Genomic DNA, 72,089 nt, shown 5'->3' with positions numbered 1-72,089 from the left:
AAAATGCATGCCTGACATTTGAGGATTTTGCTATCAGAAACAGGCATGGATGGCTGCTGTAGGAGTCAGACTTAAGGGATCAGTGGCCAAACTAGTATGATAAATCCACACAGCCTACAGACAAACACTCCARTCTCAGCATTTTGAAATTTTGATTGGATTTTCTCCTTCTTCTTCTTCCCCTGGAGGTTTTTTTTAAATGATGTTCACAGTGCAAAAATCAGATTAAAAATGCAGCAAGACCTGAGAACAAAGTGTACTGCAAACATGTTTCCCGAGGAAGCTCAGGAGATCCGCTCAAATATTTAAAGCCATGTCGATATTGTACCGCTGATCCCCTTACCTCTGCTGGTTCTCCAGTGGGTACAGGTGAAAATGGTATGGCCTCAAAGAAGGGTTAGCTCCAGGATTTCAGCCACGGTCTCCTCAGATCTGGGAACGGGCGATGCTGGCAGCTTAGGCACTTACCCACTGCAGCCACTGCTTTGGCCTCCCACGCCTGCCATCATCCATCCTACAYGACTGCTGGTAGCCTGTACAGTGTGCAAAGCAGCAGAGACTTTGGCCCCGGGGTATTCACAAGTGCGATGAAACCTGTGTTGCAAAATCACAGCAGCGTTTTGGAAAAACCCACCCCTAACGGCTACATCTCCCATTTTTCATCCCTGTTCCTTTCATGGCAAAACTCCCACCAGCTTCTATCGGAGCAGGGCCAGGCTTTAATCCAGACACAGTGGCCTTTCTCCCAGTCCAGCAGGACCCTTTAAGYTTCAAGGTAGAAATTAGAGGAGCAGATACGCAAAGCTGGGAACAGTGCCATCAAAACTCATTTTGCAAACCTGAGGCATTCAGTGATTGCTAACTGAAGTGGCAGCTGTCGGATCTGTTGTAAACCTGCCTGCTGCTCTGAGTGCAGCGTCGGGCAGACAGGGAGCAAGTCATGCCTAAAACGTGTCAGCTCCCTCCAACCCCTCCTTCACCCTCTGTCACAGCCCGGCCAGCACGCCAACACTGCCGGACCCTTCCCTCACAGAAATCATTTCTACTTTCCAAGAAGCAGCAGGAGTTTGCTAGGGCAGGCTCATCTCTGGCTCGCTCTCGAGCGATGGGAAGGAGCCTGGGCTAATCCTGCAGCCGGAGATGATGCAGAAACAGCCTGACAGCCTCCAGGAGCCAATGGCTGTGGGAGCCCTGTGTTGCAGGCCCTCGTGAGCGGGAACGGCTCCTTTCAGCCTCTCGCAGATCTTTCCCCCCAGACTGGCACGGTCACCCCAAAGCAGCTCTGCTTTGCTCTTTCTCGCCTTGAGGGCAGCCCTGCACCACGGCCACCTCCCTGGAGAGTTTCTTGGGAGCAAAGGGATAGCATGAGGGCCATCCTGCTCTCTCCGGAGGGATGCTTTCTGAAAGCTGCCAAAGTACACAGCAAGCCATCCAAACCCAACACATGCATGCTCTGACACTAGAATGAGAAAGCAAAATATCCTGGAGGATAGCATTTCAAAGGCACAAACAGGAACTAGGTTCCCAATGCGCATTGACTGGCTGTGGGAGTTCATTGTCTACCTTCCCTTTGGGTCTTTGCAAATATCTCCTTAGATGATTAAAAAGCTGCAGGGAGTTCACAAAATAGTAATACTACTTTGTACGTACTCCTTGATTTTACACAGCAGWTTTCTGCACAGCCAGAAAGCCTCACACCATGCCAATGAAATAGCTGAGGGCTACGCACACCTCTTGAGCCCAGAGAGTTTTGGGTGTAGCCGTCACGCAGCCTTAGGTTCACCACAACATAGTGTTTCTCATGCCCATGTAGTGGACAAATAGGGGGCTGCTGTCCTCCGTATCCATCCTTCCAAGTTCAGCCCTGAGCAAAAAGAAACACATTTGCAGCAAAACAGATGCTCTTTTAACAACACAGAGCAGTGCTGCAGGGGACCACAGGGCTTCTGCATCATGTTGCACATGCAAAACGTAGCTGGGTCACTTTGGGGGTCAGAGGGAGCAACAACTGTTAGCCACTGCTCCAGGCTTTCCTGAATATTTCATTCATACTTTTCTCTATATACAGATTTTCCTGTGGGGAGCTGGGTCTTTTCCCTTTCACTAGCCCCATAACTCTCTCCAGCTTTCCTTTGCTRTTCGTCCCAGCCTGCTCCATCTCCTGCTCATGGTTTTGTCTGGTCTTCTACCTCACACTTTGTTTCCCGCAGCCCATTTTTAGTGAGAGAAGCAGAAGGAAGTACCTCACTCTCTCATCTCCCAGGGACTGATTTCCCCGGGGGCAGATTTTCAGTGGACATGCATGTGCCCCTTGGCTAATTCTCCATGGGGATGCCCAGGTGTTGCCCAAATAGATTCAGGGATGAGGAAGCAGAGGCGGCACAAGGAAGCAGGTGCCACCTTCTGCTGCGCACATGAGGGAAGAAGAGGGGCCCATGGGCCAGCTGGGGCCAGTCCTTCGATCGGGCTGACGCCACCTCTGCATGATAAGGGACAGTTCTGGCTCCAAGAAACTCCCACATGGTTGAGACAACCAGGAGAGAAAGCAGGGAGCAGGGAAATGGGCTGCCCCCAGCTTACAAGCAAAAATGGGTCTCCAGAAAAGTCAGGGCTGATGTTAGAGTCTCAGCCAAGATGACCTACAATTTCCAGTGTCAAGGGTTTCCTGAGCCTGTTCCTTCACACCCTCTGTTTACACAAGAGGAAATGCTATTTCGCTCCCCTCTTTAGGATTGTGTAAATAGCTGTACAAGGTACAGGGCAACACAAAAGGGGGGTCTCCTGAGTCTCACCTCTAGACCACATAGATATTTTGTCAATTTGCTGGTATCACTGTGCAGATCCAGCTCAGCCAGAAACAAATACTTCTGGCTAGGAGAGCTGAGACCTTTTCCTGAAGAAAAGGCAGTAGGAGAACAGAGACCAAGGAAACCTATGGAAAGTAAAGTACAACAAAAGGACATAGATGCTGCTATAACTACAACAGCACAAGGACTTCTGTGCTCCTAGAAATATAGCCAGTTTCTGGTATAAAACCTGCCTCCATTTCATAGACTGACTTACCTTCCCTCTTGCTTGTCCTCACAAGGAAATGCCTGTTACAAAGGAATGGAAGTAAGTAGACTGATTTTCTTCCAGAAATATCTTTTTTTAATCTTTCTGACCCGGTGGACCAGCATTCATTTTTCCTTTGGGAGCTGAAGACAGTCAGCAGGGAAGGGACAGATTTCAAAAGAGCCTGCAAGGAACAGAAAGCTGTTCTGCCTCTGAGAAAGTAAAGTTGAAGGGTTTGGGTTTTTTTTTTTTTCCATTTAGAAATGTGTGAGGCTCTAATGGGTTTGAAGGACTATGAATACAGCTTTCTATATACGCCAAGATAATTATAAGCTTGAATGGATTTCTGAGACCCAAACCCTACCCAGATAAATCACTGCCTATCAAGCACCGATTACAAATGAGTTGCTCAGAAAGCCTTCGAATTTCTCACTTTTTTTTTTTTTTAATCTCTTATATCTGTTGGTAATGGGCCTTGACACTTTWCTAAGGAATAGGCTTTAAGGTGACCCTGATACTTCAGCAGCTGTGAAAAAGATGGCAAATTAAGGCTATAAGGATCATCAGGGAAGAAATAGAACAGGAAGAGATGGGCTTCTGCTCAAAAGTGTGGTTCTGGGTCTAGCATCAGGTTTGCAAATATTCAGACCCAGAAGATGGACTACTGCTGAGAAGCAAATTCATTGCAAAACTGAGTTTGGGATCTGGTGTCCAAGTGTGAAACCATTCCCATACTTCACTTCTCCAGCCACCAGCCTTAAGGTAGACAAGACGTGAGTCCCTAATGGAAAAAAACAGAAGCAGGATGTGGCTGATTTCTTTAAACTTGTTATGTGTGGGAACAGACTCTTCTCTCTCAGGTTTTCTTTAATGTTCATGTGGAARTGAGCCCACCCAGGCCACTTAGAGAACGCACTGCATTTTCATAAATATGCTGAAGAATTTGCACATCCCCATTCAGATAATTAGAGTAAATTAATGCTCCCAGGATGCTTTTGTCTGTTTGTCTGACTCAAGACAGAGGGCAGGGGGTCACATCCTGAAGGGAGAGAATTCCTTTATAAACAACATTTAAACTGCCAGAGAATGCAGTAACATCTGCAGAGAAACCATACGCTCTATGAACGCTCCTGCTTTATGCCTCCCATAAATATCTATTGTATCCTACTTGCTGTCATGACTCAAACGCRAGTATATGGAGGAACGGACAAAGAATTATTAAGTCTTTAAGAGGTGCTTACTCATTCCTCTGGCTTACATTTCAGGTAAGTGCTAGAAACTCTGCATGGCTTTTCAGAGGGTAGTATTGTTTTTGCAGGATATGAACTGTGATGATTCAAATGAGTTAGGGCTTTCTTTTATTAATAAGCTTTTAAATCTCTCACATGTTATTGTAGAGGGCTATTTTGAAAGCTCTCCTCTCTTCAGCCAGAAATAGTTCACATCATCCATGTCCCACGTCCATGCAGTTTACTGCATTACTAGAGAAGGAATAATTTCTTAGCCTACTCCTGCAGGAAGAGGCAGCTCTTATGATCGCTCAGTATCATTGGGGGTCTGTCAGTCTCCATCCTCTAATAACTTCTGGAACTGATTCAGCTTCAGCCACATTTGAAGTAGGACCATCGCAAAGCGCCTATGTGTTTCATGCAAATCCAAGCTCATGGGGAAGAGTGATACTACCAGGGCTCCCGGCGACAGGGAGGCTGCCCGATGTTGGCGCCTCTGTACAGCTCAGCCTCTAGGCGCACATCCCTGGGGAACGAGTCTTCAAGTGCCCCCTTGTTCCCTGAGCACCTGGGCTAGAAATCCCTTYTTGCCAGGGCAGGTTTGGCAGCAGAGTGAGCAGCCGGGCAGGCAGGCGAGCAGAGAGAGATCTGCCCCCAGGCCAAGCTATGGCCCTCTATCAATCCGCTTTGCTAATACCCCCTCACTGCAAAGGCTCCCTATTTCTCAATACTCTCCACAAATAAAGCAACAAAGCCTGAGACGTATCTGTATCTGTCCCTGAACTACTGAAGGCACAGCAGGGTGAGGGCTCTCCCAGCACCTTGCCTTGTTCCTCCCCTGTCCCCATTGAGYGCAAGAGGAGCAGCGATGTTGAATTTAGCGTATGAAGAACGAGGCCAAAACTGGGGCTGCTGTCAAATACCTCCCCAAGGGTAAGGGAGACCTTGGAATGACATTGGCTGGATCTTTTCTGATTTCATGGATATGGCTTGTAACTATCTTTTGTACAGAAAAGGGTGAAATTCAGATGTACTGAAAGCTACTACACATTGTTCGCGCGCACTTGGCTGAGGAGGCCCAGTTCATGCACACTTTGGCTCGGTGTCACAGTCCGTTAGCTTTTGGGGGTGCACTTCAGCTGGGTGCCTGCTGCCTAGTTTCCAGCAAGCCCTTGTCAAAGGCACTGAAGAGCTCGAGGACCACTGCACCGAGGCAAGATAAGGCAGAGCTGGGGGACAGGAGCTGTCAACTCCCCGAGGCTCTGCTTGGGGATACTGGCCTGTGGGAGTCCCAAGTCTTTTACCTGCTCTTGCATTCACACCTGGGTTTCATGATAAAGCCTCACCGCTTTCTCATCTGCAGACACAGACCGGAACAGCACCTGCCTTTCAGACTTCCCAAATCAGTTCACCCCATATAAAGGCAGCAGCTCTTCTCCACAGGCAAGAGTCCAGAGGTTGCTTCTGCATTCAAGTGTGCCCCCTCTGGCTATATACATACCCCGTTTGTCAGCAGCAGCATTCATCCCTCATAACTCTAGATATCTATAGGGTAGAACAAACGCATGTCATTCTCCACTTACAGCCAACAGAGAAATAAGCCCTTCCAAGGGATGCTTCTACCTTGCAGCTGCCTGCATTTGGGGGTGATGACTCCCACCCCAATTGCCATACGCACTGATGAATAACACATGCTCATACCTTCCCCAGGGTATACAGAAATTTTTCAAAGAGTGAGGATGAAAATGCTTGAATATTAGCTTGGACTTCGCTGGCTGCTTTCCAGACCTAGAGTCTTAGGTTTATGGCTCCTAAAGTCAGAAAGTGCTGCTCCAGTTCTCCTTGACTGCCCTCTTACACAGACAGCAGCTGCATCTTGAAACTGGTTTAAATCTCCTCCTGGTTAGGCATCTTCAGACCTCTGCAGCCAAAAACATCACACAATGATTTTAGCACCAAACAGGTTTTGCTGTATGTGCCAGCAGTACAATTTTTGTATCGCAACTTAGAAACTGAATTTCTACCTGTGCCTCATTCTAGGCACCTATGTCCCTTTCAGAGCCCCTTCTCTGAGAGAGACACTCCCATTCCCTAAATAGTACCCATACCCTTTCTCCCTCTTTCTCCTTTCTAGGTATAAAGCCCAGCATTTGGATGAMTCAAAACACTGTTTTCTTGGATTGTGACCATTTAAATCAAGGGATTCAAGTCACTCTTTATTATTTACTATCCTACTAATCCTGCACCATCTGCAAACTTTCCTAGCAAATATATGTGTGTCTGTGCATGTGTACCCTTAACTTGCTCATTGTTTAAAAATATTGGAAGATGCTGGATGAAGAACCACCCCCCTCCCCACTCTAGAAAAAGCCTTGATCACTGGTATCTCCCTAGTAACATCCTGAGATCTGTTTTTGAGCCAGTTTCTAATCTAATATGTAAAGCAGCCTCTCTAAATGATATAACTTTTAAAATCCAAATGGCATATGGTACTAAGTCAGTTGCCTTGGAGACATCCAAATGTACTGTGCCAACACAGATGCCTTGGTCTTGTCAGAAATATAACAAATGTCTGACCTGCCCTCTCTTCCTCGAAACCATGTTAACTGGCAATAGTTACACATTTGGCTCCTAATTCTTTCATCCATCCATTCTATCAGGTTCATAAAAGGTGGCTATGAAAGGCCACAGACAAGCCTGGGAAATGTTTTTAAAGGCTCCAAAATTTCACTGGAAACTGTGCATAGCTCCACATAAAAAAAAATCCCTAACAGTTGAAAATTACTGCTCAAATTCTTTAGGTTCTACATGACTAGCTAAGAATCAATATTAGTGGTTCAGAGAGCTCCTCTGCTAATTCCCTTGGATTCTTGAATGCGAGTCATCCAAGCTTATCTTATTCAATATATACTTTGGGAGAGGCAATGAGCCAAGGCAGGGCTCTACAGGGAACAGCCAAACTGGTCCCTTGCTGCTCTCGCACCCCACAGGCAGGGCCATTGCTAAAGCAGGACTTTTTCATGCACCATCCACAACTGCATATGATCGCTCTGTTACCAGCTGGCTTAGAACAATTGCAGGCAGACAACTTTTAGGAAGCCAGCCTAAAAGGGAGCATGGATGGTGCCAGGATTAAGAAGTGGTATGGTATTACCAGTGATTCTTGCTCTTGATCTGGATGGTGGAGGCACAGGGCTGCAGCGCAGGTTTGAACAGGCGACATGGTAGCTTTCTGGGGCTTTGTGCTCTCTCTCAAAGACCTTTTCAGAGATAGAAAACTCACTTCTTACATGTGCAGAGGCTAGGCTAGAAGCCATGAGCAGAGCCTGTCCTCCCAGAGCACGTGTGGATGCAGCGGTCCCCCACGCCCAGAGGGCATCCAGCTAGAATACAGCTTCCTTTTCATTCAAAACCTCTCAGCAAATCTCCAGCTCTAATCTGGGGGATTGGACAGAACAAGTGAAAAAGGAACACTGATGCATGGAACATTCCCCCCCCCCCCAAAAAAAAAAAAAAGGCAGAGAGAGAGAGAAAGAGAAAGAAAGGACAAGACAGAAACAATCTATTTCTTCTCCTGGGAGGAAGCTATTGGCATATGCTTGAATTGGGCCCACAAAGACGCTGTACTTGCCGCTTATATACCTTTCTATTAGGGAGAGTGCTTTGTCACCGTAACAGTAGAACAGAAGAAAATATTATGCACTAATACATGGAGTAACCAGGCACTGCAGCAATATTTAATTCAAAAACTTTGACTTGTGGCTGCTGAAAAGAAGGCCTGATCARCAACATATGGGCTCATGAATCTTTCCTGACAGCCCTGCAGTTAGAGAAGCAAGGAGTAGAGTCTGCTGGTATAAACTGGCCATGAATAAATTCATGCTAGCAATTAAAAAGTTTCTAATAACCAAGGGAATTAAGTTCTGAAAACTTCCAAAAAAGGAGGGAGAGTAGCCTGGGAACCCCTATTGCACCCTGATAGAGCTATGTGGGACAGGATGGGGGGGCATCTTGGAGTTAAGTGCTAGATGTTGCAATACATGGCTTGGGATATTTGTTTTGTTGGTATTTCCAGGGAARGAGATGGGAGCAGACTTGGTTGAGGTTTGTCCATAGGACTTCCTGCACCATATTTCTATCAGGTTTGTCCTGTGTTTCAGGGCTGGTTGCCACTGAAGTCTGAAGGAAATTCATCTCCCCACTTTCTCCCCGCAAAAAAGAGGGTCCCTCTTTCCTTAATCAAGTACTTCACTCCTAATGGTACGAGGCGATAGCCCTGGAGCCTGTCTGCTCACAAGCTTGGAGTAGAAACAATCCTCAGACGGTCAGAAAGAAAAGTCAGATTGTCAGGAATTACTGAGGATATTTTACCTCCATCTGTAGGTCCCCATCTGTAGGTCCCCTTCCAATGGACATTTTTCACTGGAAAAGCCTCCCGCCTGAGCAATGCCCATGACCTCCAGTGCTCTCTTCCAGTTGCACAGTGTTGGGGCTTTTCTCTGCCCACTGAAATTTGCTAGAGGTTGCCAGAGTATTTTGCACCATGCCATGCATGGATGCTCTTAAGGCTCCCACTGGAATAAGTGCCCTATTACACAGTTGCACACACTTACATTTAATAGCGACTTCAATGGTCCTTCAAATGCCAAGTGAGGGCCAGGCACTCTGAACAAGGACTCCTCATTTCTATTTCCCAGTAACTCACCTCTTTTCTGTCTAATCAAAGTGAGCCTCCTTGGACTCCCCTGTGAAATAACATTTTCTCACCATCAATCACTTCCAAGCTTACCTCTGGTTAGGAAGTGTGCCATGCAGTGTGATGGGGCTGATTAGTAGCTTCTGTCTCAAACACCAGGCAATCCTCATAGTAGGAGATTCTTTTAAAACACTAAATAGAGCACTTTCCTGCGTAACAGGCAGTGAGCTTCTGGAATATGTTATCACAAAATTGCGGAGGCAGATAGTATGAGCAGGCTCAAAAGATTAGACAGACTCACAGGCAGGAGGGCCAAAGGAGGTACTAAAGGGAACAGGCAGGGGTGCCTACTCTAACATCCCTAATCCTGCTATTGCAGATGCTGGGGAACTGCAAGGAGAGGGACCACAGATAATGGCCGACCTTGTATCTTCTCCCTACGGAGCATCCCCCAGTGGCACTGTCAGAGACACCGCATGGGGTTAGATGGACCAGTGGTTTGACCCAGCAGAGCACTGCTTACGTTAACGGGGCTGCTGCCAAAGTCTAGCACAGATCAGCGCCAATGACAGGGCAGCACAGCCGCAGTCAAGTTGTCATTCCTGTCAAATGATTTGCAACTCCTTTGTCTTCTGAAGGGCAACCTGACACTGCCTGATAGCGCACAGGACTGAGGGGAGCAAGGAGACCACAAAACCACTCCACTGTACCGTGACTGGGAGCATGTCCCACTCTCGGTGAAACTCAGGGTTGGAGAACTACAGCTCCCCCCCATAATTCCCTGCTTTCTATCCCTTGTTTCCCACTGTCTCCCTCCCAGTAGAACAAAACTGTGGCCTTATCAGCAGAGGTCAGACATACCCAGTGAGTGAACATTTCTTTTCTTCCAAGGTCATGTTCAGGTGGTTGGGAGCTGAGGCAGCTTGTTCACATTTGGGATGAGGAATGGATGCAYTGCGAAGAGCAGCAGCTTGCCAGCCTCCCCCGGACCCTGAAAAATGCTTCAAGCAGCCAGAACAAAAATGATGCCACTTTCAGCTAGTCGGACTTAATTTACTTCATTATGCCATAAACCCTCTGATTTTTTTCCATTATCTAGAGAGACTTCCAGAGTGAGCTAAGACTCACATGTGCAATGTGAATGAGACAAGCAGTAGAAATAAAAGAAAAAAAAAAATCAACAAAAAGTCCCTTTAAAGCTATTCTGGGGCTCTGGGGAGGAAGAGGTGGGAGGAAAGAGGAAAAAACCTACAAGCCTATTTCCCATCCTTTCTTTAGATCACCTTTATACAGCATCTGACTACAATACAGCTAGCAACAGCCAATTTTGTTTGATGCCTTTTGTAAATAGAGGCTCAAACAGCAACTATAAAAGTCTCAACTGTTGAGGTACTGTAAGAACTATTCAACTGTTGTGCCCTCCCCCTAGGTGTCTTTAGGTAAAACTCCAACTGATCTCAAAGGTAATATTCTTTTAAGCTATTTAAATATGAGCACTTACTTTTTCAAAGCATCTGTCATTTTCAAAGCAGTTCCCTGTTGAGAGCCTGCCACATAAACCTTTATCAATTGGTGCACCAAAACACCATCTCTCTCTGCTTGCACTCTGCAAGCAGCCCAACACAGACAAGAGACAAGCTCAACTCTGCTGAGCACAAGGGCCATGATGAACAGGCCAGCACCTCTTCTCACCAAGTGTAAGACCTGATGCTCCCAAATAACAAAGTAACAACTAAGAAAATATTCTGAAAAATACCCACATACCAGGAAGCCACTGGGGAAATGTTAAATAGCACTTCCTCTACATGAGAACTGGGTCAATACATCTTATGAAGGAGGAAGTGGGTCTGTATTGTCAAAGCTATAATTTTTAGGCTGGTAATCAGCAGAAATAGCTGACTGCAGAAAGACTTCCCTAACTCTGATGTACATAATGATCTGAAAGCTTTTGGGGGCGGGGGGGTGATGAGGAGGAGGAGTTTGCTCCAAAACCTAACTGGACACTTGTGGGTTTTATTTGCAGTGCCCAGAACAGCTTATGATTGCTGAAACTAAGTGGGGAAAATGACTGAATAACAGACATTTATTAGCAGGAAAAAAATAATATCACACGAATCAGCTGCAAAAGATGCAGATTGCACCAAATTCCCACTGATGACACTAAACTGAAGGTTGCACAGTGTGTGCAGGGAAAAAGAGAAGGCACGAGTACATTTTCAGTATCCATAGTGCTGCTGCTTGCATCAAGGCAGGGATAACAACTGCAGTTCTTTAGCACAACTGGGAATGCAGCGCATAATCAGTAGAAGCAGGTCTTTTGGCTTCAGATAGGCAATTACCAGTATAAGCCCTAAGTACCCGAGAAAGAGATAGTGTGACAATGGCAAATGCCACTTCAAGCTGAAACACTAAAAGCCATCTTTGGAGACAAAAAAAAGAACAGAAATTATACAGAGGAAGGAGAACCAAAAGCTGAAGACCTGGAGCAAGTAGAGYCAAACCACACAGCCATTCCCTTAATTTGCTTAATTTACCATTTCTTGCTTGTAAGCCTTAACTCACACACTAATTGCGCTCCAAATAGGATTTAGCACTTTTTCATCTTAATAAAAGGCAGGCTGAACTTGTAGGGACACCTTATCACTGTGGGCAGGGGGGGACAAGAGAAACATGCAGAGCTGGAAGTGGTTAGCAGGCACTACACATGGAAGCAGAGAAAACAAAGGTGGACCGAGTGCTTCATCTGCACAGTAGAAAACTCAAAGATGCATGAGAGTTGCTGAAACAAATGAGGCAAGGTGATGCATGTCCCAGGAGTTTTGTTCAGAGCTCCATGTTTCATATTAATCCCTGCATCTTATAAAAAGCTTCATACCATCTAGGTGTTCAGAGGTGTTTTTGGACCCAGGGAATCCAGCTGTAAAATGGATCAGATTTGCCACAAGAGAAGCCCACAGCCAGCAGCAATGGCACAGAAGTAGCTCAGCAAGAGATGACATCATCTACTTTCAGGCTGAGCTGCCATTGCCACATTGAATGTCCAAAGTTACATTAGAGTCTTCTTTGACTCTTCAAACAATAAAGCAGCAGGCTCTCTCATTTCTCAGGAGCAAACTTCCCATTCATGTAAGGTGAAGGCTAGAGTTTTCAACAGGATGACCCCAATTTCTCCAGACAAAGATGATCATTAACATATAGGTAGCTACAAGACCAAATGATTTGAAAACGTCATGGTAATCACCCAAGCATACCTTGACTGAAGGGTAATGGCATGCATTACTTTTATTCAGGACATAATTTGAATCCTAGTATTTGAAAACTAGGTTTAGTAAATACAGATATTCCTCTTCCAGATCCATTTCATCTCAAATAAAATTGAAACATTCAGATGCCAAACACAGGAACAGAGACATTTAAACAAGAACTAAGAACATTAAAATATAGCTTTTTGTTGAAGACATGTATCACCAGCAAACTACTCAGCCCCAAACTGCAGTTGGCTTCCAGTAACAGCAAATTGACAAGGTTTTACACTCTTCAGCTGTAGATGATAATATCAACAGACCCAATCCTACTTCTGTAACTGTTCACTTCTCCCAGATGTCGCAGCACAAGGATTGCTTGCAAGTTTGCCTACTGTTGGTATCAGTTTAGGAAGTGCTCCCGAGACCAGCAGGTACTGCTGTAATCTGGCATAAGGTGTACCATTCCCCTCCCACCCTCCAAGAATTTCTTTGTGAAACAAGCAGAGAAAATACACACTGGCACTTCCCCTTACAAAGCTGTTTCTAAAGAGCAGTTCTGATTTCTTTCCACTCAGCTCCACATAGTAAATGAAAATTATTTTCTGACTTTGTCCAACAAAATACCTCTTAGTCAACTGTAAGAACAAAATAAAGATATTCATAAACATATCTATTGTTCTCAAATATTTGTGCCATCGCCTTTGTTTGGCACTGCTACTTTACACAGAAATGCAGCAGTCGTCTTACTTGCGTAAGCCTAAGAAAAACTTAAAGAGGTAACATTGCCATCATGTGGTAAGCTATAGAAGTGAAACTGTTCATGCTTCTAGATTGATTTCTATATCCCTGCAGATTTAAAAATGGACAAACCAGTACCTCCCACAATACAAAACCAGGCAGACGAAAAGGAAATGAGAACAGCTTCAGCTATCATTAACATACAAATACTCCGAAATCAAGAATTTACTTATTACTGAGTTTAGCTCCTGTTGAAGACTTAAAGATTAACTATAAAATGTTTCCAGTCCTTCCAGCATGGACAGCACAATATGGTATTTAGAAGAAATGTGGGCTACTGACATGACACAAAGCTGCAATAGCTGCAAAAGGCTTCAGAAAGGTTTCTTGTGTTGGGAAAGAGCACCAGATACCACTCATTTGGAACATGCCGTCAGAAAGATGTGGTGCAGTTACCAAACAAAAAAGATATTAAAAAAGATTAATTTTGTCTAATGCATGTGAAGCCTTCTCACCAGAAGGGTGCCTTAAGCTTTAATGCCACTATCCCCCAGCACATCCCTTCCATAATACAGCGTTAAGGGACAGCCACAGTCAAACCACAGGTACTTAGCTCTCCCTGTGGACGTTTTGTATTGTTAACTTGCACAAAAACTAAACAAAGTATTTCAGACTACAGCTCCCTCTGCTGAATCATACCCCCACTCATGTCTCACCTACTATGTCTACGAGTGAATCAAAGTCTTTGAAAACCTGTAATATGAATAAGCATGCTATATGTCCATTCATATTCTAGCAAAGAACTCATGAGAAATTTTAAGCCCATATCCTGAATTCAAGACATACAAAATTCAGCCTTACATTCAAGTATAGCTGTCCCTGAACAGATTAAGGCTCCTATTCAGAACAATGACAGCTGCTCGGTAACTTTACAGGTTATAAAACACTATCCAGAAAAATGTTTGAGGTACCTCAGCAGCTGCCAGGTRGCATTGGTGGGAATGAAAATACTGAACAAATTCCTGTATTAATAAATAAAATTATTCCTCAGAATCAAATAGCTTTAAAAAAGGCCAAACAATATAGAAAAAGCATTTGTGAACTCATAATAATCAAGAGCACATCTATTTTCCCTATAGGCACCCTTATCAAATTTTTCCATCTTTTATATAACTGAGCTTATGAAAACAGTAGTACATAAAAAAACAAAAACCCCCTAAGGGACAACTCTTTTACCTTAAAGGGCCTCCATGTTACCACAGCTTCCAAGTTACTAACAGTATTTTAGTTCCAAAATAAGTGGATTTAATCACTTTAAAATCCAATTTAAAGCAAGATTTCCTGATGCTTGTAAATGCATTTTAATCTTAATTTGCATTACTTCTGAGTTTTTTTCCTTAGTTGCTATAGCCATTCATATCAGCCATGCGCTAGAACTCAATTTTCAAAGGCTTATAAATAGCTCAAGATAACAGCTAGTTTAAGCATTTGAGCAAGCAAATGTCTAACTGGCTGAAGCAAGCAGCATTAGACACATCTACTTAGAAGCACATATTTTTGAAGTCATTATTTTAAATCTTAACTTTAAAATGTTCAGTATATTTGACAATATATCTTTGAAAAATGTATTTGGCAATATATCTGAAGGTCTTACAACCTTTGTTTTTTAAATTTGTATTCTCCCTCCTCAATTTTATACTTGGTCATAAAAAYAATTTGCTTCTTGGTTACAAAAGAGATACTCTTATAATTTCTTCATTCATTATAAAGAAAATATATCCCCTGCCAACAAAATACACAGGAGAAAACATATGGAAGAGATGGATGCTGGTATTTAGAGAGATGTAAACGTTATTTTACAGTGCAAAGACTAAATGCATCACTTCAGTATTTCATATGGTTTTTGAGTAATTTTTTAGGTCCTGTCCCCTTTTACTTAATGGTTTTGATTAAAAAGCAGTAATTATATGCTGCATAGTTTAAAGAACTAATTAGGCTCAGGTCCTGATATAGCCTATTAAACTTCAAACATTCTGAAAAGAAAGCATGTTTGAATACAAGTCATCAATTTTAATCTTGTTAATGTCATTCATGACTAACTGCACTTACAGGACAACCGTATGTTATTAGACATCTAGAATATTGAAGCCCTCTAAGTCACTTGTTACAGAATAACAAGTTTTAAAAAAATACAGAGTACTTTAGAGCAGACTTTGAACAGCAATATGTCAGTCCCCCAAAAACTGGCATCCTTGTATTCTAAATTCAAACTAGAACAGTCATGTTTCAGTTGGTGCCTGAATTTATACAGAAAAATTAGTTTAACTGATCATTTCTCACATTTCACAAAGACTGCAAATAACTTCATTCATTGCAAAACATTTCCATAGCAGACTGCTTTAAGATGTCTGAGGATCTGAACTGCTCCTTTAATTAACTGGGTATGCAAATTCTTCTAACAGTATTGGGGATCAGTACTAAGCATAGTCCATATGGGCATCTTAACAGAAAGTGACAAAAACACACTTGCTTGTGTTCCAGAGAAACACTGGGAACCCAACACTGACATTAATAAATGGACAACAATTCTTGGTCAGAAGCAAAAGTGAACTTATGTTACCCTTGTGATCACCATTTAAATCAGATATTTGACCATTTAACAATCTTTAAAAAAAAATCARAGCACGGACACAAAAGTGAAACATAACTAGAAGTTTATTCTATTTTTGTGCCTTCTGTAACTTCTTGCCTTTTTTAGAAGCCTGCTTCTGGAGCTTCTTCATTTCATGCTTGATGATCCTGTTTCTCTGTTTAAAAAAAAAATCACGTTAATCAATCAGAATGAAAACAACAACTCTTCATAAATATTATTYTTTAATTTCATTTCCAAGCTTTCAGGTTCTCCACTTTTGGGTAATCATCCTTTGCTAACCAGATAACATTTTACTAAGTCAGAGGGTTTACCATGTATTACATATAAAACATCAAATTCTACCTAAAACTGTTCTGATGATCTACCAAGTCACAAGCATTGTTCTGGCTGGTAACTTGAGTACACCACATATTACACACAGCTGAGTTTAATAAAGAATGAAATATTAACAGAACCCATCAATAAGGTCTGATTTCAGCTGCAGGTAATTCCTTCCTCAGCTATAACTTAGAAGACTAACACACAAAACATGTTTGACCAGCAGTTTGATCAACTGCTTAAGAGAAAAGGGTGGCCAAAGAATCAAAAATTCAAGGCATTCACACACTTTGGGTCAATCCATAACCCAAGYCAGATATAAAAGGCAGGCTTTTGAGATAAGTATTTGACTCTGCAGCAAAAGCTACAAGCGTTAACTACATAAGGAAAATACACTCAAACACTTACCATTTTCTTTGCYTTCATGACCTTGTAGCGATCAAAGTCAGTCATTTTGGCTTTCTGTTTGAAAAGAATCAGTCATGAAGTTCTGATATAAACATATATAAGAAGTAGTTACTTCAGTGTCTCAAAACATTTCACAAGTAATTCTGAACATCTCCAAATTAAGGCTAGCTACACATCTGGAACCGATTTAACTGTTTAAGGCTTTTCCTGGGAAGCAATGGCACAGGAAACAAAATAAGTTATAGAGACAGCTGAACAAAACAAAACTTTGCTACAAAGCATAAGGCTGAAAGCTGATGGGCGCAAGATAGCACAAAAAAGCTGATAGCAACTTCAAATAACCTATGCCTTAACCTACAAAAGAAATCGCATAGTGTATTAGACTGCACCTAATTTTAATGAGTAGAAGTGATACTATGTGTATTACTCATCCAGCCAAAAATTGTACCTTTTCTCTGGCTTCAATCTTCTTTGCCCATCTTGTGGCTGCCCATTTTTCATTAATATTTTCCTTCTCCCAGGCAACTCGCACATGCTTCTGACGAGCACTGCATTGAACAGTCAGATAATTATATTCACACTGTCTGCAGAAAAAAGCTTTTCACTGACAGCAGCCCATAAAATTTCATACAAGAGATGATCATCCTTCCACATTGTACATGGATTATTTTAATGGCTACATTTCACCACATACTAAGTCAACAACACATACACTTCTATGGACTAACCTAACATTTCATTGTGTAAATGCTTGCCTAGGACTGAACAGATGAGCAACCTCAAAAGGAATTCTCACACAATACTATAAGCATTGCTCTAGAATCAGGAAGGCAGCAACTTTTGATTCTAAATTACAGAAACTCATATAATAACAAAGTTAAGGAAAAAAGAATGAGTTCAGGTTCCTACAATTCCAGCACAGTTCCATAGGCAGGGAATATATTTAATATCTGAAGGTGATCTAAGCAGTAGCTTAAGACACCATATACACAAAAGCAAGGTTACATAGCATTACTCTAACTGCTGCTGTAAGTTGCCTAGGGCAGTCTGTTGTTTCCTTTCCTTCCACTTTCCTGAACAGAGGTTATCAGTCAACATTCATAGTGAAAACTTATGTATTCAACTGGTAACGTGGTCTGCCAAGTTTCTATTACACACACATTTATCAATTTAATTAACATTATATGAACTTATTTAGCAAGCATCAAATCACATAATTCAGGCAACAAGTGATAGCATGTCTTACAGAGGCCAAAAAAAGACAGAACTCACCTGTGTGGGAACTTGAGAACAAAGTCAGTGAGCTGCATGCACTTGAAAGGCATAGCCTGTCTTCTGACACCACTACAGGGGCCATCAACTAGTGCCTGGAACAAGAAGACACATGTTTATTAGCAGTTTTCCCAGCGTGCTTGATTTAGACAGCAGCTTCCTAACAATTTGTGAACTGCAATTTGACAGCAATGGTCTGAAATGGAAACAAGTTTTGTGCTGCCGAAGTCTGATCAGTAAGTCCTGCATACGTGACCCAACTTTACAGCAAGACTTCTAAAGGCCCATCTTTGTTTTTGGAAAAAGAAACTGAACTAGAAAAAGTACATAGAAATAAGATCATATACTTCASCGTTCTCTTCTCTGGCTTTTTCTGGAATATTAATTGAAAAGAATCTCCTAGCCCAAATATTTACCTTAAACATATAAYGGTACCACTCCATTCATAAGTTTTAGACACTAACTAAAATGTACTTGRCCACCACTACTCCCACAAGAGTTCCAAGACCTCACACCTCTAGTCATAATATATATGTAGAAAATAATGTGTCTATCTTATTTCCCAAGAATTCACTGAATTTAGCTTTTAAGGCACTTACAAGAGTAAAAGAACTAGGAGAAGAGATAGCAGAGAAGGAATTATATTACTTGCCAATTAAAAAGAACTTACTACTTAAAGTTTCAAACGGTAATGCCTGCTAAACTGTTCCTTTCTGATCACTGCTCGTTTCCTCGAAAATCTATTCACAGAATGTTTTAGTACACAAGCTTCTTAAAAGAAATAGGAGGAGGAAGCTGGGCTGCTCTTAGCTTACCCTGTTTTGGTCAATAACATCCACAATGGCCACCAGCTTGCCAGCATGCGGCCCGAAGGAAATGAAGGCAACCCTGCCAATCTCGACGAAGCGTTTGAACACCTAAAATCAAGGAGAGCCGACACGGGTCACGCCAGAACCATCCAAGGCCGCAGCCGGACTCAAAGCGCTCCGGGCCGCTGCGCGAACACTCACCCCGCACAACACCCCCCCGCCCGAGCGGCAGCCTCAGGGTAACACCSGCAGCCCGGCAGACCCAGGGGACGGCGGGAGGCGCAGACCCCCATCCGCCGCCGCCCCCGGGCGAGGCGCAGAAGAGCCGCGGGCCCCCCTCCGCCCCGCGCGCTCCCAACGGCCGCGCGCGCGGCCCGCTCCCAGCCCGGCGCTGGGGAGGCGCCCGGCGGCTTGCCCCCCTCCCTCCCGACCCGCTCCCAGCCCGGCGCGGGGGAGGCACCCGGCGCCCCAGGCGGGCGGACGGGACGCGGGGAGACGCCGCCGCCGGGCCCGGCAGGCGCGGAGGCCCCGGCCGCACGCACGTACCATGATGGCCGCCCGCGAGCAGAAAGGGAGGGGCGGCTTCCGCGGCGCCCGGAAACAGCCTCCGGGCCGCCCCTGCGCAGGCGTGGGAGGCGGGGCCGGAGTGCCGCCTCCTCCACTGCGCTTGCGCAGAACGCCTCCCCCGCCCATCACGGTGAATACGGAACGGAGGCTCCTCTCAGTACGCATGCGCTCTACGGGAAAGGCGCGGAGGCGGCCGCTCCGCTTTTCTATGCTCATGCGTGCCGGCGGCGGGGGGGGGCGCGCGCACCGGCATGAGGTGGCGGGGGGAAGGTGTCGCCGCGGGCCCTGCCTCGGCGCGCATGCGCGGGGCCGCCTGTGCTCGGCCTGGCTGTGGGGTTTTGCCCGCTTTCACTTTTTTTAACCTATCTGTGCTTTATAAAAAGAGCGTTTGCTGGTGTCCTCAGTTACTCCAGCGTGTCAGCGCTGCCCAGGCACTGCGTATCCCGTACCGTCGTCGCAGCCCACAGCTCCTCCAGGAGTACGTATTTGCACATTGCTCCAATCACTTGGAGTTTTCTGTGGGCCACGTTTTGGGTTTAACAACAGCAAGTAAGAGCTTCTGGTTTCAGCTCCCTTGAAAGACTGGTCCAATGGCAAAAAAATACTAGAGGACRCTGCAGATCCAAAGGACATGTTTGTGCTGCAGCAAAGGCTGATGAATTTGTTGCATCTGAGCACAAGAAAAAGCTGACTGAGCACAGTCAACATGCCCTGAGACAACTCGTTAAAATTATCCTTCTGACATTTTAATGAGGGGATGGGTAAAATAAACCAAAATTGTACATGTTCTTTCATACTGTAGTGCAGAAATTGACCCTAATTTGAAAGAGCAGCTTAATAATGCATAATACAGTAGCCTAGACATACTGGAACAAATGCAAAATCAACTTGTAAAGCTGATAGGAGTACACATTTAGAACAAACTTTTAGAGAGGGTAAAAATATTTCAGCTTAATAGTTCATGCCACCAGTGCTTTTCCAAGAAAAGGGAACATCATGTTGACTTTATGTTATACCCACCCAAGTACAGAGGGACGAGCAGAGCTCTGAAGATCTGGTTGGTTTTGTAGGTATCTCTGATACAACAGAAAACCTTACAGAGCTTTTCATAGAAAAATTATCTACTTGGGGATTGTATAAGGAGCTCTTAAGGGTCTACAGCTGTAACGTGGTAAGGAACTTGTATGATCAAAATGCCTGATATTCTTCCAGGAGCCATTTACTCCTCTGACAGGACAGACGTTGAACACAGCGATTTTTCTCAGTTGTAGAATGCAACAAGTGACCAACTTGTTAAACACAGTCTCAGAAATCATCACTACGCTTAAATGTCCTGCAGAGTGTACAGAACTGCAGGAACTCAAAGATGTAGTAGGCCAGCCCTGGGAGACACAGGAGGACCAAATTAGGGTGTGAATGTAGCAAGAAACAAGAGATAAACTAAATGGATGCACTTAGCAGCTCCAGAACAAAGTACATTGTTATTGTTGGAACCTTAAAAAAAAGAGCTGTCTGTGATGTGCATGCTGGAAGATTGCTGTATTCTGTCACTAAATTTGCATTCTTGGTTGCACTGGTGTGTGTTAAATATAGTCTGTCTTGTAAGAAAAACCTTCATGCATGCATGCAACAGGCAGCCACAGACCTAATCACAATGGCTGATGAAGCAAACTCTATTTTTTGTACTCTGGGGAGAATGAAGGAGGAGGGTGACAACATTTTCTTCACTTTATGCTGAAGTCCAATGTTTGGCCTGTGCTGTTAATGCTGAAGAATCACTTCCATCAGTGTGTGGCAGCAAAAGGCATCAAAGTAGCCCTGGTGTCACAGATACACAAGCACACTACCAGAAGAATGTGTTCATTCTGTTCTTGGACCATGTTTATCTCAGAGCTTCAGAGACAAGTGTTGCACTGCTCTTCTTACTTTATTGCTCAGTACCTATTGCCACATAAATTACATTTACCAGACAACGAAGATAGCGAGAGCTCTCTACTATGCATACAGAACGGACCGTTCCAACCTTGATAATGTCAAAGCAGAGTTGCAGAGATAGCGGGCAAAGTGGAGAGACATTCCAAGGGACAACCAGCTAAGCAGTGTCCTTTCAGTGCTCCAAGAGCTAAGGCCAGCATATTACCCTGAGCTCACTGCTGCCCTCATTCTTCCGGCCACTATGCCAATCAGCATTGCTACCAAGGAAATGCAGCTGGGGACCCTGCAGACCATCAGGACATGACAAAACAGCTCTGTGGGTGAAAGTCAGCTCACTTGGCTGGCTTTGATGTGCATGCATCAAGATACGGACATTGATGTGGATCACATTTTGCAGGATTATTACTCACATAAACATGAGCCAAAACACTTGCTATGAGAAAGAAGAGTTTGTGATAAGCAAAAAAGTGTAAGCAAAAAGCACTGCAGARGGCTAGAAAATAGGTCTGGCCTTCATTCCTCAGGGTTTTCTGTCAACACTGGAATGAAATATCCCAATTTAGCTGTCTAAAACATAGTGTTTATGACTGTTTATATGGTTTTGTTTTTATAATAAAACAGAGCAAATATAAAATGCACTTAAGCAATTTTAATTGATGTGGATATTTTATGCAAGTGCTYAGGGAACTGATCATTAAAACATTAATGAGCACTTAACTCCATAAGGTATTTTTGAAAATCCCATCCAGAATGCCATTATAATATTATTTTACCATGTGCTTTAAAATAATTATCTATTAATGCATGTATTTATACAGTTATCTTTAAACAACTGGTGCTAGACCAGATCTGTACTAGATGATGAATTTTGGATTTTTCCATTTTGCATTGGTCTGGAAAGATAATACTTTTCATTTTCTTCATTTGATGTAACATAACTCTCCAGTACTTACGGAGAAGGAGAATACCTAAAAAATACTGGTCTTTTAATGACCCTTGCGTGCTTTATGGCAGAGCTACTCAAATGTCAACAGTGACTACATGAATGACTTGGTGAGTACCTGAGAGCTACATCTGTTCTACATAACTGTAACTTGGATGCATATCTACTTCTCTTAATCTCATAAACAACTGGGAGAGGCATCGTAAAGAAATACCAAACTTGGGCTGCGGCTTAACATTAAACATTGAAAACAGTTCTAGAGCAAAAACACAGTGGTATAAAAAAAATCACAAAGTACTAAAGCTCCCTCAAAATTGATATGAGCATCTGAATATATCATGTTGGACTGTTACCACTTAATGAAAGCAGTGCTTTGTGTATATAAAAATGAAGCATAAAAACAAGGCTTAAAAACATTTTCTTCCATGAATGCACTTAAAAAAAACATACACCAGGCCTGCACAAATTTTGCTGAGCCAGTAACTCTAAATACAATCTTCCTGTTACTACACAGAAGAAAAAAAAATCTCAAAGTACAGGTGAGCATTATTTGTGTTATGGAAATGTCATACATCATCTTCATTGCCATTCAAGAGAGCATGAACTGTTCCTGAAGTAATAAAAACCAAATTAAAAAATTGAATAAAAATTCTTGCTAGACCACTCTCAATCATCTTTGAAAGGCCATGGAGATCAAGAGAGGTGCCTGAGGACTGGAAGAAGGCTAATGTCACTCCAGCCTTCAAAAAGGGCAAAAAGGTGGACCCAGGGAACTACAGGCCAGTCAGCCTCACCTCAATCCCTGGAAAAATGATGGAACAGCTCATCCTGGATGCCATCTCTAAGCATGGGAAGGATAAGAAGGTGATCAGCAGTAGTCAGCATGGATTCACAAAGCAGAAATCATGCTTAATGAACCTGGTAGCCTTCTACGATGGGATGACTGGCTGGTAGACGAGGGGAGAGCAGTGGATGTTGTCTATCTTGACTTCAGCAAGGCTTTTGATACTGTCTCCCGTAACATCCTCATAGGCAAGCTCAGGAAGTGTGGGTTAGATGAGTGGACAGTGAGGTGGATTGAGAAGTGGCTGAAWGGCAGAGCTCAGAGGGTTGTGCTCAGTGGCACAAAGTCTAGTTGGAGGCCTGTAGCTAGCGGTGTCCCCCAGGGGTCAATACTGGGTCCAGTCTTGTTCAGCTTCTTCATCAGTGACCTGGATGAAGGGACAGAGTGCCCCCTCAGCAAGTTTGCTGATGATACAAAACTGGGAGGAGTGGCCGATACGCCAGAGGGCTGTGCTGCCATTCARAGAGACYTGGACAGGCTGGAGAGGTGGGCGGAGAGGAACCTCATGAAGTTCAGCAAAGGCAAGTGCAGAGTCCTGCACCTGGGGAGGAATAACCCCCTGCACTGGTACAGGCTGGGGGCTGACCTGCTAGAAAGCAGCTCTGTGGAGAAGGACCTCGGGGTCCTGGTGGACACCAAGTTAAGCATGAGGCAGCAATGTGCCCTTGTGGCCAAGAAGGCCAATGGCATCCTGGGGTGCATCAGGAAGAGCGTTGCCAGCAGGTTGAAAGAGGTGATCCTCCCCCTCTACTCAGCCCTGGTGAGGCCGCATCTGGAGTACTGTGTCCAGTTCTGGGCTTCCCAGTATAAGAGAGACATGGAGCTCCTGGAGCAAGTCCAGTAGAGGGCTACTGAAATGATTAAGGGACTGGAGCATCTCTCCTGCGAGGAAAGGCTGAGAGAGCTGGGCCTGTTTAGCCTGGAGAAGAGAAGGCTGAGAGGAGATCTTATCAATGTGTACAAGTATCTGAAGGGAGGGTGTCRAGAGGATGGGACCAGACTCTTTTCAGTGGTGCCCAGCAACAGGACGCGAGGCAACGGGCACAAACTGAAACACAGACAATTCCATCTGAACATGAGGAAAAACTTCTTTACTGTGAGGGTGACAGAGCACTGGAACAGGTTGCCCAGAGAGGTTGTGGAGTCTCCTTCCTTGAAGATATTCAAAACCTGCCTGGACACGATCCTGGGCAATGTGTTGTATGTGACGCTGCTTTGGCAGGGGGGTTAGACTAGATGATCTCCARAGGTCCCTTCCAACCTAAACCATTCTGTGACTCTGTGATTCCCCTAATTGGGATATGATTGACTATAACACTCAGTATTCTTATCTTTACCTCTTTTTCCCGTCCTCTTAACTGATCATTTTCCCCTCTCTCATCAATGTTGAATTATGCTGTGCAGTACAAGTTGGCTTTTCTTCAGCCAAGTTTGCATATTGCTTTAGGGGCAGTTTATGTCACTTGTGTTCCCCTTCCAGAATCTCCATATTCATTGAATTTCTCATTTGTTTCTTCTGCTTTTGCTGCTTCTCCATAGCTAAGGCTTTGCTTCGTATTACAGTCCTGTTCCTATACCCCCTATTCAACAACTCTTTTTCAAACCAATCTGTCTCTCAATCTACTGTCCTTGGTGCCTGGAAATTTGTTCTTCTCTTTGGCACATACCTTTCAGATCTACATTATGGTGATGAAACTGAAGTAAGCCCTAAAAAGCATCAGAATCCCTGAATGAAATGTTAACAATCTTTAAAAGTAGAAGMTGTGTTAAAACTGTAACTATGAACACTCCCTGACTTTATGTGAATTCCATTATAAATATTTATATAAAAGTAAAATAGCAGCTTGGTTTTAATCACCAGGGTTTCTTCACAGAAAACATGGATTCTGGAGATAATGAGCACTCTCCACTCTGAAATCTCCCAGGATTAGTTTCACAGCTTGCAAATTTCCATCCCCCCAAAAAGCATTTCAGAGATTTCTACCTTCTAACAAGAATAACTTGCCTACCAGGATGAAAATATCAGTATTGGGCAAAAGATGAAAAAAATACACTTGACTTAGCTTTTCACAATTTATTTTTATTTGTTTTCATAAGCAGGCAGTAAAGAGTATAAAAAGATAAATAAGCTATAGTTTATATATATGCCCAAATCCTCTACTCTTTACTGACTTTCCCAACATAATTGTTCAGTTCTAGACGGCAGGACAATATTACATGCATTAATGAGGTTCTGACTTATGCTCATAGGAGGACTTAGCTAAGATGACTGAAGTGATTAACATCCCCAGTGCCCCACCTCTCCTCCAAAAGTAACCACTGTACAGGCAAGGACAGCCAAGCAGGCTGTGTGTCTGAGCTATGCTTTTTACCTTAACTCTAAACTGTAATCATAGTGCTGGCTCAGGAAGAAGCAGTAAGCTGAGGTGGTGCAGCTGCCTGGCAGAAGTTGAATAGCTTCAACTTTCCTGGCTGAAACTGACAGGAGACATAAGACTGAGCTCTAAATCAGGATGGGTATCATAGCAATACAGCACGAGGAGATTATATAAATAGGAAAAAGAAGGAACTAGTGAAAAAGGAAAACAGGAGGTGATGCACAGAGGCAAAGTTTTATTTGAACAGATGTTGGCTCTATCCCAACATATCTGGAAGTCCAAATTTTGAACAAATTTACTTGTTCTTTAGCTGCCAACTCAGACAAGTCTAACAAGGCTGTCTTCTAAGCATAAACCCGTTCTTTTGTTTTTGCAAAACCACACGTGTAAACAGCATTGCCATTTTCAAACAAAACAAAACAAAGATTTTGTAGGGCAGGTAAATATTCCAGAATATCATTATCAGCAGATATTGGCAGTTGAAGAAAACATTTTAGTGCTCACATCCACTTCTTTCTGTAACTGCCTATCAGCTCCCCTTTTCCCCCTTAATTGCAGTTCCAGATCCAGCACACAGAAGATAAGGCTTTTATTTTATACCAATCTCTAATGTCCAGTGCACTCTGAACTAAATTTTTATCAGATGTTACCAGATCTGGGCACCACAGAGTACTTCAGCACCTTGTAATACCTTCTGCCTTGTTTTAAGTACTGCTGCTCCACTGAGAGTAGCAGGTCACAGTAGTGTACTGACAGGGAAGGAACGAAGGCCTCACTGCCAATTCTCTGAAAAGTCCATTTAGTTCCTTTTAAATCATTTAGCAGCTTGTGAAAAGAAAATGGAAGCAATAACATAACACAGAAAGAAAAGATACAAATTGAAAAATATTATTCACAGGTAAAAATAATAGCCACTGTTGTTCTCCAATCTCATAACCTAATCAATATGTGGAACAGGTGAAGCAGGGATGTGCTTTTTAGCACATGTGAAGTATGAATTCATAATCCAAGGTTAGCTTGAATTTTGAATGTGTGCATAAGCAAGTAGATCCCTTACATGCAACAAACCTGCATGGAAACTACATGAGGCCTCACAAGCTTTAGGTAGTTGGCAGTATCCTGAATATGGCAATTCTCATACTGAAAAGCTCAGTGCAACATCAGAGAGCACCTCAGAGAGCATGTATGCAAGCAAGGGGACCTGCACATGGAGGGAAGCAATCCTGAGAAGACAGAGAAGGAGGTATGTATTTAAGTGATTTCCAGAAGCTGTTTGTAGGAGATCTGGGGAAATACATTGGGTGAACAGAGCTCTGTGTAGGTACTGAATCTGAGCAACAGGAGATGGTAGAAGGTGGGAAGTGAAGCAGAGATGCTCATTTCTTCTCTTGCAGGTCTTGAACAATACAATCATCCCTTCTTTCGGCTAACTCCAAAGATGTGTTCCTCTCACAGCCTTTCAGACTATATCAAGGCAATAGTAAGAGAAATTAATGGAGCACTGTACAAGAGAGAGATGGTAGATGACAGGGCAGGAGGCTTTTTCAAGGTTTAGTTCAGAAGCTGTACAAAACACATGCAGGTGAAAGGGGTACTGATCTTGAAGGGCTCCTTGAGCAGCAGGCAAAATGGTAGTCTTATGATTTAAGTGGATAAGAATGAAAGTTTTGATGCAGAATGCCTGGGCTTTGAAGGAGGTCAGCTCTTCAGGGCATAAAAGCAGCAGTACTCCCAGGAAAGCTTTGGAGTTAGAGTCCTTGACAGAAGCATCTGCCTGGTAGACCCCAACAATGCTGATGCACTACACAGAGTGCTCTGCTGGCCCTACCTCTGCCTGCAGTCTAGCTCCAGAGCCTCTTGACTTTGAATGAAGCACTTAACTTTTGGCACACTCATGTTAATGCTTCAGAAGGTCCCATGTCCAAGACTCTATCCAGACAGTCAAAATAACATGTACAAGACACGTCTGTACTGACTGTGACTGTCTGAGATCAGCAAAACATAGGGAATACAGGTCAATGTTTCAGTATGTGAAATTACAAAAAATGTTTCTGTGAAAGTTAATTAAAAAAAAGACACAAAATACCTGTTGCATTCTGGAGGTAACTATGACATCTTTACAATTAGGTTCAGCTATTGAAGTGTGAAAGGATTTTGTTCCACCTTCAAAGCAAGTCTTAGGTACCATAACAGAGGCTCTCCAAGATCTCTATTGTACTAAAAAATACAGCTCAGTTTCGAGATGGACTTGAAAGTCCTCAGGGGTGTCAGGAGTTTATTACACCTTTATGTAGTGGACCTCAATCCATTTGGAACAGCAATGAAAATACTCTCCCAGCTGTTCCCTGTTTGGGGTGGTTTTTTTAGTGTCAGCACTATGAATGGGAACAGCTACCACATTCCCTTCTCCCACAATTCCTACTGACTTTTTCTTTAATTTTATCTTTGAACAACAGGCACCTTTTCCCAAATCCATCACCACTAGAGYTGGCTAGTTAACACAGAGTTCATGGACAGAAATCAACACCTACCTGTCAGGAGAAGACAAATTATCCTTTATTGAGCAAAGCAGAGTATCTGTCCACATTTTCTCTGCTGAACTYTGGAAAAACTAGTTTTACAGCAACAATTGCCACAATCTTTCAAAAGCACTCCAATTCACCATATCACAGGTGCCTTCGTGTCTGTTGTCTCCTGTATTTATGTTTCTGGTCCCCAAGATCTTTTGTCTGTCTTTATTTCTCCCTCAGCTTTCAAAAATAAAGTTCTACGTAACTTAATAGCACTAAAAGATTTTTGTTTGGTCTTTAAAAAGTTCATTCATTCTGGAGTAAATACTTGTTCAACATGACTGATGTTCTTCTGATTACATGATACAATACACAAGTAAACAAGGAAGATAAGACATAACAATGCCATAGCTGTGAAGAAGAGGAGGAGCCCAGCGAACAAAGAAGGTTTCAGAGGTAACTGGATCAGCTTGCTTTCTGCTGGAATCATGTTGGTGAGGCTTAGCATGTAACCAAGTGACCATGCTATACTGCTGTTACCAACCTGAAATACAGATAAAAGTGTCCTACTCCCATGAACTTTAGAGTCAAAGACAGTGAGTTCCAAAAGCTGAACAGCTGATGTTGCCAACTCTCTTTTAAATTTTAAATAACTGCAGTTTCTGAGGAACTTCTTGTTCCTGAGCAACCAGCTATCCCAAACTCATTTGACTTTCCACCTTTATTACAGGTCATCCCACTCTTCTGATTTTCTAGATCTGGCCCAGATCTTGGCATTTGATTATGGTTCTTTTCATTGGTTTGCATTCACTAACTAAAAGGAGATATATGTTTGGCATAGGCCAAAAAACAAAAAAAAACAAACCAAACCAAACCCCTTGTTGATACATATTCTTCAAGGCGATTGTGCTTTTATATCTGGGGTAGCTTAACTGACCAGTTACGTTGGATCTTATTACTTTTGTTTCTTTGAGGGGCAAATCTAATTAAGAGGTGTGGCCTTATCTTTCAGAAGTTTCATTTTATTTCAATGCAAAATTTAGGCAACAAACATGTTAATTTTAAATAAGCCTTTTGGTTTTTTTATTTTGCTAAATATTTTTGAACTCTTGGCTAAATACAGAAAAACATTGCTGTATTTGACTGCTCCTATCTGCTGGGGTCAACACAAGATTTATGTAAAAAACAAGGCAAATCCACTCCCCACCAAATTCAGATTAAGGTCTCAAAGTAAACCATATGCTGATGTTCTGGTTGAAGGGCTGATCTCTGAACACTTTTCCAGAGCTGCTAATAGCTGTTCATCAGAGGAAAAAGTAAAGCAAGATAAACCTATCTGATTCCTTAGTGCACCAGTAAGAGTATGACTGTTCAGAAAATGCTGTTTATGATTTCTCAGTGACAGTTTGTCAGCAGGCCCTGCATTTAAGAACTTCTTGTATGAAGACCCCCAGCCTATTCATTTGTTGTTCTTACATGCAAGCACTGAAGCACTTCCAAACTCTGTATGGAGATTACAATCTGGGACAGTGTTTTACAATAAGACTCGGTACAGTATCAGARAGGAAAGGATAGCCTCACAGAACAGTGTAGAAGTCCTTATCACCACTCACCAACTACAAACCAGGTCTGCTTATTTCCCCAAGGCTCCACCAGGAGACGAAAATGTGAGAGTTCTTCTGTAGCGGTTTCTCCTGTCCAGTTCAGCGGAGTTAGCTCAAATTGACCTTGACTGGAGAAGTGTCCCAGGCAGATCACAGCCCAGAGCAAGCCAGTACTTTAATGGACTGGGACAAGGTTTAACACAGTATTATTTGACCCTTTCTTAAAGCTCCTTAAAAGGATCTACCATCACCAAATAATGTTGCAACCCCTGGAACCAGTCTGGAATTGGTACTGAAGTTTGAAAAGTGGCCTTGTTTTATGCCAAATATTTGACAATCATTTACAAAGGCTGTCTACAACCATTATGTTTTTGTAGGCTGCTGCACCTTCTGTCTCCTTGTAAACTTCTTTGGATTAAAATAATAACAGTAAGAGGAAATGATTATTACTCACCTCTTTTTGGAAATGTATCTGGGGCCAAGTTTCTGCATCAAATTTATAGCCATGTACAAGCAAGTAATAAATGAAGTTTGCTGAAAAACAGTAGGATCTAGCATACATTTCTTCAAATTTAGGCAGCATAAACTGGAGCTGAAAACAAAAGGTTTTTGTAAAACATGTAAATTATGGCAAACAACTCCTTTTTTTTTTTTTTATAAGTAAGAATACTTTGTATTCTAATTAGAATTTATCAGCATTTCTCAGAAACACCAAGTAAAATTGTAGACAACTAGATATGAAGATTTACAGTGAAAAGACCCTGCCAGTGATATAGTTCATGTGGTAAAAAGTGATAATAAACATAAAACTGCACATAAAACGTTGGGAATGTTATAGTTCCTAAATTTTCTGTCATCTTTACAGCATGGTTAAAACTGTGGTAGTAAACTGCAACCACAAATCTCTTTAAGAGGATCACAGACAGAGTCAACCTTGCATGTGGCAACCAGCTATCAAACTTTGATGATGGTAAATTACAATAGGAAATGCACTAGCAACAAATGAATACAAACAAGGAACCAGTCTGGTGATCTGAGGTATCTCCCTGCAAATTTAAAATAGGTCTGTCAATTTACTCAAGATTCACACTAACACAGCTGATATCAGAACAGGGCAYGAGGAATATTGCAGGAATAAAAAAAATACAGTGTTAAGAAACCTCTATTAAATAAAGATGCCTGCAAATTACATAGCATATGTGACATCACAGGACTGCTCATTTGATGGCAATTTTGGCCTGAGATGCCCATTTGGATGATGAATATCAGCTGTAATTCACAGATCCAAGCAAAGCGCTTTGATCTCCCACTCTGATCTGAAAGCGCTGTTGAGAATCCTAGTGGTTACAAGAAGAGCAGGACCTGAATATCACAGCATATACACAGCAGCCCATGAGAATGCTAGAAGTCACAGACACATTAAGCAAGCTGGAAAGTGAAGAACTGCTGTGTGAAAGCAGTATGGAAAAGGTCATGAATTGGCAGTTGGGGCAATTTGGTTTACTTGCTCTTCTTAGCAATAGAAATAAATAGAAAAAAAAGAGACTGCATTTCCTTCAGATGATCTCTGTGAGGACAAAAGTGAAAAATAGAGCTGCCTTCCACCAGTACAAATTCTTCATAGCCAAGGTTCACTCCCAATTAAGTCAACGGAAATGCTGGCATCAAGACTGTCCTGAATGGGATCAGGTCACTACGTAATACAATGAGAAGTCTAAGTACTTCTAGTCTTAACCGCAACAAAACCAAAACTGATTTTTCCAAGACAATTTTCTCCCTTTAAAAGAAGAATATTGACCATTAAAGTTGTCTCACAGGTCTTAAGCAGAACCATAATGACAATAAGCAGTTCCTCATGGTCCTGCCCTAAAYGCATGAAGAAGGTCCAACGCAGTGGCCTAACACAAGCCTCTCATTCTATCCAGTAATTACATACGAGACTGGATCCCACCTTAATCTGTGTAACAGCTGCACAAAGCAGATACCTACTTCAAACACCACAGACAGTACTGAAAACACCCTCTATTTGGTATATAACACATACAGTATTTTAGTAAGTCCTTTAAGGAGATGGTAGTGATTGCAGATAGTACCAGGAAGGAGTGAGAATTAGAAACTTGTAGCTTAGAACTATAAATCAATCAAGTATATCTTTGATGTACTATTTGTTATACCAGCAAGCTAGGCACAAATACAGGAAAAGAAGAGCTTCTGGAAAACATACATTTGTGGGCCACAAAAACCACAAGGATCTATCTTGATCAGCGCAACAGTGTTCAGAGAACTGAGTCCAAGGCTTCTTTATAGTGCTCTCCTCTGTGACAGAAAGTGTTTCTTATTGAAAAGAGCCCAAAATCCCTGTATTTCTGTCAATACAGACAATTCTCTGTAGCCAGAGCAGAGGCCTGTCACACCCATAAAAGTGAAAGCACACAAAGCAGAATTTAATTAGCATGAGCTTGTTTTGAACTTAGACATTAGCACACTAATATAGCATAACTGGTAAACAATGTATAAGCACTTTTGCACCAACCCACTAAGAACAGTAACAGGCCACCTGCCTTTTGCTAATTGTGCTTTGTACTAACTGGGCAAGACCCCTGTCATGGTCTGGAAGCCTCTTCATCAGCTTGCGTGAAGTTGTGCAAACTAGAGCTTGGTACCTGGTGTCTCTTGTTGTGATGTACAGTTTAAATATGAGATAACAGCAAAGGCCTTGAACATGCAAACACTGGTTGAAAACAGAAGAACTGTAAATAATTCACTAGTGCTCACTTACTGGTCCCTGCAGCAGCCTAACCTTGATAGCTGGGAATGGACTGCTTTGGCTTTAAGAAGGAAGCAGTCACTAAGCAAGGAAAAAAACAGCAGAGAAACAGGATAAGGCACCTGCTACGGCCTGTGGAACTACAGCCCCACGCCTGGGGCAGAGTGTAATCCAGGAGCAGGCCAAGAGCTGGGAACTGACTAAAAACTCAACTGTTTTATAAAAAGACGAGTTCCCAAATTGTGGGGGCAGTGAAAGATGCTCATTTCAGTTCCTACTTCCCTCCTTGATGATCACATCAGCAACTATGTCTACCAAGGAACTCAGACATCCATGCTAACTACACTGCATCAGCTCCAGGGTATGGTATACTCACAGCTAATATAGGATACAATTGTTAAGTACTAACTGCTTTGAATACATAGTGATAATGTTGATAATGGGTGTGACTGATGTGTGTTGTTAATGAATGTCAGTCTAACAAAGTTTTGTTTTAAAGTTTAAATTGGCCTGATTTATCAGTCTTCTAAACACTTCTGTCACAGCAATCTGTTATTCCCCAAGACACAYAAATGTACGCCCATGTATATTCAGTTGCAACACCCCTTAATTCCTCTATGACATTTCAGCTGTACAAAGCTCAGAAACCAAAGGAGGGAAATGCACACACTGCTTGGCCACATTTCACTACAGGCTGGAAACCCGGCTTAGAATTATGGGGACTGTTTTTTCAAACCTAGTGCAAGGGTTAAGTATCCTAGAAATACCGTATGGCTTGAAACATAGTGGGAAAGCAAATGTTAAGGTTGATACAGACCTTCTAAAAAGTTCTGAATACTTCTTCATGCCATGCTCTTTTCATATCTCCCTTTTACAGATACCAAAAAAAAAAAAAAGTACTCACCTGGACCCAGCTCTGTGAACAGAAAAACCACATGCTTGAATTGAAGTCTGCTAGGGAAAAATGCCCAGATAAATTCAAAGCATTAATTGTATAGTAGAATCCTGAGAAAGCCTATAGAAGAGGAGAGGATGAAAGGCCTGTTACTATCAGAACTACAGAAATCAAAAGTAGAAAAGATATGCTCAAAAAGAAATGCTGTGTTCGCAAACCTACCACAAAATTCCCTTTAACTTTTGGCTGATGGATTCCATTGAATGGGCACTCCCTTCTGTCTCTGCAAGCAGTGAAGTTAAATAGTAAAGACACCATCTCCTGGCACAGACCTGGGTCTCCTGTTCCATGAAATTTCACAAGTTGGTTTGGGTAATAATTTGCTGGTCTCAGAGACTGTGTGCAAAGGCTGCCACAGAAGTACTTCATTGTGAATGCAGTCTCATAATTCTGAGGGTAACATGGATTATCCACGTTGGAACTGGCTCTTGACTTCTGAGGACAGGCAATAAAGCTTACTTAGAGAGTTAATCTGACATTTACTACAGGGATTTTTTTAAACCACATATGCATGTATTCTTGTTCTCTTCTCTGCCATAGTTGATCATTACAACATCGCTGATCATTGTAATTCACAGACACTCCTTTCGCAAAAAAATTGCTGGCAAGATCAGCAAAATACTCACAGGGCTAGTTGGACCATTTCGTCAAACCATACAAAACTCAACCCAGACCCCAACAGTTTTTTAGCAAAGATGAAGATCTTTATGTGAAACCCAGGTGTGCTTGCCTACAACTATGCACAACAGAGCTCTTATTGGGTTCTCTAAACTCCACCAAAGGGAAGAGAATTCAAGCCCAAGAACCTTCTCAGAGAGTTAGTGAACACCTGCAAGGGCAGCATAGCAAAGGTTCTTAAACTTACCTGGAACAGCAATGCTAACGACCTTTTCTCAGCTTCATCTCTCCCATAACACTGGAAGCTGTGAGTGTAGACATTGTATTCGTAACCATACAACTTCACCTGCAAGGTGCTATTGGGGTTATCCTGAAAGTCCTCTGGAATAAATGAAATTTGAGTGGAAGCTCCTCCAAGATCCAGTGCACCCATGGTCTCTTTTCTGTAAGGATGGACCCATGTCCTCCAAAGGTTTCTCTACATATAAAAGCAAAAAAATAAAAAGACTAATTGTCATCTGCTTGTTCCCCCTTCAAGCTTTTCTACATTTTACTTAACTTTTAAAATATTTTTTATCCCCCTCTTTCTCATTCACCCTTTCCAAAAAATCCTCACTCTGAGGAAAACATGCAGAAGTTTTTTAGATAAGAGGGATGTGTTTTTACAGAGTAAAATGAGCTTGAAAGATGGAGGAAGGAATGCAGCATAGCTTTGAACTCAGAGAAAAGGACAGCACAGTGATCAAAGCACTGAACTAGCCAGATCAAAATCTGCATTAAAATGCAGGGAACTGAAGTCTAGGTACCTGTGAGATCTTGAACAAATCTTTTAACTTCTCCATCCGTAAAACGGAGACAGCAGTTATTTATCCTCTGGACCAAATCAGTATGAACATTTGCTAGTTCCAAGGCAAGAAGAATTATTAAAGGAATAGAATATTATGAGATCACACAGGATAAAGAATAAGAAAAGAACAAAAAGTCAAATAAAAGCTCCATCAAAGTCAAAGGCACTCTACCAATTTCTACCAGCAAGAGTCTATCCAAAGCCTCCATGAAGGGTTTTATGTTTGAAAGTAAATGGACAACAATAACCTCAAACCACTCTCAGTTCTAATACAGAATAAGGACCCCTAATCTGCATATTTCTTTCACTGAAACCACAGTGGCAATAAGCCTGCTCCATTTAGCTAGCATTCTTCCCTATTACCCCAAAACATCCAAAAAAATCTGTATTTGATCTACACAATCACAGTGCAGAGTATATTTTTTGTATGATTATCCATCTCCATATTTACCGTAACACTATTTACTGAGGATGATGATATGAATGTATATATATGGCAGGAGAAGACACTTTATGGGCTAGCAAACATGCTCATGAGAAAAACCTACAGTGAAAGATTCCCATTAACAGCCCCATGGCAAAATTTCCCTCTTAGCCCATTGTCACAGGAATGGTTAAAAGTTTCTCTCTCCCACTTGTGATATTCAATACCCAGTTCTTCACACGGTTCTGCATACTAAACTCGCTTTACAACATCATGCAGTCCTTTCAAAAGTCCTTATGAATCCACCACAGGGAATTTGAGATTTTGATCATTAAAATTCATATGGTAGAAGACTTTGACACCACTCTGAAGTTCATGAAGTTGTCTTTGTTGCATGAAATACATACAATGGGAAAAGCTCTCCCAGAATGTGTAGTCATTTGTCTTAACTTTGTGAGAGTCAACAACACATTCACCATGAGCTATCACTCAGATCACCAACATCTAATTCCTGCTTATAAATTGCCATAATCTAGCAGGAACTGCCCAACCAGGACAGCTTACAATACTCAAGTGTCCGGTGAATTTTATTTCAACCTAGCAAGACTATCTGGAAGAAATGCAGTAAACACTAAAGGCAGCATACAACTGCCATGAATGCACATGAGTAGTTGCTGATGTCCTAGTACTGTTTTAACTGCAAAAGAAGTTATACTGAGCATCTATGTATAAAAAAGGGATCTTTTTTCCAACACATTTTATTCCCGCTCCACTATGAAGCACCTGCATGATGCTACTCTGAGTTCAAGGAGCAACRTATCTTTATGTCACTATAGCTTTGTCCACACAAAACAGGAGGACCCATTAACCAACATCCTCTACCAAGTCTAGACAGGACAATTGTTATCACAATACACTGCTCATAACCTGCAGTTTTTCAACAATACTGGAACAGACTCCATGAGTGATTTCTTGCTCAGCTGAGGCACCTTTGGCCATGCCAGCTCAACCACCTTCAATATCTGCTTAAGACAAATGAGCCAACTTTGTCTAATTGTTTGGAGACTCCTAAGCAACACAGTCTCTTCACCAGTAGAGCTAAAGAAACAGCAACCACCTGCATAAGTAACAAAAAAGCGGGTAAGAACATCCTTAATTGGCACCGCTGTAAACAAAGTCAACAGTTGTCATACTTGAACTCTACCAATACATTTAAGAGCAATACAACTTCTGTTTCTCTGGAATGTATTAGATTTGCTATTTAGGGAACAGTTCTTTTCTGTGGATGAACAGTTTTACCTTTGTCACATCACATTTCTGTCACACTGTATTCCTTGATCCGTTTGCTTTGTTCCATTACTAYGCCAAAAAAAAGTTTTATACTTCAATGGGAAATGGAAGTTATAGCTATGATGTTTTAATAGGCATCTCTTCCGGAACTTTTCGATTTTAACAAAAATAAGAGTGAAAAGAAAAGCATGCAGGTTTTTCACACACCTCTAAGAAATTGCCCATTAAATAGTTGGCTGTTATCCATCCATACACCCCTTCCTCTGGCCCAGTTATGATTTGTGCACCCCTAAATTCAAAGGGCTGTGCTCTGAAGTAGTTTTGAATGCTTGCAAGGACTTCATTGGCTGCTGTTTCATTTTGCAACCTAAGCAATTCACAAAACATGAGACACTGAGCATCTGGAAAGGCAATGTCATGTTTATTGTTCACCAACTAGCAAGTCAAGAAAATTCTTTCAATCACCTAACAAAAATTTAATACTGTTTTAACCTAAAAGGGAAGCTTACTAGAGGGAACAGCCCAGACAAGTATCCTGCATCATTTCACCAAGCAACTCCCTCACTACATATAAACTTCACTCTTTACCGTGCAAATTCTTGGGTATTTTCTCATATACATATTTATTTTTAGTGAACTGAGTGCTTAGATGACAACTCCTGGCTAAGACTGTCCTGGAGCCTTCCTTCCCCCTCTGTTTAGCCACAGAACAAACAAAAACACCCAGTTTGTGTCAGGCCTAAAGCCACAGACAGGCCTCAAAAGCCACATTACACCACATTTGCACTCAGAAAACTCTGTGGTGTCTAGCTTTAATCTGCTTTTGCTGCCCTCAGATATGCACAAATATTGTCTGTTTACATAACACTGGATTTAAACACAGATGTAGAAGGGAGAACTCTTGAAAGYATAACTCTACAGAGAAGAACTCTGCAGTGTAAAGCAAGTACTTCTTCTCAATATAGCATGAGAGAGGAGTTTTATACAGCCCCGCTTTCCCTACCAAAAAGCTCATTACATTAAGTTGGCTGGGCTCCATTTTCTTTTGAGACGACCAATTCCCAATGAACAGAAATGTGTCCAATACATTTTTCACATTCTAGTTTCACAAGCTGCTATTCTAGTATGTATACACCAGAGTTCAATGAGTTTCCACTACACCTCAGTAGTCTCATGCCAGCTGTAGCCCCCAGATAAGCAGAAGTATTTTTATGCAGGTGAACGGGGATTCTCTCCTTGACTTTATTCAGACAGTCACCAAAGGGTTTGGCAAGGGCTCCAGGGTTATTCTCATAGCTGGATATGCCAGGGCCTAAAAGAGAACAAGCAGATCGATTTCACTGTGCTTTGCCAGCTACAAATTAGTCCAAATTAGCAAACAGGTGTTAAGAGAAAGTGCTTCCCTCTTTCCTCTTGTAACTGCAAACAAGGACAGAATGGTTAAAAAGTATGAGTGCTTAAGGCATAAACTATGTAGTGACACAGCTGTGCAAGTTCCTAAGAAGATACTTCCAAACTGCTCTCCTGTGTTTGAATGTGTGTGTATACATATATACCTATAGTACCTACATATAGTAACATACATACACAGTATAACCATATAACAACACAATGACAGCACTGCTGCATTCATGAGGAAAATAGGCTTGCTCCTGGCAGATACTGTAGAAAATAAGATGTCTAACGGATGTAAAATTTCTCTGACCTGCAAAAGTATAGAGAACCCCTCCTTCCACAACCTAAGCCAAAGGTTCCCTGGTTTGTTTTACCACCACTGATGTGGGTACCATGGCACCCTCCACAGCTCACTCTCTTCAACTGGAGATATAATAAAGAATCTTCTGCAAGGAATTGCTGGTGAAATTCKAAGATGCACAGGGATGCCTTCTGAAGTCATAGAGCTCCAAGTTGAAGTTGGTGTGGAACTAAGAATATCAAAGGTTTCCTTGACTCCAAATATCATGCATGAGAGTCACACCTTGCTGCATAAGGTATATTTCAACAATTAACATCAAAGTCTTTCCTCCCTTGCTCAACAATCCAAGGACCAGCAGGAGTTAAAACAAACAAAATATTCTCCTCCTGTAAAAATGCCAGAGGAATAAGTTAGCTTCTCTGTGCATTTTTCTCACACCAGAAGCCCTAAGGGCAACATTCCTTTTGAGTCAAGACATGAGCAAGCAGAGTGCATCCCCTGCTTCGGCAGGCAGGCTGCCATTCCTGCAGCCTGTAGAGATACACCATCAGGTACATGTCAGTACATTTCTACTGTGCACGTGTAAGTTTGTATTTCTTTCCTTATTGTTCTAAAATTGCTAAGAAAGTCCACGTGTATATTTAATGATGATGTTAAGACATGTTTGCACTGTTAAGAAACCATTGCCTTCTACTCATCTAGTAGTCACTTACAGACAGTTACATCTCCAACATCCATTTCCAGATACAAACTGGGACATAAGGTTTTGCATGATCATAACCAAGAGAGAAGGAAACGGAGAAATTCTCAGTGAACGCCAGAGTTATTTTCAGAGGTCAACAAAATCTGTACTGAGACTTCCTGAGCTGCACACCCCTCTATCTCCCCCCCCACYCCCCTCCATCTAACCTTGCAAACCCAAACCAGTACATTAAAATATCTCTCCGTACAGTTCTGCAGCATCCAAGTATTTTTCACATCAGTCTCCTTTTTTTTGTTTTTCCAAACAGGACTTTCTACTTTTTATAGACCATTGCTAAAATTTGGAGTGCGGCATAGCTCAAAAGTGGCTTACTAGAGAAACACTGTAATGTGACCTTTTCCTAAATACTGGGCTAGTCAGTGAAAGTTACAGTTTTAAGCACTTAGTTAAACAACCAGCACTGCTGAAGTCAGTATCTTAGAAGATGATCTAAAGCTCATTTTAATCAGAGTAGCAGAACTTATGAAGCTTGGCTTCCTGCAGAAATCCCTTATGGCATAGCTACTGTTTAATAATGTGAATTTCTCTCCCCTGTCTGGCCACCTGTCTTCATGAAATGTATGAGATTTTGGTAACATTGAAAGCTTAGTCAAATGTCACTGAATTTGACTAAGAAATTCAGAAGTTATTACAGAGGAATCCACAACATACTACTAGAACATATAATCAACCATATCAGATTCTGATCAAAAGTCAGCCTAATCTAGCATCCTCTTTCCAAGAGGAATCAATACAAAACCTCAGAGAAACAAACAAGGCAAGTAGCCAGTGGTACTTCTCCTGGGACATCCTCTAGCAGTGCATAACTACAGGTCTTCCTGAGTCAAAGGCCAGACCTGCATATTCATATTTAATACAGCTATCATCTAGGCATTAGTCTGTTTATGGTTATTTTGCATCTATGATATCCGATCAGAAAGAATTCTGCAATTTAGCTGTTTTTAGTGATAATTTTATTAGATGTTCCCTAATTTTGCAGCATGGAGAAACTCTTCCTGTTCACCTTCTGCATGCCTTTCATAATTTGAGGTCTGGCTCCATATTCCCCTCAGCTGCATCTTTGAAAGTAATCACAGAACAATACCAAATCAACCGCATAAACCTTGTTTCTCTAGGTAACCTGCATAAAACTGCAAAGATTTTTTTAAACATCATTAATGCTTCTATAAAATAAAAACTAATTTGTCAAACCACTATAGTAGAGCTAACATCCATTTTTGCCCCCATAAAAATTAATAGTGAACATCTCACAGGGGCCGAATCTCCACTCATCTCAAAGTCTTTTTATTCAAAACTATTTTTACATGTATTTTACACCTGTCTTTTAAAAGAAATTAATTCAAGGCACAAGAACTAAACATTTACAGGGCCTGATCGAATTCTCTCTGCACCAATCTTGCACTGCAGTGGAGTAAACCAAGTTTAGCCATAATTTCTTCTCTTCAGTGGAGATTAGGGGAGTCTGCTGTATCAGTAGGAGGAGAGCTGATCCTGAATAAGACAGCTATAGATACAGTCTTAACAATTCTTACTCTCAAACACTGAAAGGCAAACACAGTGGGGGGAAAAAAAAAACACTATAAGCTTTCAGATAATATTTTCTTAAAGGCTAGAAAGAAATAAGAAACTGCCAGCTGAGCTCACCTTTCACACTACACTTGAAGATTTGGCTTACTACTCCTGTGTCATTTTCTTTTTCTGCTGGCCACTCATACACATAGACTGTAGTCCGAGACGATCCAGCATCGAGCACTATTCCATACTGTGGAGAAAAAAATAATACATTACATAAAGAAATAAAGAGTGACAGCTTACAGGTCCACATGCAGCTGTATTTCTTTGCTCTTCTTCCTTTAGAAAGGGGATGCATAGTACATTTACAAGAGACATTAATCCTAGTACTAGGTGCTTAGACAGGAATCCCAYACCAGAGCACAGAATGAACCTGGGTGCAAAACGAAGAGTATACTATGTATCTTCAATAATGGATTGCATGGGAATGAAGACTGCTCATCTCCTTTCAGCATCAGGCTCAAAACCCACACCCATACGTAAGTAACACTGTGTTAGGACCTCATTTTGCAGCAAGCTGCATTCTCATTATCCCAGCTACGCTTGCTGGACACTGAAGGGTTGGATACCTAAGCATTGGCATTAGATCCAAGGGTGCACAAGGGTTCTTAAAGCCACAAGCGAAGAGGTGAAGTGTATAATAGTCAGCAAGTAGAATGATGAAACAAGTCTGATTCCTTTCTAATTTCCCCATAAACTCCCCCTCTGAATGACTTTGGCAGTCCATCTGTGAGCCTGCCACTGAAATTAGTCTAAGTGCTTAGTGCCAGAGTGTAAGACAACACTGAGGGAAAGAGAATCAGTATTATCCCAAGTTTATTGATGCGATAAATAAGAAAATATTTAAGTGATCTGTCCAAGGTCACAGAGCTCTCTGTGGGATTAAAACACAGGTTTCTCCATCTCAGTCTACTGCCCACCAGATCAGTCTTCCCCCCTTTTCTGTCTTTTGTGGCAGCAGAGCACTCAGGCAATTAGGAAGGCAAACTGCCTGAAGGAAAGTATTTTGAAAGCAGTAATTTTGCTTATCCTCTTTACATTCCCTGAAAGTAAGTTTAGCTGCCCCCTCCTCCCAACTCATCTTACTGGTAGGAAGCACACTTTAAAAGAAAAAAAAAGACAGATGTCCAGAAAAAGTATCAGCCTGACAATGCTGAAAAATGAGAGTCTCCACCTGGCTATGAAGCAGTAAGAGCAGCTGCAGCAGGCCTATAAATTTCATCATACTGTCTCCCTGCAGAGCCTCAAATCTGACTGAGAAAGATCACTGCTTCAGCCTCCACACCTCATTAGTTCCCAGCTTCCCACTGTAATCCCCCAAAGCCCTGCCCCCCCTTAAGAATTACCAGCAATACCAGTCTCTATTTCCCAGAGGACTGTTAAGATAATGAAAATTTCATTCATACTTATATAGACCGTATTTAACCTGATCAGCTAAAAGGTGAAAGGCTCCACAGACACCATCAATCCACTAAGTCATCAGGTACCATTCAAGGCACTGTTTTAGCAAAGACACTTTAAGTGTATTCCCCCTCCTGAAAAGGTATTGCATCACATTGGCTTTAGACAGATGAGCACTCTGGAGATATATAATACAGTAATGGTGCATCTACTCAAAGGCTATTAATTAGGTCTAGTCTCAGTCAGCTCAAAGCACCAAGCATAAGCTTTTAACTTTGCTATTTCTAGTGCTAAATATCGTCCCCATGTAGACCTGGAAGATAACGGAAATATGCCACCAAAATATTTCCCTCAGCTAAATTGTGGGGCTTTTTGACCCATTTCCATCCTCCCTCCCCAATATATACCTGCATTTCTCAAGCTGCTGCCTGAAAGTAACAGATTTCCAACCCAAAGAGTAGTGGTATGTTTATCTGAACCAATGTATAACTAACAACTTTAGTTCCCTATTCCTTCTCTCATTTTTCCTATAGTCTCTTGTTCCCTTTAAAAAAGATGTTCTTTTAAAAGGAGTCTTGGGCCAATTTCAAGCTAACTCTTGAGCTGAGGAGCTTCATCTCTCACCCCTGTGTGAACTGGTCCATGCAGCCTCACGAGGTGGTGATTAATGAGGAGTGTGCCAGATATTGGAACTAAGATGAGTCCTTAATATAAAATAACAGAAGTGATAGAGGATGCAGCATTTCAAGAGGGGGAGAGAATTCTACATGCCTTGTCTTAGGCTGCTACCTAATAAAAACTGGTCAAACTAGAATGCTCTGGTGATGTTACATGTCAGTCCAAACTGCAAGTCAGATCACCTTTGGCTGCCCTTTAAGGACAAGCAACGTTCTCCTGCTTTAAAATGCACTGAGTGGGATAGAGAGCAGAGGAAAACACTTATTCTGGGCCAGCAGCTATTAAAGAACAGGACAACTTTTTCTCCCTCCTTTCCCCTCTCTTTCAATTTTTCCACTGTGAATCTCCATCATCTCTAGTCAATCACCATTAGAGAGAGATAAAGGCCTGGGGATTTCCTAATACCAAGTTCCATCATCTAGTCAATGGAATAGATTAGTCAGAGAAGACAGGGAGGCAACATTAACCCAGAAAAGCTTCAGAGTTCTGTTTTCTTGACCAGTAAAAATAAGGATGGAAAAAGAGACTTGAAGGAAAACGCTGTTTTTTTTCTATAGGTCATTGGATGGCTTTTACTGTTGCCCAGGGTTTCTCCAACACTGGAGTGACCATATTGCCTATGGCACAAAGTAAATGTACCACTTTACTTCTTGGCAGAATATTATGATTACTGCACATACTTATCAGAAGCTAAATAAAGAGCAAGGCAACGATAAACCAGACTCTGTCTCTCTAAAGGTACATTCACACATCATTTCCTGGCCACAGCTGGGCTGACTGCAGAAACAGCTACACCCCACCCTGTCAACTAACTGTCTTCCCCTGAAAGAGCATACCCTTCCATCCACAAGCACAACTGCTTGTGTAAGCACTGCTAAACTTTTTCAAAGGAAGATTTATGCTGTTCAACTCAACCAATCTAGTTGTGGCCAAAATRGGTAAGAGATATTCATATGAACAGCTTTGTAAGTACACCTTGAAGAGMAGTAATCTCAACAAGGAAGCAGGAACAAGCCCCAGGAGTAATCAGCTCTTCAGCTTGAATACCATAGCCATAGGAGAACATACAGCTGCAAATTCTTAAAGCAGGCACAGTCAGGACAGCTCACCTGCCTTCCAATCACCTTGGAAAACTGCCAGAGGAATCTAACAAGCTAAACCAGTTACAGCAAGGATGGAGACAGCAAAAGTGTGTCCATGCTAGAAGTACACTCCAGTTCAACTATACAGGTTTGAACTGCTTTTAATCAAGTCATAACATCTGCAAGTAAGGCAAACACTTCCTGAGAGCAAAACGAAATGTGCTCTTTTGCACATGCTAAGTTTAGGTGTAGAAAACTGTGGCACCTGGAGAGACAGATTAAAGAAACACAAAAATGAGGAGAGGTATTTTTTCTCTAGGGCTCACAAAGCTTCTGTGGCCAAATAGAAATTTTGTCGACTGGTATGAAGGCTCATTACATTCAGAGCTAGTATCATTTACAGTTCTGGACTTCTTCACAAGCCTTGTCACTAAGGGATGTTTGTGCTCCCTTCACCACTCTTCTCACTTTCCAGTGTTTCAACGAGTCGCGAGCTCTTTCAGTGCCTCAGTCTCATGCACATGGATGGGTCCTTCCTTCACAAATTACTGGCTGAATCTTCAGATAACCCAACCACCACGGAACCAAAATAATTAATTTAGCAAGAACACATACAAACATCAATGGCATAGCAGAAAATATATCTCTTGTGCCAGAGCAGAATGAATCTGGATGCTCTCAGCCTGTGTCCTGGAAAGAGCTATTATGCACAGCTAACACAAACTCTAGTTATTCTACAATTTTGGTTTCATGGGGAATAGCCAGAAGCAGAAGGACGAGGCCACTTAAGAAGAGGAAGTCTGTTTTCATCATGTTATTGCCATTTTTATTATATTTTAACTAAACACAAACTTCATGACAGCCATTTCCAAGCTCCATCACATCAGCTAAGTACTGGGGGGTTTTGCAACTGGCATACAAAGATCCTTCTCTACTCCTGAAGAAATACTTCTTGCAAATGTTAACCATTCACTGAGAACTACTCAGCCCCTCAGGAAGCAAACATACAACCCTACATATCAGCTGGGAATTACAGAGTTGGCAGACTTACAGCCCTGAAGAAATACAAACCTAAGGCATCTAAGCAAAGAAAAGGACAATCCTCTTCCAGAACCAGTCAGCCATGAAACTGTTGTGATTCAGGAAGCATATCTGCCTGGTCTAAACCTGCTCCAGATGGTCAAGGTTGGCCCAATATTTGCTCAAAGAGCAAGGCAGGCAATTTTGTCATTCTAAACATGAAACAGAACTAGTGCCCAACATCACAAGCGGTGTGTAGGCTGTCCTTGAGACAGTGGCCTTAGCCTGCACGTCAATCCAGTCTTGCCTTGCACCAAAACTGACAGGATGTAAGGCTGCTGTAAGCAGAGATTTTGGGCACAACAGGGAGTAAACTTGAGTCACCATGTCCCCATACAAAGTCCCAGTACACACACCCTGCCACACCACACGAACACATAGAATGATTATCAGAATACAGTTTTTAGCCCATTGTTCAACTTATGCACCAATAATCTAGACAAAGTCAAAGATGTTCATAATCTCATGAAGTGTAATGAGACATCAGCCTATCACTGTCAACCTGTGAACTATCCAGTTAAATACATACAGGGAGGTAAAGGTAGAAATGACTTCAAAGAAGGATCTGACAAGATTTATATGCTGGCAGTTATAGTGGACGAAACACAGGACTCGGAATGCCAGACTGCACAGCTCCTCTAGAAGGCTAATTTCTATAGCCTTGTCTTCAGTTATATGCATCGCTCATTGTATAATCTGCACACATACTCTAGCAGCACAAAACAGAACCTACTTTCCAAAGTACTTTAGTTTATCTTTTTCAGTTTGTTCTGCCCCTCCTCATGAAGTTCCTTTGCTTCTGCTAACACGCAGCAAGTCCAAACATGAGGTAAATCAGAAAGTGCACACTTACAGCCCAAATGCTTTATGCTCTGCAGGGGCAGTTTGCAAAGATTTCAGCATAAACCTCCTAGCTGTGTTTGGAAATAGAATTTCAACTCCAGGTATTGCCTGCTTCAAAATTACTTCCAATCCCTGGCAAAAAAAACAGTGGCATTTTCTTCTTGTTTGGCCTTTCAGTCTTGGAGAAGACAGTATCTAATAGCCATCATAGGGAAGCAAGGAATGCTTTTCCAATTTCACACTGACTTACTCTGTGATTTTGGCTAATTCTCTTTTTCTCTCAGCCTCAGTTTTCCTGTGACAAAGATATGATGAGACATTAATTTGTGGCTGTAAACTCATTTGAATCACCACATAAAATATAGTTCATAAAGTTCATTATTAAATATCAATTCAAAACATTGTTCTCCTTTCTTATGTGTTTTAAGACTTACCTTAAGTCCTGGGGAGAGGTTCTTTTGCTGCTTTATCTGAATCACAGCAATAGTGATGACAAGAACTATGCTTAGAAGAAGGAATACCTGGGCAACAACACTTGGAGTTTTGGTGAGCATCCTGAAAAAAATAAAAGAAACTTTTAAGGATTCRGTGATTCTATCTCAAAAAGCTAAGGCCTTAAGCCCTGAATCAGTTGAGACTCCTCGTAAAATCTCAAGTTTCATCGACTAGATAATGCTATAAGAAAATTCTATATTCTCTTCAAGAACTGCCCGGTGTTTTGCCATCACTAACTTGTCCTTATCCAGAAGGGGTGTGTCTATATTGTCATGCTAATGAATGCCAGATTTCACCCTCAGGTGCCAGTCTGCCCATTTCCCACAGTGCCTGCATGTAGATGCACGCTCACCATCTCCCATTGCCTCAGGAAACAGGGGTGATGGGCAGGCTGGGGCTAGTGCACACTCAACCATCCCATGCACACATATAACATGGACAAAGCCACAGCCACATAGACACAATGCTGGCAGCTGCTTAACACAGCTGGATGTTCCTGCCAGAGATGTAAGGTCAGTGTCTATAATGAATACAGGCTGCTTTAAAAAGGAACAAAAGATGTTTTAAAAGCTGTAAAGTAGGCATTTTTCTTCTAACTTCTAAAGTGTTCATGAAATAGGTTTGTGTGTATATATATGTGCACATACTAATACAGGGCCTATTATTATCACTGTGCACTACTCAAAAGGTATAATGTATACAATTTAACCCACAGATCTTGCCATGAACAGTACTAAATCTAAATAAACCTGAAGTGTAGTTATGCTAGACAAACCTAAAGGTGACATGAAACATGCACACTGAAGATAAGGCTGACTATATACTCCTCTAGAAAGGTTTTCTAGAATTCAAGTGTGGTTTAGGTTTCTTGTAATTTCTATCAATCCTTTACTTTTGCATGTCCCTGGCCAGACAGCTCTTCAGCCCAAAAGGCATTTCAGTACCTCTGAGTCAGAAAATTCCCATATCGAAAATTCCAGGGGTTGAGAAGGGAAGAAGTGGCTGGTGGGAGATGGGAAGCTCAGAAGTTTCAGAGACACACAAAAGAGAACTTTGCTGCCTTTCTCATTTGCAGAAAACAGTTATTTTGACATAGAAATACCAGGATAGATCATGCCAGGCTAACCTAATTCCCATCTCCTAATTCTTCAGTGCTGATGATGGAGTATACAGATGGTTGTTCAGGTTCACCCTGTTGTTCCAGCAATTGCCAGTGCCAATCCATCCTAAGCACAGGAAGTAAAAGTCGGTCTGCTCTCTATGGCTGTAGCACACTGAATCAGCCCCGGTGTACCTACCACACATGGTCAGCCTCCTTAGGCTCCAACCTGAGCCAGAGAGCTGAGGAAGACAGGCAGAACAAATGCTTCTCTACACAATTTCCATATTCTAAACCCCAAGAGTACTTCAGCCTTTGTAACCCTGGTCCAATATCTATGCTCACATTCAAAAGCACCAAGTTACTTGTTTTGCTCTGGGCCTGCCTTCACTCTAAGTGAGCTCTGCCCACCTCTGCTGCTTTCCTTCTCTGTTTTCTAATTCCCATTGTGAAGTCTAGCTCAGATTGGCTTTCAGAAACTCACTTCAGCCTGACATGTCTCATCTCCAGAATGTGATTTTTAATGCTAATTAGCCCCCTTTCCCAATCCATATGGGCTCCTTGTTTACTGCCAATCTACTCTTCCATCACTGTCTTTTCCTTGCTTGGTATTAACTTCATTATCTTAATYATCAGACATCTGTGAGATAATTATCAGGCTGCTGCCCAGCTACATTGATGATTAATTTACTGCTGTCCATTGCTTTACTATCCCGAGGCATTCAAGTATAATGTACACAATACATGAAAGATAGTAAAAATAAATTTCATCCTATTAGAAAATCTGTTAACATCTAGAAAGGATTCTCACTGGAATCTGAGGATGATGTCAGAGCATACTAACCTAAAGTATTCATACAGATCAATTAATTTTCAAAAAGAAACAGCAGATTTTAACTATACATCTAAGAATAACCATCTTGATAAAATACTTGTCTTTGGGGGGAAAAAAAAGACCCTCTTTTTCTTTAGTTTGCAAATCTGTATACACTTTCCATGATCACAGGATTATCTATAACTGAGAAGCAACTGAAGAAGTATCAACATACACCTAATATATACCATTCACTCAGATCAAAGCACTGACTTTCAGTGCAGGAAAACGCAAGTCATTATCAAAGAGTAAAAGCTCAGGGCAAATGAGTCTTTGAAAAACTAAAGCCTTACTAAAGAGCAAAGCAATAATCATTATTACGCTATTAACGCTTAAAAACACCGTGATGACTGCTGAAATATTTTTTGCTACATCCTTTTATCAGGGAAAATTGAGAACTTATTTTATTGAAGTTCTTATCTGCTTCCCTAGTACTGGGATTTGGCTTCAACAGTGATGTTTCACTTTTCAAAAATCTTTTTGTCAGGGAGGATATTCATCATACAATCTTGGCAAACAAGAAAATTTCAACAGAGAATAAGCCATAAACCCTGATTTAAACAACTGCCTTTGTGYCAGGACACCTTACACTCCATGCCCTCCTGAAGTCATCACACCACTGACATCAGGCCTATCTGAATCAGGTGCGGTGCTCTAAGATTTCACGTAACTGGATCAAAAGCACAGGGCTGTATTTTACCTTCAGCTACACCCACTTAAGTCTCGCACGCATACTGGGGAACATGGGTAATAAGAAAAATGGGTACTTACCCATTCACTGAAATCTGTAGAGATGTAGAGAAGTTTATCCAATCCCTGATTTAAAGAGCTGCAGGATTATAAGTAACTCACTCTAAGTTGCTGCATTTGTTGGCAAAAAACCAACAAAGACACTTTCAAAGAAGTTTTTAATGAATAAAAAAGCAGCTGCATTACATTATTAAAACAATATCATTCTGAAGCAAGAAACAGCATAAATACATACAGTTTTCACACCCAATTAAACTAAATACAGTGGACCAGACAGGAATATATTGGAGGATCATTTTCTACACTTTTAAGCAAAAGGAATGCCTATCTGCAAATTGAAAACCGAAGGAAAAATGTCTTCATGCCACCAGCATTTTGAATTTGGCTAAGCTAAATATACATCTGTATCAATACCAGTGCATATATATGCAGAGATTCCTTTTTCCAAGTTACTGCAAACATCGAAACCACCTATTTTGGGTACTAACCTGTTTGTTCGTATGGCAGATGGACAAGCACCATAAACATCTTCCTTCAAACTATAACCGGAGAGATATAAATACATTAACATTTATTTTAGCAGCGGTCTGTAGGCGAATGCTTCTCAAGTGTTGCCATAAAAAAAAAAAAAAGAGTTTTTAAAACCCTCAATAAAAACCTGTGAGCAAGTTTCACAGGACTGTTCCCCTTGGAGGGCAGCCGGCCGAAAAGAAGGGGACCTTCCTTCGGAGGAGTTAAAAAAAAAAAAAAGTAAAACAAACACGTTCCCCACACGGTACTAAGTCAACGGCTGAATCGCAGAACTTCACCCCCTTGGTCACCATCCCGGCTGAGAGAGCTCCGCGCACTGCTTGCGATTTGCGAAAGAGAGAAAGCGCGGGGCGCTGCTCTTCCCCTCCCCCCGCCTCTCCCTGCGCACGGGCGCCGCCAGCGACAAACGGCTCCCCAACGGCCGCCGCGCCGCGCGCGCGCGCACCCGCCGCCCCTCGCCCTGGAGGTTGGGCGGGGGGGAGCCCCTTGGCAGGCTCTAACTAGATGTAAAGCCCCCCCCCAAACCCCTTGGACGTAAAAAATCTGGATGCTAAAGAGGAGGGCGAATTGATTCAGTGGGAGAGGTCTGCGGGGAGGGGACGCACTGGAAGTGTTGAAGCAGTTGGAGATGTGGAGGGGACCCGAGGGGAGCTGGTGGGGTGCAGCAGCGCCTGGCGGGGTGACATGGGCTGCGGGGGACCAGCTCACGGAGGCTCGGCTCCACAAGGGACCGGCAAGGGGGAGCCCTGAGGTGCAGTGCAGTGTCACCCTGGCTCGGGCACTGCTGTTGTTGGACAGGCCTCCAATGCAGATGGCAAGTCATGCTTGGACACAGCCACATCTCCCCCCTTCCCCCTCCACCTGCTGCTCTCTAGTCTTTCGGGGGATACATATCTGGCTTTCCCTACGACTGATACAGCACGTCTCTGGCTGTCCCTAAATCACATCCTTCAGTTCACTCCCAAAGCAAAGGCAGAGACAGAAAGTGGGTTTTGCCTAGAGATGACCCTGTGGATGAAGGAATAATATATCACTGCCTCTTCAAAGGGAGCAAGTATTTTTTCAGGTAGATACCCTCACAAATTGGTAGCCCTCCAATCCCAGAGCTACCTCTCCATTCAAATTCAAAGGTGCTGGCACCACCTGGTTTGTAGTCTTGCTACAGTCCTTGCCAAACCTAGACAGCTCAATGGGACTAGGCTATCCCCAGAAGCGCAGGTAAGAGCAACATCACTAACATCCAGCTGCCACCACCTGTCCAACCTGTGTGATCAGCTACAGCAAAGGAGCATCCTACAGCCTGTAGGCTGGGTTTGCCAGAGACGTGCTTGCATTCACAGTGAGTCACTTGAACCACTTTGCCACCATGTGCTTATTGTTGTAAGATTCAGATTCACATACTGTAAAAAACTAAATGCATCCTACTGTTTCCTTGTGTCATTATGATCTTGATGAATTATAATATCTTTGATCTTTGAATGAAGAAAGGAGAACAAGGAACCAGCTGCAGCCTTGTGACCATTTATAAGGATCCTTCCACAGTCTGCGCTTTTGGGGAGTTCTGCTCTAGTATTAGGTAGGGAGGTCATTTCTCCTTTTTGATGACAGCACATTATTAAAGTTGGTTTAACAATGATCTTGGTTTAGCTACTTCCAGTACTTAAGAGACACAGCATCCCATCCCTAGTGATGCCCTGACTGGTGCATGTAACTCCTTTCTTTTCTTCTCTATCATTTCCTTTCATAGAATCACAGAATAGTTGGGGCTGGCAGGGACCTGCGGAGATCATCTGGTCCAACCCTCTGCTCAAGCAGGGTCACTTACAGCAGGTTGCCCAGGACCGTGTCCAGTCGGTTTTGAATATTTCCAAGGATTGAGACTCCACAACTTCTCTGGGCAACCCGTTCCTGTGTTCAACCACTCTCACAGTAAAGAAGTGTTTTCTTATGTTCAGACAGACCTTCCTGTATTTCAGTTTGTGCCCATTGACTCTTGTCCTCTCACTGGGCACCCCAGGAAAGAGTCTGGCCCTGTCTTCTTGACACCCTTCCATCAGGTATTTATAATCATTGATGAGATCCCCCCTGAGCCTGGGTGTGGGGAGAGACTCAAAAACTAAGGGCCTGTATGCATGACTGGGAGCTTGTATTGTACCTCCCACAACTCTGTTAGTTCTATTAATCGCTCTGCAAATCTTATCTCCCTTACCTCCATCATGGCCACATGACTGCTCTTTTATCCAGCCTCCCGCAAAAGGTACTTTTTATTTAATAATTAGTTACAGCAAAGAAGGTAAATTGCACGATTTCTGGTAGATATGCTTTCTGTCCCAGTTCTTGAACTATCTTCTACTAAAAACAAGCTCTTAAAATGCATCATTCTTCCTTCAACCTCCAGTGACATCATGAGCTGCAAGTTATGACCACAAAATAGTCTATGGATGTGCCTTYTGAGTGTCATAAACAGTCATTTCTGGTTTGGAAGATACCATTCTTATAAAAGGAAATGTCCAAATAGTTTGACTCTTTGGGTTTACAAACCAGACTTTTTTTTGTCAGTTCTAACTTCTTCCTACAAGAAAACAAGCAGCAAAATCAGACATCAGAGTATAGACTGATGGTGTGAGTGTTGGATATAGTTTGAATTGTACATGACTGCTAATAGTTGCTAAACGCTAAGTGCAAATATGTACCTGGAAACTGCTTTGTTCCTCCTCTCAGACTTCATGCTCTACTGTGTCTAACCCAGTTCAACCCAAGAATTTTTTTTTTTTTTTTGAAACTTGTAAGCTTATAAATTATGAGGTCATGGTAAGTACTTCAAAACGCCAATGCTTGGAAATAAAGAATTTGACAGGTAGTTGTGTAAATAGCGTAGTTTGTAGTAGACAAAATATTGTCTTCAGTCAGGAAAAAAAATGTACTTTGATCTTGAGTTAAAAGAAACCACTCTGGATGGTGATTTGTAGCTGTTAGGTCTTAATCCTTCTTAGAGGAACTCCTCAAGTCTTGCTGAGACAGGACTAATCAGGTACCTGAATGTGTGCAAAAACTCCAGAGAAACTTTAGAAATAGCATGGAAGCACACAATAAGGTGAAAACAAAGAAGGGTGCTGAAGAGGTATTCCTAATTAAGGATGAAACTGTAGTAGCAAGTAGGAAAGAATGGACCACATTGTAGGCTTCCGGTCTCAAGAGATGTTAAATGTGTTTTAATGACCGATTTTGTGGAAGCTGTAATGATCATAATTGTTTTGTTCTCTCGCTCCCGGGTTTGCATTTCAGAGATGGGCTGTTCTGAAGATAGAGGAGGGAGCTTTTAAGCAGTGAGAGGAAAATGTGTGCATCTGGGTCATGCAGCAGCAATTCAACAGCCTAGGCATTAATATTTCCCCAGTGATCTTTTCTGTCTTTACCTTCCCCCAAAGGGCTTTTTTTCCACGCTCTTTTTTTTTAATCAAAGAAAATATCCATTTTATTCATGGGTGGCCTGTCTTTTTGTTTCCTGAGTTTGCCTGTCTCCATGGATCTGTTTTTTGCCAGTAACATTTTTTACTTGGTTTGTCTCCCATAGTCATTATTTGTTCCAGCTGTGCTGCTGTTTTTGCAGCCTGTAAAATTGCCTGGGAATAGGTATTTTCGTTGAAGGAATGACTAGGGTCCAAGTGAAGTGTTGCCATTTAAGTTGGCTGTGCACAAAGGCTGAGAGTTGCCCAACCTCTTGCACAAGGTGACTCCTACCTCAATTTTGACTCAGCTGACACAAAGTAATTTTTGCTTTTGTGAGCTTATTATCTCAGCACAGATCTTCCATTTGCTCTCCTGGAAAATTAATTTGTTATTGAATGAGTGGGAAAGTGTGATGAGATGAGACGAGATGAGAATGGGGAACGGTAACAGGAGGTGAAACTGCTGACAAGTACTGACTGGTCAGTTGGCTAGTATAGGATTTGAATTGCTCAAGGGAATATTTCTGTTGTTTYGTAGTATCCTTTTTCTTATCCTTTCACCTGCTCTCCTTGTTAGCCTTTCCAACCATGATTTCATTATTTACTCATTTTATGAGTTATGCTGCATGACAGCCTGTTGCCCTAGAGTGATCAATCCCTGTTGAATTTAAAGCCCCATGTCTCAGAGGATCTCCAGAAACTGTCACTGTGTGTCAGTCAGTGGAATCCAGGTTACCTGTTGTGTGAATATGTTTGACTTAAATCCTTGCATTGTAAACTATGTAAGAAGAGCTGTCTAGAAAGGGTGCCAGTAAATGGCAAGCTGTGGTGGAAGGTGGTGCAGGCAAGAGCTGAGCCTGAGCCTGAGCTGGACTAGAAATGAGCACATTAGTCACCCTTCCCCTTGTCACTAATTGTCACCACCATCAAGCCGTCAGAGTCTCCTCCACTGCCTTTCGCGGGCTGCCAGCCTCTGGGGAAATAGTAGCATCCCCTGTTCCCACCTCTGTCTGGTCCTGGAGAGAAATGTTGCTGGTGCCCGTGGAGCTGCCCGGATGGAGGCAGTGCAGCAGCAGGGCAGGCGTGGGGATCCCATGCCTGGGCAGCTCCCTGCCTGGCTCTGACTCTGGCTCTTGCTCAGTGAAAACAGGTGCTGGGAAGTGCTCGGTGCTGTTCCCAAGGGGCCTGTGTCCTGCCAAAACCCTCTCTGCCCCTGCCTGGACCAGGCCATCTGCCCACCCTCCCCTCTCCAGGGCAGGTGCCCCGGGGCAGAGTGCCACATCTCCCCCAGGACAGACAGGCTGTGCACGGGGACACAGGGACAGACAGACAGACTTCCTTCTTTTAGTAGGGAGAGCCTGAAAGAGAAATTTAATCTCTTTCTCTCTCCCTTTTCCTGAAAGAGGGACAGACCTGAGTCTCTGCATTTCAGAAGAGAGAGAGCTGGGGAGGAGGGCTAAAGGCAGAAGCAGTAAATAGATACAGTAGGTAGATGAGCCTACCTGAGGTAGGCCTGCAGAGAGGAGTCAGAGAAGTAGTTAGATGGGTGGGTAGGCAGGGAAGTATAAACCTGTGGGAGGGAAATCATGCGGTGCCTCCCTGTAAATATGACATTCGCATCTCTCTGCCAGTGAAAATACATCTTTCACCAAATATGATACCCAAGATTGGGGGAGGCGTAAGTACTTGGGCTTTCTGTAGTTTATGAAAAGCATAAACATTAAAAATAGGTAAATGGATGTCTGAATGAGAGTTTTCCTAGGCTCTTTAACATTTCTAAAAAGAACGAGAGTTTGTCCGTGCTGAGCTTAGGATGTTAATAGACTGGCAGGGAGAAAAGCTGTGTAGTGCTTACACACTGCTTTGAAGTTGTGTGAGTAACATTAGTGCAAGATTCACAGCAACCTGAGCCCTGAGCAGCTTTTGGGGGGATTGTTTGGAAACTGCCAGTTTCTTTATTCCTTTTCCTGGGGGTTAGTGGTTTTTTAACAGCCATCTGGCCTGGGGTTTTACCTTGAAAGAGCCATGGTGTTTCTGCCTCTGTCCTGCGCTGTTGAGTGGGGAGCGGGACTCCTCCTGAGGCTGCGGGCCTGACATCCAGCCTGGCAGCAAGGACCCGCATCTGAACAAAAATGCAAAAGAGAAATCTTAACCAAGTCAGCCTTTCAAGGTATTAATTAATTGCTGATCCCAGGATTTCATTCTCTCTCTGTTGACCTGATTAGAAAGCCCAGCTACTGGTAATTAGTACTGGGCTCCTGAGCTAGGCTCTATTTTCTTYTTCAGAGAGCCTGGATAGCTCAGTTGGAAGAGCATCAGACTTTTAATCTGAGGGTCCAGGGTTCAAGCCCCTGTTCAGGCAAGAGCTTTCCTCTTATATTGCGTGCATCCTCCTTTGTGGAAGAAATGGTACTGGTAAAAGCTGMGGAGTGGCAGGGGAGTGCTTAAATCTATAAACAAGCTCTTTGCATCTGATTCCTGTCTCCCACAAAAGAGGAAATCTTTCTCTTTGCTCCCTCCTGATATTACCTGACAGAAGGTGTATTCCTGCTCTTCTGTCACCCTGCCCCAGCAGGCTGCAGGGGTGTAGGGACTCCTCTATGCAATCTAGGTGATGGGAAAAATCATGGGGCAATTTGGAGGCAGCAGAGACCCAGGCATATTTGCAGGATACCCTTTTTATTAGATGTTCTGCTCAAATCTGCTCTGGGCATCTGTGTTTCTGAGGACAGCCTGCTTTGGCAGCAATGCTGCCCTGAGGGAGCCAGCACCAGGCTCCCAGTTGGCCCAGCCCCTGCCAGGTAGTGCTGAGGGTGGTAGGAAAGGCAGAAAGATGTTGCCCTCATTTCAACACGGAACACAAGCATCCATCAAACATTGTTCTAGTCACAGAGCAGCTGGCTTTGYGCTCTCGGAAAACACTTCCCAGGAAGTCTGTACATCACTGTGTGCCCACTGCACTCACCATGCCCTTACTCCCACTCCTGACCTCTGCAAAGGGAGAGCAGCTGCTGCAAAATGTACTACTGGCAATCACAGAATCATAGCATCATAATTCAGGCTGGGAGATCATCTAGTCCAGCCCCTGTGCAAAGCAGGTCTAATCTGTTCTTCTGAATGCCAGTGTTGTAATTACTCTGCTTGTCTTTCTCGCTCCTCTCAGGATCRTAAACTTCACAGTCTCATGTTCATTGCAGCCAGGGTTGTACATCTTGCACCAGTTCTTCCTTGCTTGCAAGTAGCATGGCTAACAGAGCATCTCTCCCTAGTCTCCCCTGCATCAAGAAATTGTCTTCAATGTGTTTCAGAAATCTCCTGGATTGCTTGCACCCAGTCATATTGCCCTTCAAGCAGATATCAGGGTGATTAAAGTCACCCATGAGTACCAGGGCCTGTGACTGTGAGGCTTTCTCCAGCTGCCTACAGAAGGCTTCATCTGCCTCCTGTACTTGCTCAGGAGGTCCATAGCAGTCACCAGCTACAAAATCACCTGTGCAGATCTGTCCTCTGACCCTTACTCACAAGGTTTCTCCTGGTTCATCACATGTCCGAAGGCAAAGCTCCATCCATGCAAGCCACTCCTTTATATCCTCCCTGATGGTGCCTGGCAAGCCCATGGGGCCACCCTACTCCCCCACCTGCTTGGAGAAGTCCATCACTCCGGGGAGCTCCCTGTGGGCCTGGATTTGCACAAATTCACCTTTTCACTCATCACAGCACACACAAATCAGAAAGAAGGTGTTTGTCCTTTCCTGCATCCGTGCAGTAACACAGATGGAAACTGGTTTCTGTTGAGCTATTGAGATCCACCTTCATGCATCCATTTTCAAGGACAACTGCATTTTTTCCAGATGAGAACCAGGCATTTAAAAACGAACGGAGTCATATTTTAAACTAGCATTCTGGCAAAAAGCACCGACTTCCTTTCCAGGGGCTCTAGCTCATGCAGCCTTCCCAGGAACCCAGGTGTCTTGCTGCCCAAAACCCTGCCAGCAAGGGAGGGAAGCCAGAAACTCTGAATACACCTCAGCTCCAACCCCTACCCCCACTGCTCTCCCAGGAAAGCCGGGTTTCCAGCTCCCACCTCTCCCAGCTCAAGCACCTCAGCCTCATTGCCTTCACATCGCCAGATACCTCAGAAGCTGGAGATCCCCTATGCCTGCTCTAAACCCTAGACCCTACTGCTCTCCCTGTGCTTGAGGCACCCTGGTGTGCTGGACCTCCCCTCTATGGGGTTGGAGGAGCTGGAGGACAGTGTATGGGGAGGGAGTGTCTCCCTGTGCTTCACCCCAATGGTTTTCGTTGGGATTTGAGTTTGTGCAGGGCAAGGCCAGGAGCAGGCTGATGTGCCAGACCCCCAGCATGATCCGCCAAAGCAGCTGTGGCCAAGACAGCCCAGGCTTCTCCATCTGCAGCCGCTCACTGGGCAGTGGATAGTGGGATGGGAAAGGCCGCAGGGCCATGGGAGTCGTCGGCATTAAACGCAAACTTCTCTCTGTCAGATGAGACTTCTAAGAAGACGCCTCTGCCCCTGCCCCTTCCTGGCCTAATTACCAAGCCTGAGGCCACTGCTGCAGCAGGGGGTCCCTGCAGCCCTGCTCCTCACCCAGCTGCCAGACCCATGTGCAGCTGCCTGGGCACCAGTGTTCTGTGCTCCTCTTGTCATCAAAGATCTGCCCCACACTCCCTGGGGATGGAGAGGTCAAAGCRGTGCCCCCTGACCGTCCTGGAGGTAGAGAGGCTCCATCACCCCCAAGCCTGACCACCCCCTGCCAGGCCCTGCCTGGCCCCCAGCTCTAGCCATGGCACCCAGGTCCTCAGTCTCTTACCAGTGCCCCAGCCAGCACAGCCATTGCACTCCCATGGGCCTGTGGCATCTCCCATGGAGGTGTGTTGGTGGTGGGTCCCTCTGGCAGCACACGAGGAGCACAGTGGCCGTTGCCATGGCCTTGGGAAGCAAACAGGTGTGTGATCACGGAGGCCCTAAGAACTTTGAGAGTGAGTAGCTGGCTCCAGTTTGAAGAAAAGCAGCTGGGAAAGCTCAGGGAAGAACAAATCCCTCCACAGGTCATAATCACCAAGACATCACTTCTTTCTCAGCAAGGCCAACTCCTGGGATTTCACACCTACACACATACATGCATGCCCCTGTGGGCCCCTGCAGGGCCTTGGAGGGGAAGTGGGCATTGCCAGGATGTGGGTTACAACAGGCATCCAGGAGGGCAGGAGGGGGCAGACAGCCTGCGGAAGGGTGTACCTGGGTGTCAGGAGTCAGAGTGCCTTCCCATAAGGCTTGGGATTTTGCCTTCACAGCTGGCTCTGTCCACTCCACTGCACATCCCATGCTCCCACTGAGATCCCCTCACCAGCCCACTTCTCTACCATACCATGCCGCTCTCTGGCCCAAAGCAAGGCTCCTTTGAGTTCCCACCAGCCTCAGAGGCTTCCTGCCCCTGCCTTTCCCTTTACTCCTTGGCCTCTTGGCCCCCAGCAAGCTCTGGGCAGTACCTTCCCTCCCCACACAGCCTTCCCTCCCCATGCTTCCCTCCCCACACAACAAGCCTCCCTTGTTGAGAATAAGACAGGCCCTGCAATGGAGCTCTTGGGAAGCACATGCCTACCACTGCCACCACTTGCAGCTGCACACAAAATGCCTCTAAAACACCTTTGCCTGGCCTCTGGTTTCAGGGAGCTGTTGGGATACTTCACTCTCACTATCCTCCCTCAACTTGGGGGCCTTCCACTTCATGGCGGACACAATACAGATGTGTCCTGAGAGCTCTGAAAAGTCCTTGCCACAGCTGGGCTGGGGTTTCTCCTCTGGAGGCTTCTCTGCCAACCCTGAGGAAGAAGCAGGACAAGGGTGTGCCTCCAGCACAGTGTCTCAGAGGCATGGGAACCTGCTTCCTCCCTCAACAATCTCTGCTAAGCCCCTCTATTCCCCTGCTCCTGGGCTCTCCAAGCCTCAAGCAAAGGCAAGGGGTCCCCAAAGCTCCATTGCATAACAGTAGAGGGGCAGTGATGATGGGCAGCAGAGGCTGACAGCACTTGAGCTCTGCAAGGTGCTCRATATGTGGGAATGTCTCCCGCTCTGTCCTTTCCCTCCCACCCAGGCCCCCAGCTCCCTACCCCTCCCCAAGCCATGCTGCTGCAGGGCAGCTACCCTCACTCACCTCACCAGGTTGCTCAGAGTTGCTGCCTCCCAACCTAGTGCTGACTGGAGACCAGCAAGCCTTTATATATTGACCTCCGCAACCCATGTCATGGCATTCTCCTCTGTGACACTACCACCATGTCACTAGAATCTGTGCGAAGAACAAATCTGGGGGACAGAGCCCTCGGCTGCCCTGGCAAGCAGGGATGTTGGTTCTGAGGCTTGTTCTAACCCTGTGCAATCAGCAAAACCCACAGTTAGGCCTCTAGGAGAGACAGCCAAAAAGGAGACCCTCCCATTGTTCCTTGGCTGTGGGGAGAAATCCTCCATTCCCTAGGGTTGTGTTTGTGTCACAGCCCCTCACCTCCTCCTGCCAGTCCTGCTCCCAAATGCCCTTGGCCTCCTCCTTGCTGACAGGGACAGGAAGGTCTCCATTGCAGGGAGAGCTGCAGCCATACAGCATCAGGGGATTCCCTCCTAGAGCCTAAAGGAGCAACATCCACTCCAGAGCCACCTAGCCACTTCCATCTCCACTGAAACTTTCTCTTCTGCAGGTGCCCTGAACCCAAAAGAGAGAGAGAGAGAGAGAGAGAGAGAGAAAGGAAGGTTCTGCTGTCCTTCCTGCCATTACTCCAACAAAAAAAACACAGGCCTCTTGGCTCACTCCTGGCCCCCCCCGACAGTGATGCTCTTGCAGTCCCCTTTCCTTCTTCCTACCTTGGGGTTCCTTGCATCTCTGAGGCAGAAAAGGCAAATCTCCCCATCTGRAAAGGGGCAAAAAATGGGGCACTTCCTTACATGTGCCTCTGAACCCCCTCCCTAGCCATGGTGTCAGCACTGCCTCTACCTGTAGCTCTACAGCAAKGGAAGGTGGCCTTGCAAGCCTGGGAGGAGTTTCAGGGCTACTTCTACACCACCAAGCTGGGAACCTCTCCTCAAAGACTTTCCCTGTCCTTCGTTTCCTCTGTCCCAAAGAGCCAGGCTGCCTTCCTGTATAGCCTGAGGAGCTCACAGACCAGAGGAATGCCAATGAACCAGTCCCTCTCCCCCCACACATCTCCAAAACCTTCAGCAGCAGGAAGCATCAGAAGATCCTGCCTCTCCCACAATGTACCTGCTTAGGAGCAAGCCCTGCTGGTCCAGATCTCTGCTTCTAGCTAGTCCTGAGAGGTCCTCTGAGGCTACACCTGCCTGATCTCTCCCCTGATGCTCTCTGCTTCTCTTGGTCAACTCCGACAGCCACCTGTGGTTCCAAGGTGTAGAAGAGCCCTCAGTGAGTCAAGATTAAAGGCTCTGGGCACCCCAGCTCTTCTGTGCCCCAGGCTGTCGTCTGTGACTCCTTCCACCTTGGAAGCAGTGCCAGGCTTGACATCTCCACAGCCAGAGAAATAGAGTGCCTTACCTGCTACAGTATCAGCCATTGTCCCTCTCCAACATATCTGGCATTTGCCCCCTGCACTGACCCAGCTAGCCTCTGGCAGCCAAATAAATGCCCTGTCAGCAAGTTCAGAGCCTGATTCCTGCTGGCTTCAGACATCACCCATGTGTTCCTCCTGCCTCACCAAAGGTCCTTCCTACTGTAGCAATGAGCTCTAGTCATGCTCAGAGCCACTGCCCAATTGAGCACACACTAGGTACCATGAAATGTACTCTGGAGAGGGTCAGGCACAGTGAAGAACTACAAATAGGCACTTCTATCATGCTTTGAGTTTTGCCAACAAAGCCAGAGGCCCTATTTCATGCAGTACATCACATGTCACTTCAGAAATGTGCCAAATCTTTAAAAAGAAGGCATCCAAAGTCCTTTGGGAAGGACAGAGGCTGATTCCAGGTCATATGTTCTCATGCAACACCTATTTATTCCAAAAGTGCAGGTCTGTCCTGCATAGTGTCTCCCAGGGAGCAACAGGAAAATGCAGTATGATCTAGCTCTAGCTGCACTCAGCCTGCCTGCTGACAGAGTTGCCGCTGGAACAGCTAAGCTGCTCATGACCACATGGGCTCTCAACAAAGACCAGAGAAAACTCAGTGTTTCCTTTGCCTCACTCAGAAAAGAGGCCAAGGAAATGTAGACTGAGACATGCAAGTGTCTGAAAAGCAGTCCGGATGCCTGCATGCCTGCTTTGGAAGTTCTTTATCCATGGGTCTGAAGGTATCCAAAAGACATCGCCTCACAGTTTCTCCCATGCCTCACCTGTCAGACAAGGGAAACAGTGACTGCTCCTGCTGAAACACCTCTGACCCACCCCAGTCTCTCCCTTCACTCATGCAGTGAGGCACAATGTCTCATCTCACTGTGCATTTCTCAAACCCTGTGCCAAGCAGCTGTGAGCCAGGCAGGTACCCTACTACCAAAGAGCCTTGTGGTAACATGCACACAGAGTGTGGACCTCCCTAGAGGGAGGTTCCTAGTAGGGGCCTTCTTACACAGGTACAAAATGAACAACAGACTGTGAATTCAGATGTGAGTGTTCTTGCCTTCAAAGACATTTTTGAGATTTTTAGGACTTAAGTATGCTGTTCAGGTAATATTTCAGTGCTAGCTGTCAGCAGCTCCAGCTGCTTTTAAAGTCCAGAACATTGATCCTGAATCAAGTGGACCAGAAACAAGATTCCCATCCAGGCCTGCTCAGTGTCTATGGCCTGGTAACTGGTTTCCTCATCAGTCCTTCTGCTTTTACCCAGGGTGCCCTTCTTAGATCCACTACTTTATCTTCTTTTTACCCTAAGACAACCTCTTTGGCTCTTCTTCAGCACTGTCCTTCCTTTCATAGCTCCCTTCACCTAATTCCACCATTCCTTCCTCAATTCTAAGGAGTAATTTAAGCTTGCTGCCATTTTCCCCAGCCTCCACCATGCTAACCATTCCTTCCATTCCTCCTGATTCCTTGCCTGTAGCATACATACCTCTTCTTTCTATCACTTCCTTTCCTGCAGCACCTTTTTCTTCTCCCCCTTCAAGTATCCTTTAATGCATTTAGTGTAACTGAGTGTATTGGTTTGCTTTGCTGGGACAGAGTCTGTCTCAGGTGTCCACTTAAAAATGACAAATGAGCTGGATTGTTGACAGCCCCAAGAAGAGTTTATTGCTTTTTCTACCATTGAACAAAAATATTTGGAGTCAAAAGACAAATATTGGCAGATTCATACAGAATACCAGTTGCTATAATCAATAGCAAATCTCTAGAAACTAAAATATCATTGATATGAATAAAGTGTTCATTACAGACACATTTCTGCAGTGTGTTTATCATATCCCATCTGCACAGGATACACAGTAGACACTGCTCCATCTCCTTATACAACCACAGAAGCAATGTGAGGAGAGGAGTTGGATGACTATACAGCCCTGGAGACCTCAGAGCTGCAGCTGCTTTCCGTGTAATGCTCAGGCAGTTTTTGGTGCTGAAATGTTAAGAGGCCTCAAGCTATCCTCTGAAGAGATAGCAATATGGAGAAATGGAGGGGAAAGTTAATGTAGAAACAGAGGTAAGGATATGCAGGTAGTTCTGCCATGAGTCTGGTTTCTTGCACAGTACTTTGCTAGCTCACAGGGACACAGTCTGTCCCCAGTTTCTGTGCATACTTTGCAAGGTCCAGGAAGCAGAAGGTTTCTCCCATTCCTCTGAGTTTTTCGCTGCCTTTTTCACCATTTATGGTCATGCCAGCATGAAGAGTGTGATGCCCTTTAGTTCAAGTTCATCACTTACATCAGTCCTCCTGGAGACTTTCTTCCCAAGACTTTCCATCAAAGTTGTCAGAGACACTTCATTCACTAGGCTTCTGCTCCCAAAGACCTCATGTGTTTATGTTAACTTCACCATCTCAGGATCTGCTGTGAGAACTGGCAATGCAGGCAGRGCTGTCTTAAGAATTTGAGACCTCTCTGGGGGCAGTGAGGTCAAAACATTGGCTCTACCATAGARAATTAAATGAAGTGTCTAAGACATTTTTGCATCCAATATTTTACTGCAAGTCAAAAAGCATTTGTTTGATCTTTTCGTATGAACATACTATATATCATATCAGCATGCCTTGTTATTTAGCTAATTTAAGAAGATAGCTTCCTAGGTTTTCAGGCAGGTTAAGTCATGAACCACATCTGAAATCTGCTTTCTGAAGAATGCCAGGCATGGTCCTCCTCAGAGTTCAAGACTGTACTTTTTTGTTTTTAACACACAGTTGCAAAGCTCATTTTTAATCAGCTTTAAAAGCATCTGTTGCCCACAGTTTGCTATCATCATGAACAGGAAAACCCTTAAAGTAAGTTCACAGCTAAGGAATGCAAAATTCATTTTGTCTCTCTTCATTTTAAATAATGGCTGGATATAGCCATTGCATTTTCTGTTTCAGAGTTTCATTGGCAGCTCCTTCAAAATGCACTGGCCAAATACTCGTTGGTTTATGTGCTTATTGCCTTTACTGCACCTCGAAAGCTATTGGTGTGTCTCAGATTCATTTTCTTTGAATCGTCTCTCTTGCACACATAACTCTGTGAAAACTACAATTTTCAGGTCCACATCTTCTTGTGGAGTCTTGAAACAGATAAGAATTTAATTCCAAGCTGAGCCAAAATACTGTTTCTAATCTATTTGTTTTCCTTCCTGAGACTTAAAGCTTCATACCTTCCATCTCTTGTCCAAAGAATCAAGAGCTGCTTTAATCCCTCAGGGACAGCCTTGATCACATGGTTATGAGCCAGGACAAGTTCTAGGCACAGGCAGAATAAACACATAATTAGGGCAGCAGATTGCTGGGGCAGCAGAAAAACACAGCCTTTTGTCTATTTTGCTTATGCCCTAGTTTTAGACAGCCAGACTAGCTGCTGCTGTAGGAGAGGGTGTGGGACAGCCATGCTGCTGGAAGGAGAGGAGCTCTCCAGGAGTTAGTGACTGCTCCCATCCTTCTTGCTCTGTGCCCTCAGCAGCAAGCCAGACTCACAGAGTTCTCTTCCCTCTTCTTCCTCTCCTCATCCGCAGCTTGGCAAAGCTCAGCTTTGCTTGTCCTGACATACTTACCTCACAGCTTTGCAATTCAGACCTAGAGAACAATCTGGTTCATTTCAAAGATGAGTAGGCACTTGAATACAACTAAAATACAACGCTTTCATCCTGCATCCAGCAACGTTTATCCCCACCAAGCTTAAGGAATAGATTTACTGAAGTAACCTACACAGCAAACTTATTCAATTTTTTTAGTCAGGCCTGCAAATATATGTTATGTCCTGACATATATATTGCATTGTCATACAACTGGCCACAGAAATCTGATAAAGAAATACCATACTCTTACAAGAAATTCACAGTTGTACTCAAAGAAATCCACCATCCCCTCTTCTCCAGCAAATGGGGATAAATTCCGGAAACTACTCATTGGGACTTAATCCTTTACAAATTGCTTTGTAAAAAACTGCTCACCATGGAATATGTCTGTGAGGCTGACCTCTCTAAATGAATCATGTTTCACTTTTCTTGTTTCAGAAATAATTGCAGACAAAATATTATCTCATCTCAGGAGAACAGATTTGTTTCTATGTTTCCAAATAAGTATGAATAAGTCCTTGTAGCAGCATTTCTATCACCTTTTAAGTGCTCTTCAAGGAGTGGATCAAATTGGCTGAGTAACTCCAAAAAAAATCCCAGATTAAGTCCTCTGCATAGTAATTCCATGCTCAGATTATCTCCTTGAGTGCAAGATCTTTGAAGAAAGTTATAATTCTCTCCAAGTCCACCTGCCAGTATTGTTATTCACTGTTGCATTGCTTCACTAACTGAGTCAATATAACAAGATCTTTTTGTTGCCTTCTATACCACTAACATTAAATGGCAGTTGTCTGGGATCATTTGTAGGCTCAGAAATGCAATTACAATCATTAAAGTCAGTTGTACAGAACAAGAAGCCTGTGGGAGAAAACAACCAGCACACAAAAGAGTAGAATGATCCCTGACAGGGTGATTATAACAACCATTCCTAATTTGCAAACTCACCATTATGTAGTTCCTGCTTGAAAACAGCCTGCACTAAATAGCTTGTTTTTTCACCAACTAAATAAACAGAGAGAGACTTACTGAAATCACAGTTTTGATTCTGACAGGTTGAAAAGTCTCTTCTTATCCAGTAGGGAGAGAACTTCTTGCTAATTGGAGTATAAAGCTGGGTCTCCTGGAAAGCATGAGGTGCATGTTGATTGGGATGTTCYGACAATATTCACTGTCTCATTTTCTTCACTCACCTTTGAAGTCACAAGTGCAATATCATCTCTCCAATTAATAATAGTGCTGGTAATAATATGCCTGCTTYGACAAATGAATTCAGTTTTGGTATATCTGTGATCTTTTCCTTTTCTTCACCTTTTTATCTTCTTGCTGCTCTATCTGCATTGTATGCTTCATCATATGCAAGGCCTGGACACAGGCTAAATGAACTGGCAACAAGCTACTAACTTTTTACAACCAGCTGTACATATGTTCTTTTAAAAACAAATAATGACAGGGGGCAGGTGCTCATGCACAGCATATCAGTTACACCATTAATGTGATTATATCATAGATAGGTTGCATTTAATTACATGGCAGCTGTTGTGATAATACTATCTGAGTCAACATGGGTGTGTTTATGTAATTGCATATTTACTTTTTAATACATTCACATGCCCATACTCTGTGTCTCTCTTCGTCTGGTCCCCTGAATATTTATGATCTGCATAAGGACACATCACACACACCATTTTAGCATTGGCATTTTAGCACTGGATTTGTGARTCCTCTCAAGGCAGGACCTCTGGCTTATGTCAGGCAGGTTTGTGCCTTAAGTCAGCCCTGGGTGTAAGTATGAGTGCCAAAGACAATATAAAATGCAAGTGTCAGAGATACTGCCTGCAGCTGGAGGCTATATCAGCTGTAAGCAGTAGGCCCTGTCAAACATAGGACTAGTTGTACATGTGCATTAAAGGCAGCCGATATATGGACCAGTCATGCCCAAGAGTGCTGTCTCTCCACACACAACACTGCAGTTGTTTGCTTGGCCCTATCAGCAGTATAAGCACAAAATTAGAAGGGTTCTAATTTCATATGAATACACTGAAAACTGGTGTCAGTCTGCGTAGATATTCGTTTCTTCCTCTGTCTTCCCAAGTCCAGCCTAATGCTAATCCCTCATGCCTTTCCTCCTCCAATGACAAATCCGCCTTTTGGTCTCTCAGCATGAAGTCATCCTGCTCCCAAAACTCCTGTGAAGCTGCAAAATCTAGAGAAGTCTAGAGCTGCTCTTACTGGTTTTGCTTTGCTCCTCACTCTGTCTTTTTCAGCACTTTCCACTGGTCACGCTGTTTGGGTGAAATGGTTTTCCTCCTCTCATGACTCACACATGTAAAGCCTGTCTTCCAGATGTTTCCATCCTCCAGCTATGGCAAATTCCTTTAAATAAATTTAAAAAAAAATATGTGTACAAGTCTACTGTGGATGTCTAAACAGAGATGAATGGGACATGTACATCAGCATGGTGGGAAAAAACATTTTTTGTTGTATCCTGGCTAAGTATGAAGAGACCAGAGTCCTTGCAGCCATGATGGTCTAAGGATATGGGCAGGACAAGTCTGTAGATGGAGGCAGTATCTTGTACTAGACCTTGTATTAAAATGGGATAGTTGGAGAAATTAGACAAGCTTTTGGATTCCCCAGATCTTCTTTAGGCCTGAAATATCAGCAGCAGACTTCAAAGCCAAATGCAAGCTGAGAACCATTGCTTGGATTTTAATTATATAGGTACCAGGTAGACTGTTTCTGAAAGCATATCTAGTCCATTCTTTGGAGTAAAGCAGACAGTAGGAGGAGGAAGACAGTGTAGTGCAGTGTTCATTATGATCCCAGAAAGAAAGGTGCTCAGCCTCTGTGAGGTGTGGATTAAAATACTATTTATTGGAGCTAACACGAGAAGGAAAAAGAGGATAGAACAGATAATCTTACGTCCCTTCAGATGCTGAGCTGTGCGGCATTGGACACTGATCAAGGCATGGCACGTGGTGCAGATCCTGTCTATGGAGAAGTTCGCCAATATTTTGGTCTTTAGAGCTTTTATGGGATTTTCTTAGAAGAAAACAATTCGATTCATCATTTCTACTGTCAAACAAAAGGATGTTCATATGAGAACTTGCTGCTTTACTTTAGGATAAATACAAGGATGCACAAGTAAAGGTGGAAGGAAACTATGGTGTGCCATGAACCCAACATTTCTACTTAGTACCTATTTTTAAAAGTTTTTGGTTGACTGATCAGTACCAGGTGACCAACAGCTAAAGGACCTGAGTTACTGGTTCATTATAATCATGGGAGCCATGGTTATTAGTGGTCTACAGCCTTTGGCAGTGCAGGCTAATGGACGGGGATGCAATGCACTGGTTCTAATCCCCAGTCAGCTGCTCTGAGACAGCAGACAAGGCACTTTCCCCCTCCTCATTTCCAGTCATCATCTGTCCATGAGCTCTCTGAGGAAGGAATTGTCTCTGAGGTAGAAGAGGCATGTTGTCAAAACCAGGGGGGCCAGGGGACAGGACAGAACTGTGACAAAAGACATTATTTATGATAAACCTGACACAGAGATCCATGAAGTAGCACRTGCTCACAGTCCAACTGACTTTGATTAAGATCCATGAGCACAAAAGTTGGCCTCCCTGGGGCCACTTCAGGATTTGTTTGCATCAGAGCAAAAGATTATCACTCACATAAAAACAAATCACTTATTTACCGTTTCCAATCTATTTTATTTGCCAAGAACAAATTAGCTTCTTATTGTACTGTACTGTATATATACAGGTTTTTATATTACCCAGTATATACAAAATATTAATATTCAGAGTCTGCCAGAGAGGCATTTTCATTCTGACCTCTATTTGTGAGCAAAGGAAATGAACTGCATCTCAGGAGCATGCCGATGCATAGTTTAATACTGTGTTTTTCACTTTGCTTCTCTTTCTTCACCTCAGTAATTCAACCCTGCACCCCTGATATTAATACAAAAAGACATAACAGACATACTGGATCAGACAGGAGGTTGATATAGCTTGGTATCTGGTCTCTAAGCACTGATAGGGGCAGATGTTTAGGAAAAGGCTACTGGGACTGGGCTACCACACAGTGGTAATTCCTCTGAAATACCCTCTCAGTTGCTGCCATCTCAGGCCTTAGAGACTTCATGAACCAGATGTCATATTTGCTTTAAGAGCTCCTGATGGACCTTTCTGTCCCTGAATGTATTTGATCCCTTTCTGAGCATGTGGGCAAATCTACAAGGCATCCGTCTGTTTCTCAAAAGTTCAGTCTGGTTTAATTGGCTTGGCTCTCTCAGTAAGTTCCAGACTTGTACAGAGAAACCTTGTCCAAAAAAATGCCTTTTTTTCTTCCATGAGATACTGTTTAATTCTTTTAAAACCTGAATTATAGTTCTCCAGTGTTATAACTGTAGCTTGTTTAGAGAATATTTATGCTCTTCTACTTCTTAGGATTAGATTATTAACTTTAGTATAATGATGAAAAAAGAAAACATGAAATGCTTTAATGTTGCTGCTTCAAATTCCTAAGTTTGTATGTGTAAACCCAAATGGGACTGGAAAAGCCTAGGCAGCAATAATAGCAATGATAATAATAATTTACATTATTGTACCCAGCCTTTCATCCTAGAGGATGACTTAGAACAGCCTTTGGCACTCATGAAATGCAACCATCTCAGAGACAAAGGGCAGCAGCTCTGCACTGCCATGGCACAACAAGAGAGAAGACCGGGGAAAAGCAAGATAAACCTCCATTCTTGCCAAAAGAGATCCTTTCTCTTGACACATCGCGAACAAAAACTCAGCGTGTATATAAGGTCTCTGCTGTGGCTGAAATGTATTTCCACTGGGTGCATACAGCAGTCAAAAAAAGAGCTTAATGAGAGAGTGATGTGGTACAGAGGCTTTGCRCTGGCTCCATGCACAAGCTGAATTCCATCAATACTAAACTGTCTGCTGATCAGTTTATTTATGCGCATCACTTTTACGGCCAGACCTTGGCAGAGCTTTCTGACCCAGATTTGGGTGTGAAACCTCATGTGTTTTTAGGAGTCTGGCTCTCAACACTTGCCTTTGACCTGATCTGTGACCCGTGGGCCACCTCCTGCAGGTCCCACTGGTCACTTTTGCATATTTCTACCAGACCATTAATGTGCACTGGATATAGCTTTGCAAGGCTTTTGGACAATCAAGTACATGAGAAAAGTATGTGAGTTAGGGACTTTCAGGGCCAGAATTTAACAACCAACAAGAGTAAAAGACCAGCCTATAAACTCTGAGAAACATAAGGCTCATTTTTGCGTTAATTTATATATATTTGCATGACTCAGTCACCAGACCCTATGAAGAAATTCCATCCATTCATGCATAAAGTCATAAGAAAAGTCCAGCAGAAGAACACGCTCACCCTAATTACAAGCCAAAAAATATCCAGAGAAAGTCCAGACATTCAGGCAAAAATAACAGCGATTCCATTCTGGTGTCTTTCAAAAAGGGGATTGCTGCTGTAACCTGGAAAGGGTCAAGAATTAGCATACATTACACCTACTGCTTTCATGTCTTCCTGCAGGGTTTGCCCACAGCCCTGCCACTAACCACCAAAAGTTATAGGCTGGAAAGTAAGAGACCACTCAAATGCACTCTCAGTTATACTTCTGCAAATGTATGAGCTCTCTGAACTCAGACAGAGATATGAAAAATAATTTTAAATTACAAGTTAGTGTATTTTCAGAGTGAATTTCAAACCTGAACAGGATTCAGGAAGAAAGCCGAAAGGGAAAGACCCTCAGAGATCACAAGGAAAAGAATTTTGCTCAGAACCCTGTCTTTCAAAAGATTTGAAGGATCTTCATTTAAATCCTCTACAGCTTAAGATAAGTCAGGGAAGGAGAGGATGCTGCTAAACCACCATGGCAGCAGAGCTATTCCTTACTACACATCCCTGTCTAGCTCCATCTGAGCTGACCCTGAGCTCAGGCTCATGGTCTGACCATGGCCAGAAGTTTCCCTGTAGACTCCTTGAGCAGCTCTGGAGGGAGCATTGGTTTCTGAGGTGAGGACAAAATTAATTAGAGTCCCAGCACTTTAGGTCACGTTAGCAGCCTTGCAAACTGATCAGTATGTGTGGAGGTGGAGAGAGGAGCTCACACCAGAGCCTCTGCCTCAGGCTTCAGCTAGACACATACTTTTGAATGACTCTGGTTCAGTCAAATAAATTGCACTTCAGATTCCACAGCACTGATTCCTAACGAATTAACAAAACAGGATTAGCAGGGACAAAAGTGGATTCACCATCATCTGGTACACCAGATTAATTTACAAAGCTAAAGACAGGTTTGATGAAAACTGCTGTCCTGAATAGCCAGGCTCCGCAGTGAGATCTATTTGAGACAGACACAGAGGCACCTTTGAGAAATGAGGCCAGTGGTAGTTCTTTATAGCTGACACAATATATATGTATATTGAAGAAATAAGTTAAGTGGGAATAGAAGAAATACTGCGTGCCCAGGGCAAAGAAAAGTGTGTTTGTGCTCAGCACATCAGAGAGTTCTGTGTGAAAATATGACCTCAGTACTGCTGCCAAGGGCATGGAAACATGGTAATATGAGGAGCAGTGTTCATTAGGCACCTAATATTTCAAAGAGAAAAATGACAGGGGATATGCAGCAAACTTGTTGCAGTCAGTTATTTCGTGCCTTTTCTCTCCACCTTCAGGGGTCCATCTCCTCCCTTTTACCTGGAGACATCCCAGTACACCTCCCAAACTGCAATAAGACAGAATAGCAATTTTGCCTAATTCAGAGGTAAATAGTCTTTACATTCACCCCATAATTAAGTACAAAATCCAGGTGTCAAAGAAATGAATATTAAAAAAAGCTTCTCCTACAGGTGTTTGCAATTATTTCTTCATTGTTTTCTGGAGCAAATTCTAGGAACTGACAGCCCACTAACAAACTGATCTATTGAAACTCTTTGCTAAAAGATCATGAGATATACTTATTGTTTTGAGGTCAAATTCTGTATTTGCTCAACCCCATTGACTTTATTGAATTATGCAGACATAAAGTTTACAAAATTAAACTCTGATACAATGCTCAGACACTCATTCTTTGCAGAATTTTCTCATAAATTGAAGCTAATGATTTGAATTGATTAGTTCTTATAACAAATTCATATAATTATTTTTCTTTAGTGATAGCTATGGTTGCTTCAAGATACATTCTTTCCTAAGGTCAGAAATGAGACATAAAGGAAAAGTCTCATGCATTCTTATCATCTTCACATCACCCATAACAAACATAAATAACACACTAGGTCTCTCCATAATTTGAAAATTGGGATCTGCTTTCTGTGGAGACTTCTGAAAATCTCCCCACATAAAAGTGTTTTTAAAAATGAGTCTGCTGATAGAAGGTGAAAATCTGGCAATGGAATGGATATTTTTGATCAAAACTGGAAGTTTACATACCAAAATAAAATACTCCATTTCAGGTTAGCTCAATGCTGAATGACATTAAATCACTCCACAGACACAATATTGAAAATGGGAAAATGGGAACAGTTCACCATGAGAGACTGAAAATACCTCCTAGCCCTCCCCTCACAATATTTTATAGCTTGTTGGTCCCAACGGTTTCATGTGAAATTGAGGGTGTGCATTTGAATCCCCACAGAAGGTGGAAGGAACTGAATCTGGGTCTCTCATGTCTTGAGTRAATGCTTTTAATTCACCTGACTATTAGCAAAAGGATAAAACACCCGYCATCTGCCTAGCTTTAAAGGGTAATTTTCCTCTGCTGGTCCTTCCCAAAAAGGACCTTGACACCCACCTTCAGGAAGGCTCTGCAAGCCACATGTCCTGAGTGGAACAGGATGCTTCTCTGTAACACCAAGCAAGGCACTTCTGTCCCAGAGACAAATGGGAATTAAGACTCACTCCTCAGCATTTTCTTCTCCACCACCTGTGGCAGGCATTTCTGAGGAGTCCGTCATGAATCCTCTTTGGAGGCATTTCTCTGCCTCCATGCACAATCTAGAGGGCCGCGAGGACTAACTGATGGCTGCACATTTCACCAGGAGGCAGGATAGGTGGCAGACACCTRTATTCCTTTCTGGGTCTGGACTTCTACCCTTGACCACAGGCTGAGCAGGGACAGCCAAGACTGACACCACAGTACATTCTCTCTGTTTCCAGGTGATAAGGAAATAGCTATGGCAAAACCTCATTTCCTTCCCAGGGCCTGTGGTCTAGACCCTTGGGTTAGACTGGTTTTGCCAGCTAGTCCCACCCTGAAAGGCAAGCTAACATGGTGTGAGCAAAGAGGAAAGAATACCTATTTTTAAATAAATGAACAAAATGTTGTCTCTTAACAAATACTTGCCTTGCAAACATTTATTTAGAGGCTTTTTGCACATGTATTAGTTCTTCTGTCTAGCTCTTCAGTAGAAGATAACTTGCAGCCTGGACACAGCTG

General features: G+C 43.1%; 2 protein-coding genes and 1 non-coding gene across 4 annotated transcripts; 1 reads left to right on the top strand and 2 right to left on the bottom strand.

Annotated features, from left to right (window-relative positions):
* Window positions 1-15,659: 15,659 nt before the first annotated feature.
* RPL14 (ribosomal protein L14) lies at window positions 15,660-19,151 on the bottom strand. 2 transcript variants are annotated; one of them, XM_026068010.1, is made up of 6 exons: window positions 18,969-19,151; window positions 18,429-18,530; window positions 17,614-17,708; window positions 16,790-16,889; window positions 16,342-16,395; window positions 15,660-15,769 (listed from the first exon to the last, which is right to left on the bottom strand). In XM_026068010.1, exons 1-6 carry the CDS (start codon window positions 19,113-19,115, stop codon window positions 15,683-15,685), a joined length of 585 nt encoding a protein of 194 aa, XP_025923795.1. In that variant the 5' UTR covers window positions 19,116-19,151; the 3' UTR covers window positions 15,660-15,682. The 2 variants fall into 2 exon arrangements, with proteins under 2 accessions (XP_025923795.1, XP_025923796.1); XM_026068011.1 differs by lacking the exon at window positions 15,660-15,769 and having other exon boundaries at window positions 16,342-16,423.
* A 7,136-nt stretch (window positions 19,152-26,287) lies between these two features.
* ENTPD3 (ectonucleoside triphosphate diphosphohydrolase 3) lies at window positions 26,288-48,482 on the bottom strand. The gene is made up of 10 exons (XM_026068008.1): window positions 48,459-48,482; window positions 45,654-45,774; window positions 40,208-40,325; window positions 37,266-37,416; window positions 36,312-36,471; window positions 33,791-34,021; window positions 33,088-33,360; window positions 32,875-32,985; window positions 29,658-29,795; window positions 26,288-26,553 (listed from the first exon to the last, which is right to left on the bottom strand). The coding sequence occupies exons 2-10, from the start codon at window positions 45,771-45,773 to the stop codon at window positions 26,539-26,541; spliced, it is 1,317 nt and encodes a 438-aa protein (XP_025923793.1). The 5' UTR covers window position 45,774; window positions 48,459-48,482; the 3' UTR covers window positions 26,288-26,538.
* Window positions 48,483-54,706: 6,224 nt separating this feature from the next.
* TRNAK-UUU lies at window positions 54,707-54,779 on the top strand. Its single transcript has one exon. It is a non-coding gene; the product is annotated as a tRNA-Lys (tRNA).
* The last annotated feature ends 17,310 nt before the right edge of the window (window positions 54,780-72,089 follow it).

Source organism: Apteryx rowi, unplaced genomic scaffold (assembly GCF_003343035.1).
Source record: "Apteryx rowi isolate R43461 unplaced genomic scaffold, aptRow1 scaffold_266, whole genome shotgun sequence".
Taxonomy (NCBI): Eukaryota; Metazoa; Chordata; class Aves; order Apterygiformes; family Apterygidae; genus Apteryx; species Apteryx rowi.
The sequence above is the reverse complement of the archived record's forward strand: the minus strand, read 5'-3'. Positions and strand labels throughout refer to the sequence as shown.

Bases quoted from the DNA above. Each gene is read 5' to 3' on its own strand.
- ENTPD3 (XM_026068008.1), bottom strand. From the start codon at position 45,773: ATGCTCACCAAAACTCCAAGTGTTGTTGCCCAGGTATTCCTTCTTCTA. The intron at 32,986-33,087 runs GTAGGTTTGCGA...CCTCTTCTATAG, and splicing joins AAGTTAAAGGGAATTTTGTG to GCTTTCTCAGGATTCTACTA. The intron at 29,796-32,874 runs GTGAGTACTTTT...TTTTGTTTTCAG, and splicing joins GTTCACAGAGCTGGGTCCAG to CTCCAGTTTATGCTGCCTAA.